This window comes from Aptenodytes patagonicus, chromosome 7, assembly GCF_965638725.1.
Source record: "Aptenodytes patagonicus chromosome 7, bAptPat1.pri.cur, whole genome shotgun sequence".
In the NCBI taxonomy this organism is placed as follows: domain Eukaryota; kingdom Metazoa; phylum Chordata; class Aves; order Sphenisciformes; family Spheniscidae; genus Aptenodytes; species Aptenodytes patagonicus.
In genome coordinates, this window is record NC_134955.1 from 63,707,418 (window position 1) to 63,779,506 (window position 72,089).

Sequence of the window (72,089 nt, forward strand, 5' to 3'; positions counted from 1 at the left end):
CTACCATGGGTTACCTGATGAATCCCCAAAAAGCTGCTCAGCTCTCGCAGAGATGGGTTTAGATTAACCCCTAGGACAGTAAAAACAAACCAAACCCAAGCACATTTGCGCAGACAGGGTTCTTCCTACATTGAACGCACGCGCAGACCAAATTCACACACAGATTATATGTTGGTCTAATAAACACTACAGAAACACTTGCAGTTGTCTGGTGGAGATAAACTACAACTTTGACAAAACACGAGTTGCTTTTTGCGATTATTCAGCTAAAGAAAACCGATGGTTTTATGAAACCCCTCAGGTCAAACAGATTCAACCCTTCTGCCTCCTGACAGGCATTTGCGAAGGGGTAGGAGCACGCAGGGCCTGTGACCCAAAGGATGGGGCGAAGGGCAGAGAGGCACGGAAAGCCATAGCTGACCCCGGCAGGATCCATCGCTGGAGGCGAGGGGACCGTCTCTGCAGGCCACCCCTCTCCTGCAGCGTGCCGCCACCGATTTCTGGGCCACAGCTGTGCTCTGACCTCGCTGCCGGGGGTCACGGAGCACAGAAGGGGAGCGAGTGCTGCCACAACAAGCATTAATGAATCCTTTTTGACACGCTGCAGGGGCTGTGTCGGAGGAGGATGCCTCCCCGAACGGCTGAGGGGTGACACCCCTACCCCCATGGTCCATCTGCTGCACCAAGTACAAGCAGGGGACCGGTGGCAGCATTAAGGGGGAGGAGTGGACCAAATATCCCCCCCCATACCCCTTCCCTTCCCACCATGCGCTGTGGCTTAAGCGGAAGAGTAACTCTAAGATGTTCAGGATTCTTTTGTCTGCTCAAGTCAACCAGGGACAGCCAGGAGTATCGCGCCAGGACCGACCCCTGCCATATGCCAGGGATTATCTCCAAGGAATAGATACAGGATAGACGTACAAAGGTAGCTGGTGTGGAGGGGACATACCTGGAAGGATTATGTCTAATGCAGCATAAAAAGGGGTAATTTAACCAGCAGCACCACCACCAAAATGTTTTAATAACTTGAGCAAAAATGAGGTTTTCTAGACTCAACCCCAGTTGACCAAAACTATACGTTCTCCAAGCAACCCCATAGCACTGGTACAGCAGACAATTCATTCCTCTCTAGAGCTACAGTGAGTTAATGCCATACCGGAGCCACCCTGCCATTCTCGCAGCCCCTTCGCCTTCGTGTCCTCCCCCTTTCCAACTGCCACGAGCCTAGATGGGTAAAGCACATTTGTCCCCGTTTAGCAGACCTCTGGCAGACACCAACACCGGTCACCCCGCTTTCCCTGCTCTTTCTTAAGTTATTAACCTAACGCGGTCAGCTGTTTTGTAACCGATTTTTGTTTAACAGAAAAGGGTGCGCGTGCCTTGTACAGCAGGAGTTTTTAGAAAAGTCAGTTCTGTTTCATACATGCTCTGACAAGATCTATGAAAAAAATTAACAGGGAGTTGTTTGAGTACAGGCCATAAATCCAAAGTTCTGATGCAGAAGATTTGGAGATGTTAATAGAAATTACACAAAATACACTGATTATTTGCAAAGGTTTTTGTCACTTTTTCACTTGCGTCAAGTGTCAACAGTGGGATTCATATAAGAGAACTGGAACCTCGTTCAGCTTAGTGATGTTTATGTCCCGTGCAACTCGCATCTTAAGCTAGAGGAGCCGTGCTTGTCTCACAGGCTTAAGAATTCAGAGGTCTGAGCTCGCATATAAGGTCTTTCTTGACAAAAACTTTCTTTAAAAGGCCCTTACTTTCTCATATGAGGTCATGTTCTAGGAGTCTTTAACGCTCTCCCGTTTTGCCTTAAACTGACCTCGAGGCAAACAGAGGACTTAACAATATGATTTTTTTTATGATCTAAACATGGTCTTTCAGTATGACTATACTCACTGCAGCAGGCCAGGATACCATTCTCATGAGCAGCATTTTTGCTTTTGCAGCAAATTTCACATGAACCAGAAAAAACCCCAACCCCAAAACCAACCAGGGTCTCTATATAACTCATCTGAGAGGATTACTGGAGGTCTGCTACTTCTACTTACCTTCATACTAGGCACCTATTCAAAAACACAGTTCCAGGAACACAGGAACTAATGAAGACTGCTTTCCTATGGATTTATGCCTGTGATTAATTGCCTCTGTGTCTACGGTACAAGCTCTAATTGAAGCTGGTCTCATGCCTGGAAACTTGTAAATGTCTCTCCTTTATCTGGATTACTGGATATCGGTACAGAACGCAGTTTTGTTCTGATCTCTTTCACCTCCACACTTAAAAAAAAAAAAATTCTAAAAATGTAGTGACTGAGAGATCTGCCAGATTTGGTTGAAATTAATCAGGTATTCTGAAGCTGAATGACAGAACAATCATGTATGCCATACTTCCATAGGAAAGTGAGAAAAAGTAGTGCTTACTGCACTAAAGCCTGATTAGTTTTATCACCTCTTTTTGGTGGTAAAGCCTCTGTGAACTACTAACTAATCCTACACTTACTCAAGTTTAAAAAAAAAAACAAAAATCCATGACTCAAGATGGTATTTAAAAAAAAAAACAAAAAAACACATTCTTGAATATTTGTCAGAGTACTAAATAAGCCATTATTCTATTTTGTCAAAAGAATCACCATTTACAAGAAAAAGTGCTTTCTCCCTATACCATTCAAACAAAGCAGAGACACAAAAGCAAACCATGTTACTGGGCTTCAGTTAAAACAAATAACCATTCAACAATTTTATCTTAAACTTCAGTCAGCTTACTGGACAAAAAAAAATCCCAACTCCCAGTACTTTCCATATCTAGCATTTCACTCAATAATGATCTCAAACACAGAAAAGTGAATTTGTTACAAGTACTGTTTTTCTCCTCTGAGTATTAAACTCTTTTGGTGTTTTTTTTTTAGCAATGTACCTGCTCTGCCCTTTAGAAGTCCTGTTTTGGAAGCTTGCACAACCCAAGGTTGAAATTACATTACATTTTCTTGATCTCCAAAACTTGTCTGTAATTGGCACATGAAAAATACGATATACTGCTCCTTTGTTGTAGCATTTTACTATTGCAGTACGTACTCGCCACTTCCCACATGCTCCTAGGGGACTTCCAAATACAGCAGACATGTGGACACAATTTCTTTTTAATTCTGTTTTTGCAAGAAGTCATACAGTCACCTGTACCTTCAATTATTCTTCCCTAAAAAGATGACGGTTAAAATTACTGAATGTTTTCCCTGCAATAGAAAGTTGCCTCTAGCTTTATATTTTCCTGTTGACATGTTGGTCGTGCATCAACATTTACCACAATAATTCTTCAGGTCATAAAACACTCATTCTGGGGGAATCTTGGTTAAGCAAAGGAGTAATTATTTTTTTTAAAAAAGCAACCATACAAACTTGTGAAAATCATGTCAGATAACCAAATTTCAGAATTTTTCATTGGCTTTAAAAAAAAATTCAAGTCACTACAGACATCTGAAGTAAACCTCTTTCCTGACAACTTGAATTATTCAGTGGGATTTCATCTTTGTGGAACTTCCTTGAAAAAATAGGAAAATTTATCTTAACTGTCAACTTTGCAAGAGACACCAAAAGGAGTTTATACAATCCTCGTGAAAGCTTATAGTTGAACGAGCCAAACTGACAAAAATACATATTTTGCTAAGACGTGTATTTCATTTCTTTGGAAGTTGGTGCTTTTGTACTTTTAGTATTAGTCACATAGTGTGAAATCACACTCATTTAAGAGTTGATGAGCAATCAAAATTTGTCATGATCTGTCATGGTTTTTTTGCATAAGGGACTATACATCCTAGGCCTGAGACAAAAACATACTTTCACTTTGAACAGAAGTCACTTTTGAAAGCATTTTTATTTGTCGTATCCTAGATGCCACCAAATAAATGGGTGGTTTTTTCATCCTAGGTTTTGACAGTTTGTTTAGTTATATGGGAATAGGGAGTAAGTTGCAGAACTGTAAAGCAGTCATACACTCACAAATCAATATTCTGAGGCACAAGACATTCATAATGGTCTGATAATTACAATATAAAACTATACTATCAGTCAATTTACAATAATGCTTTCTAAAATGCCTACTAAAGCAGTCCAGACATACCTGAGACTTCAAAAACAGTCTAAGGACAGCTTTGAAAACAGGTAATTCCTGGTGAGTGTGAAGACTCGCATGTGAATCCCTAACCTGCACCAGGCTGAAACCCCTCACTGCTGCGCCTCTGAGCAGTCTGGAAGGGTGCTGTTCATCCAAACAAACGATTCCCTCTTCATTTACCAAATTTGTCCTTCAGGCAAACATGGCTATGTTCATAGAGACAGGCAACATCTTTTGCTAGATAAACTCACAGAGCTGCGGAAGAGAGAGGGGATTAAAAAAACCAAACAGCAAACACCAAACAAACAGGGAAGCGATAAGCAGACAAGCTTTCACGCGCACAAGGCATTGTTAACGCAGCCTGGATCCTCACACGTCTTGCCTTTGCTGAATGCCCGAGCTCCAGAAGCTCCATGCGTTCTGGATTTTCTGGCAAGGGAGGAGGAGAAATAAAACCACAGGCACAGAGGCAGAAGGGGACAGATATTCAAGGTTACCTGAGAAGGAAGCAGATTTGATGTTAGCTATTTGCTCAAAAGTACGTCTTTTTGCGCAAGTCAAAAGCTGGGTTATGTCATTCAGACCAACAGCCTTGTTACAGACACGGCATCAACTGCCGTGCAAGTTTTCATGACTCTTTTCCCTAGGAGCACATAAAAGAAAAAAGGGTGCTAGAAGTGGTAGCAAAATCTTACAGCAGCCTTTCCTAATTTAACAGCGGTTAAATTATTTCCCATTTATATGTAGAAATTAAGAAAATCACCATCAGCAAGTATCATCTCTTGCCATTTGTAGTAACAGTTCACAAAATAAGTAATTTAAAATTCACCGTCTTACAGGCACCCTATCATTTCTGATGTCTCTCAGTATCTTAGAGGAATAGATAGAGGGGAAATATACTGTATTAACCTAAGTGATGCATATTTAACTAAGACCTCTTTGGACTAGCAAAGAAATCACAATGCGAGTTAGAAAATAAAGCTCTTTTTTTTTTTTTTTTTTTTTTTTTTTTTTTTTTTTTAACCAGGAGAAGCGAAGCTACCCAGCACGAGCAGCTGAATTAGACTGAGACACACCAAGGGAGACAAGCTGATTTTACACTGGTCCTTGCAAAGTCAGACCAGTTCTAGGCACGCATCAATTCTGTACAGTGACCGTGCAAGTTTCAGCAATACAAATTCTTATACCTGCTGAAGACTTGAGCCAAGATATCAGGCATGTAAAAGCACGTAAGATTTGGCCTAAGTTTTAAGAACGTAATAAAACAGGATATATATTTCTGTTTAAATGCTTAACTACATAAATGCATACTTACCTAATACCTTTCCTGTTAAGCCAAATAGTCTCTACAAATTGCTCTAAGTAGGCATAGCTTCCTCAGTAAAGGAATGCACCCAGCTAGATGCCTGGTACAGTAAGATATAGATACATATATATATATACACACACACGCATTTGACATATACAGTTGCACAGTTATGAGCAAATTCTACTAATTCCTACCTGTAACATGGAGACTGATGCACACTAAGGAGGCGGGGAAGAGCACGTTTTTAAATATCTTAACATGCAATTGCTCATGTTATGAAAATGGAGGGCAAGGGGGGGCAGAGGGGAACACCCACAGTTGTTCAAACCTGTGGGTTTTGAACCACAGTTCATAGCAGTTTTGGGGAACTTCCCCAGAGGGACAGAAGATAATTTAGTTACTCAATGCTAATGTTCCCTCTATAAAACTTTGAAACTGCCTGGCTTTCTGCTTTACCCTAAGGCATCTGCTGTCCAATTCAGTGGATCTATTTGCACACAGAAAAGCATCAAGAAACATTTCCTGTGGATTTATAATTTTGAAGGAAGAATCTCTGATACTGCAACAAACACTGCCAAGTAAAACACACTGTTATGTCACTGTGAGATACGGTAGTTCACATCAATATTTGTATCCTCCTGAAGCAGGATATACTACTGCAACACCTTTCAGTTATGAGTAATGTCTCTAGTATTGGCTTGTTTCTTTGGTCCCGCTGTATTATGTGGACTGAACTTGCAAGTATCTATATGGTATTTCACAATTTAATATGACGTTACTAATCAAGCTTTAATTGAGGAAGCGATGTTTAACTACTACAGTAACTATGGATTATCTCATGTCCAAGTTTGATACAAAAAACATTTTCAAATTCAAGACTCACACCAACTGCATGGTTTCAGGTGGTCGAGTTCATATGCATTCAACTATCAAATTTGAAAAATTTATCAAAGTGATGTCATTTTTCCCCAAACCAGATGCTTCTAAAGCACGTGTTGAAATCATAAGCTCAGTGGTCTCCTTTTGTGCAGGCGACACTGGAATGTCCTTAACACCCCCCTGCCCCCACCCTCCCCTTTTTAGGGGTCTGAGGATCTGAAAAGGGTAGGGCGTAGTAGGTAAAGTCACTTGTGGGAAGGCAGAGTCTGTCAGACGCAGAAACGTACTCTCTTCGTGTTCAGCAACTTCCTTGGTTCAGGTCTCCAGAAAACAACTGAATTACTGGCGGATCTCTTCCCCTAGCACATTCCAGAAACTAGCCAATCTTTTCCCCCTTCTCTACCTCCCTGCTAGTTCGGAGCTCTTCCCCAGTACCAGCTTGTGAAGGTAAACATTTGTCAGTTTGTAACAAAGTCATACACTGTACTTGATCTCCCCCTTTCGCCTGAAAAAGTCTCATAGGAATAAGATTAATTATATACACTCTAAAACGAATGTGAGTACTTGAAGAAAAGAACACCATCCCATGTTGTATTATCTTCTGTTATTAAAAAAAGCCAAGAGGAAACCCTTGGTAAGAGTGGAGCATATTAATTATGACAAGACATCATGACATACCAGTTGAGATTTAAAGGCCGCTAATAACACTTTTTGTAGTAATTAGTGCAAGACAGTTATCCCACATAAACAAATATTTGATGGTAGACTTCAGTGATAAACAATTCACTTGATGACATTTACATATAAATACACATAAATAAAAACCTACGTAATTTAGGTTTGTAGTTAACAAAAAATATGGTCTGAAATGAATTAAATGTAATTGTATCTACCGGGATCAAAGCTCTTCCTCTAATGACACTCAAGTATATGGGGTATGAAAAGCATAATTGTACAATTCGCAATTTAGTAAAGTACTACTCTATAAAACAGAATCATGAAAACAGCTCTTACATTTTAATGTAAAGTATAAAATCGTATATTTACATTTACATACACTTTACTGAACTACATTGGGTAGCTCACAGTAAAAAAACATCCCTTTTTGAAAATCTTTCAAAAAATACACCAACTGCAGATATGATCAAAAGTTACTAAGTTAGCAGCTGACATAACATCTGTAGTAAAAATATATCTTAGGAAAATACCTGGAAAAATCTAAACACCAATAAACACTTTAAAACTATTTTTGAAGTAAAAATTGTAGCAAAAAACAGAGTAAGCTAGCTAGGATAACAGGAACTATTGCATACTGCTCTTTAAGAGCCATGTAGCGACTTAGAACAGAAGCAGCAGATATGGTAGGAGTTATGTGGTGTAACAAAGTGGAAACCGGAGGAAAATAGGAAACCAGTTATCCAACTTCTCTCTACGTTTATTACCATTTTTACTGGGAGAAGTATAAGAAAAAGATGAGAGGCTCCCTCTCACTGAGCATATCCTCCATCAAAGGCTAAAACAAATTGGTAAAAGGAACCCAATTTCAAGAGCCTTGGACCCCAAACTTAAAAACATTTACCGTATGTACTTACAGTTCAATGGACAACAAATTGGATTATTACACTACAAGTTGCAGGTTAACTTTAAGAGTTAACACTATTTTGCAATATGAAGTGCTTTTTTACCATATGTATCTATATAATATATAGATATTTGTGCAGATTTGATAGAACAAACTGTGGAAATAGCTTTCTCGAGTCTTTTTTTCTCATTAACAGATCTTTATCTCCTACATAAGGAATTTCAGGATTCAACAAGGATTTCCACAATATGATCAAGCTCATTAAGATCAGATTTACAATTAGAGTTAGAAGTTGTAGTTGTTGGAGAAGAAAACGTTTCAAGCCCATCACAGTGTCCCATTTTCGTGTTGCTCATCATGCCTGTTAACATAGTATCAAGATCATAGTAAGAATTGTCAACTTCTGAAAACAGATCTTCAACAGAATTAGGACTTTTATTCTCTAGTGTCTCAAATATTTGATCTAATGATTTTTGAAAGTTTCCTTTATTTTCTTGTGGATTCTCCATTTCCCACACATTGCTCTGCAGGTTTCTCGGAGCTTGCACTGAAGAGACTGTTGACATAGTTTCTGAACTATCTTGCGCCTGGTCACCCTCAAAGTCTTTATTGAAAGTACTATAGCCTGGAACATGCTTTCCCTCAGCTTGTTCCCTAGATGAACGACAGAGGATATCTGTTGAAACAAGACGATCCAGGGATGCCTGCCCTGTACTCTGTGTATTTATCATCTGCCAAGTCCCATCTTGAGTCATTTCCTCTTGGATCTGCCGTACCGTGTTGGCTATAAGTACCGAACGACAAAGGTTAGGTTCAACCAGCATGTGACACAGCTGAAGTTTAACCAAGGACATATCTAAAAGTGACTGCCGCTGAAGATTATATGAAGGAATAGCCTTAATACCAGCCAGAGTTCCTTCAATATCTTCTTCGCCATCAAAACATTTTCTCTTTAATCCTCGCACAAACATTGTGTCCTGTTAAAAAAAAAATAAAATAAAAAATTCTTGTACAACATAAACGGCTCAAGAGGGAGGGAAAAAAAAAAACTAAAAAACAAAACAGAAAACTTTAATCTTAAATTTAAACAGCAAATTCTTTTAAGATAGAAACATCAGAATTGTCATACCAGGTTATAGAATGGCCAGTGTGGTACAACAGGGGTCAGGAACATATGGACTGGGTCCCAAAGACGGCGCTCGGGAACCAGGGGTGAGCAGGTCCACAAGTCATGGCATCGGAGAGAGGCAGGGGCTCCCAGCTCCTGGCTCCCATAAAGCTCCACACTTGATGGAAGTCAGGAGCCACTGCTTCACACAGAAGCAAACATCTCAACGGCTGTATTTCACCTACTGGAGAGGCAGTTTCTCCTCGCTCCTCCCGAGTTTCTACTGGCATGCTTAACCTCTAATTTTGGAAATAAAAATACAACCTGGCACACCATCTTTAAAAGATTTGACCCCTCCAGAACATCAACATGCCTGTAATGGCAAGAGTAACATGAAAAAAATACCACGGGCAGCATACTTGAAAAGGTTAGCTCATTTTGGCTACAGGGAGAGTAAGATCTAGATTTGTTCCATATAACTTGAGACATTCAACTGAGGTGGCTAAAGCAGTCCTTCTGGTTCCCTTACCCAGATGAGTAACTGAACTGTGTAATTCCAACATGAATTGTGCAAGTCCAATAAGGATAGGCACAGTCATCCTCTGTATAGGCTTCTGTACTTCTTTCCCAGTTGACTATAAGAAAGCAAAATTCCCGTATGCCTAGTTTAGGTTCACCAGCTCAAAATAAGTGGGGTGCATCCAGGGTTCTCATTATTTACATCTAAAAATCACTTGCTGAATTTTCCAAGGTATGACTTTCAAGCACTAGCCTCCAGATATCTTCTGAATTGCACTAATTTTGACAACAGTGCCCCATTCAAATATTGCAGCTGATCTCTTGAAATACAAAGTAACTTTTTTTTTTAAAATGCAGTAGATGTCACTTCTTTTATTCTTATAAAAATTAGGCTGCAAATGAAAGCTAGTACCTTATCTTTACATTTATGCACCTTTGTAATGTCCCTTCTAAGTCTTCTGTCCTTAGAATTCCTGTTTGCCCAATATTTGGGGATTTTTTTAATGTAGTGACCCAAACAAAACACAGGTTTTCAACTAAAAGCTGATAAAACCAAAATACTATTGCAGTGTCTTTCTATATCATTTTCCATTTCCCTTGGTAAGCCCTAACCTCTGCCTTGCTTTTCTGGTTGCTACAGTATGTTCCCCATGTTTTCAGAGAGCACTCTCTCAGCTTTTTCAGAGTCACTAAAAATCCACCAAAGTGCAACAACATTGTTCCTTTCAAAATACATTACGTACTTATCTACTCTGCAAACCTGGGGATAGCACAGTAGCTAGCTAAACATTTGGTCTGACTCTGTACAACGCTTCTTACAATGCTGTATATATCCATGAAATAAGCTTTTTTTGGATTTGCTGACTCTTAAAGATTTCTTTCCACTGAAGATACAAAACTCTTTAGAAATCGTAATATAAAGAAATCATAATATGCAGAGACTACAATATAGAATATATGAACTTGGTCTTATGGTCATTTTTCAGACTTCTTAAAAGCTATCCATGGATTACCAATATATTAAATGCTTTGGAAGTTTCTTGTAAAATTTTCTCCTGTAACTTAAAATATTTGCATTATTCCCATTAAATACAACCCAAGTTTTTGCTTGATAGCGCCTTTTCCAGGTTTTTAGATATTCCTGCAACTTCCTATCGGAGGATATCCCATTTAATTTTTCCTACAAAGTTGTATGTACAGTAATTTCTAAACACACACACCCCATGTGAAACTTGACCTCTAGAGACATCTTTTGGGACTACTTATCAACCATGTATGATTACATCATCAAACATTAAACACTGTGCAGAGTTTGAAGCTTCTTTTATTTCAGCTTATATTCTTGTGAAGAATAATTAAAACTTCAATTGAACGTTAACCTGGTTTTCATACATCTACTATCTAGGATACACCAACAGAAGAACAGAAACTATTCTAAGACACACCAACAGAACAGCAGAAAACTTGAAGACCTCAATACATCACACACTTGGGTGTGTAGAAATGGAGGAAAAAATGTTTATGGATTCTTAAAGGTAAACCTTTCACAGCATTCACTGGATTTTTTTTCCTGTAACACTTCCAATTAGTATCTTACATCATAAAACCAGTTCTTTGTCACCCTGTTCCTGAGACTGCACAAAATACTAGATTACAGTTTCATTTAAGAAGCAAAAATTACATACCAGTAATTGTGTTTGATGTAGTCCTTCCTCTTCTCCCATGCTACTGAGCAAGAGTCCATACAGTAAAAGTTAGAGCACCACCTACCAAGTACCAGGAAGCAAGATGTCAGCCAAGTACAGGAGATGCAGAACAAAATAGTTTCCCATTTCAGAAACTTATACACCTCTATATTTTGCCAATTGCTTCAGTATCTCTACAACAATCCTACAAATTCAAATAGTACTATTAAACCCAATTTACAGCTGGAGCACAAAGGTGATTTGCCCAACAATACACACAAAATCTGTGGCAGGAGAAGGAAACTGCCAGTTTAAGTCTAAGTCCTAGGCAATTACCCTGACCTTTGGACCAGCCTCTCCCTTATCCCTATACCTTTGCCATTTAAAGAGCAAAAAAAAATCTTTAGTGATCATCTGAAAAATTTAAACGCGCACAAAAGCATACTGAAAGCAAGTCTTCATTACTTTTATCAGAAAACTATACAGTTTTCACCTTTGTTGTACGAAACCATGTATCTCTGTAGCATCTAGAGAAAAAGAGCAAGCATGCACAAATATAAAACTGAAACATAGCAAAACCAGGGAGAATTTTCCTTTACCAGCACAGAAACTTTATCACTAAGATTTACTTTGCAAGATGACAATAATGAAAGTAATGACAGTAATTAAATTGTTTTAATTATAAAGGCTGAGTTTTTAAACACACATTTAAGGCAAAATAAGATTTGATATACCAGATACAACTACCAAACACATGCAACAATTCCTTTAATTACTGAAACCTAAAAGAATGCTCCATTTCAACAGGCTACAAAAACTTTTATGATAAAATATGAAAACAATTCAGATATTTTTCTAGACATGTCTGTACAGTACAAGACAGTTCACTGTCTGCAACTGAAGTACATACCTAGAAAAGAAACAAGTAAAGAAGATGCATATGGATATCTACTTTTGTTTCCTGTTGTGGCTGGTAATAAAAAAAAATTTTGAAGAGTGCTTGCTCTCAAAATTGGGGGGGAAGGAGATGGTTGACAAAGGACTGGGGGGGAGGGCAGAAAACATGTTTTTCTCAAGAAGCTGCATACTCGTTAAAATACCACAACAAAAAAACCCCACCTTAAACACTCTTAAGCCAGTTTGACTTTGATCGATTTTGACTCTATCCCAAAATATTCAGACTAAAATGCTGTTATATCATGGAAACTCTATTTCAACCAACTCATAGTCTCACTCTCTTTTACAGACTGAGCTCACAGCAACATTCAAGACAGGGTCATGAGGCATATGAACTACAACTCCAGTGAGACACCATAGTATCAAGTCAATAAAGTATTTCTTATTTCTGTCAAACACCTTATGATGCTATAAAAGTTCAGAAGTTTTTGCTCCCCGGGTATACTTTCAAAACACTATAAATGAAAGGCAATCTCTTTGAGAGCCTGTATACAGTACCTATTTGAATCTCCAAATTCCTACTAGATACGCTTTTAGTTTAGGGTAGGTGACAAGGGCATAAACTTTAAAAAAACAAACAAACAAAAACCCACAAAAAAACCCACAACAACGACACATAAAGATGATGCAGTCACACAAACAATGAAAATATTTTTTGGTGCTATTTTGGATATCTGACAATTTTAGAGGAAGAGGCTTTGGCCGTTTGCCTCCCAAAATAGCAGACTGATACAGGAGGGGACCGTTGATGGGAACACACGAGTTCTTGGTAAAAAGAGCCATTATCACGTCCACAAACTAAAAGACGTAGGGGATGTTGGCAGACCAGTCCAGTCTGTAATCTATTAACATACTAAAGAAGGAAACAGTTTTCCCATCCAATATAATAACGCGTAAGACCTGCTGCATGTGATTCCAGGTTCTTCCCTAGAGCAATAAACAAACCATGTGGACCTCTGTTAGCATAAACTTAGAGAATATGCCCGTCACAGCAATTATTTCTTCTGATTCTATTAACTGGCATACGAGCGTGCCTCAGAACCGAAGTTCTTAGTAAAAAAAAAAAAAAAAAAATTAACTTCATAGCCATTATCAGATGCAATTAAAACCTTGCAAATAAACAACCTTCCCCAGACTTCCCTGCACTATCTCCAACAAGCACTCATCTCAAGAGAATACTAAATTTAAAACCTAATTAATTAAAACATAAGTATGTTTCTCTATTGATTTACATATTAACATACTCAAAAAGGTATTGGCCACTGTGTAAAACCTCTTGGTATGTGAGAGCAAGATTGCCGCTGCTTTAGAAGCAAGGTGTTCAAAATTCCCCGATAATTTCAAGCAGCATCTGTCTCTGTCCAAGAGGCAGTATCTAGACCAGCTATATCATCTCCCTTCTTTCACTACTATCCAAGTGTTAAGAGCCCAAACTTAGTGTGTTAAACTTAACCGCTGTTTGAAATAGCTGTACGAAAAAAGCTGTCAAGGAGACAGCAGCTATCTGTAGCATAATACAGTATGAAAAAAGGAGTTTTGGTGGGTTTTTTGTTTGGTTTGGTTTGGTTTTTTAATAGTAGCACAGGGAGCACGGTATTATGCAATTCATTAAAAGTCTTGCTTTTGGGATTGACAAATTCCCAGTCTGCTTTACAAATAAGGTGCTTGAAATTTGATCCAATTCTTACTAGAGCATCAACTTACACATTCCAGATTCACACTCAATTCAGATTCATGTAGTAATACACTGCCAAAAATACACTTAAGTACTTAAGTAGCTTCTTAAGAGTTGGAGTAACAGAGAAGGTAGGAGATTTTAGCAATGTCCATCTTTAGGAGAAAGCAGACAAGAACTACCTAGGCCAGTGCTGGAGGTTCACTTAAGCAGGGTGCTTTTTCTTTTTGCACAGCCGTAAGTATAGTGACGATGGTTAGCATGGGAAGGTAATAAGGTATTGTATCTCCCCTCCACCACTCTAACCCCCCCCCCTTTATAATGTCCGTTATAACAACTGTGGGAAGAAATCGAAGCTATGCGTAATGGTGAAAAGAACACAGAAAGCCAGGTACTCCTCTTTAGGCATGCATATGTGTGCGTATGGTGGTGTTGAGTTTTAAGGTGGGCTGCAGACACAGCAGAGGGCTGGCAGGGCCAGAAACATCCCTATTTGGGATGGGACAAAGGCACCTATAAAGCACTGGGGTTTGGTTCCAGCCCCCGGGCGTAGGGGGCTGGCAGGCACCTCTCCAGGGCACGAGGGCTTCGGGAAGCGGCACTAGCTCCCGAGGAAGGGCAGGTTGGGAAGCCGGGGCAGCCGCACGCCCAGGGCAGGGGCGACGGCCGGCGGTGCGAGGAGCAGAAAGCTCGTGGAAACGCAGACGACGGAAGCTGGGGGCCAGGGCGGCCCGCCAGAGGCGGCGGGGAGAGGCGTGACCCGCGGGCGCGGCCGGGGCGGGGAGCGAGCCCCGGCGCACGCAGGCTGGGGAGGGAGCGCGGCGGGGGCCGAGGCGGGGTTGAGCCGCGATGCGTGCGCTTGGGGAGCCGGGGGAGGTCCTCAGCCACGGCGCGCCGGCGGCGGGAGGGCAGCGGCGCCACGGCGCGTGGCGGCGCCAGATGGGTGCCCGGGGGTGGAGGCGCAGGCGATGAGGGTGCGCGGGCGGGGAAGGAACCGAGCGGAGGAGAGGGGCGCCCAGCGCCGACGGGGAAATGGGCCCCCTTAGCCCGGCCGCCCCGGCCCCCCTCACCGCTCCAGGGGCGCGCGCGCGGCCGCGAACGGCCCCGGGCGGCGGTTACTCATCGTCCCGCGCTCCCGGCAAACGGCCCGCCGCCATTTTGAATCGGCTCCCTCCTCCGCGGGCTCCGCCGGCACCGGCTCCCCGCCCGCGCCGTCCGCACGCGGAGCCCCGGGGGAAGGCGGGCGGGCCCGGGACCCCGCGCCGCGCCCGACCCAGCCCAGCCCAGCCCATCCAGCCCTACTCACCACCTCGCCGCTGCTGTCGCCGCCGCCTCCCAGCTCAGGAGCCCCCGCTCCCGCCTCACCGACCGCTCCGCGCTTGAGGGAGAGGGCGGGGCCAGTCTCTACGGTTGGCCCCGCCCTCTCCCCGCCCGCCATCTTATTGTCAAAGCCCACAAAGGAACTCTCTTCGTCCTCCCCGCCCCCGTCTTCCCGCTGGGGGGCGGGCCTTCGCCGGCAGCCACGCCTACAAGGGAACGGTGGCTGCTATTGGCTGTCGCCAAACCACGCAGACGCCGCTCACCGCTGCGATTGGCGGAGCGGTTGCCATGGCGCCCGGCCTCTCCCGCCCCCAGGCACCGCCCACGGGAGGCTGCGGGGTTGCCATGGCGCCCGAGCCCTTCCCCTCGGCCGTGAGAGGCTGGCGGGAGGCGGAGGCGGGGGGCGAGGCGGAGCCCCCATTTCAAACGGCAGCCAGGGCCCCGCGGCGCGTCTGGGCTCTCGGCCACGGGCTCCGGCGGGAACAGGTTCAGACTTGGCCCCGCTGCAGCCCGCGGGGCGCCCAGGGAACCGCGAGGAAGGGGGGCAGCCACCCTGAGGCCGCGGCGCGCCGCGCCGCCTCCCCCGCTGGGCCCCGCCGCTCTCTGCCGTCGGGCACCGCTTCCCTCAGGGCCGGGGAGCCCCCGGCGCCGACCGCTGCCGGCCCGCCCTCGCAGCCCCCCCGCCCCCGCGGTGCTGCCGCCCCGCGGGGGGTGCCAAGCCTCATGACTCCATTAGCAAGGCTTGTGGCATTTCCTGTTTGGGCCTGGCCTCCCAGCCCAGGTCTCGGAGTCAGAGGACGGGGAAGCCGCTTCCTTGGGGCCGGGGGGGAGGGAAGGGGTGAAGCTTCGCACCCCTCAGGAAGTCGCCGTCCCAAATGCTCCAACCGCTCTGCTGAGCGAAAAAAAAACCCAAAAACCCGAAAGCTCTGAACGCTGCTGCGACTTCCAGCTCGATGGTGCCGCACATCTGCAAGTACTTAGGCCGACCGAGCGTTCCTCGGTCGCTTTCCCGGTCTTGCAGCTACGTGCCGGCTGCCTCCAAAGCAGCCAGAAGGAGGGTGGGGCGGGGGGGGAGCCGGGCTTGTCCCGGCTGCGGCTGCCGGGAGAGAGCCGCAGAGGCACGGCAGCTGCTGCCTCCAGCTTGCGGCTCGGGCAGGGGGAGGATCTGCCTCCCCCGGAGGCGCGGTGGGGCGGGGAGCGAGGAGAAAGAAAATGGAGAAAGGGTGGGCTAGACAGCAGGAGGAGGGGGCATCAACTGGGCTTGGGGCTGAGGTTCGGTAGGAGAGGGTGTAAAACAACAGAGTGCTGTAGCGTGATACGAGAAAGCAGGAGGAAATAACATTTCCATAGAAAAGCAAGATCAGCTTTTGGGACAAGACAGGTTACAAAGTGCAGTATTTCCCCTTGTTTTTTTACAGTTTCTTGCACCGCGCTTATGATACCATGGTGCAAAGACTTTGAAAGAACAATACCGCAAAGGGAGATGTTCTCATGCTCTATTCAGCTTGACATTGGCTTCTAGTTTTGCTGCAAAGAATTAAAATAGGTAATCCCACAATAAATCCTGCAAGAACCTTTGGGCCTCCTTGGACTTCCCTTTTGAGGCAGTGTGGGTGCTGTTCCCTGCAGGATCACTGCTAAAAGAGTTCATTAGTATTGCTCTTCCTAGTGATAGCATCATCTATATAGTAAGGTACATAAGTCCCCTCTCCTTATCTTTTTTTTTTTCCTTTTAGGTAGAATGAGAGGGTCTTGACATTTCTGTTTGTAGGGGTTTTTTTCCCCAATAAATTCTCCAGTGAAACAAGAGGATGTCTGATGGCTTAAAAACATCGTCATCTATGTTTCTGATTAAGCCACTGAAAGAAAAATTGTGAAAGGTTCTCAGCACTCCATCTTTGTTGAAAAGCTGAGAAACTATGTCTCATCGAGGTATGACATGATTTCATTATTCTCAGGAGAAAACAACTCTCACATCTCATATATGTGAGAAACAAAACTTGAAAAGTCAAAATGGAAAAATTTGGACAGACCTATGCAAAACAATACAGCCCGAAGTATTTACTAGAAAGCAAACAATCTGTGATAGGAGTAAAATAGTGTTATAAAGAATTCAATTGAATTGTAACCACAATGCGATAAAAGGAATGATCAAATTTTCGCTACGCGCTAAGGGTTTTCGTCCTCCTGTTGGTTTCAGTAAACAAAATTTTAACAGCAGAGTTAAAAAGAACAGGTGAAAAACTGGTAATTTATTGAACAGATATTCATATATTGAGAAAGTTATCTCAGCCATGAAACTTTCACAGCTAAGATAATCTGCAAGCAAAAGCAGAACTGATGCCGAAGTTAAAAGTTGAAGTTCTAGAGACAAATCATGGAGCAGAACTGGAAAGAAACATCTGCAAAGCAACCTGATAGGGGAAACTGAAATGAAGACAATAACTGCATACAAAAAAAAGAAAAAAAGGGGGAGGGGATTACAGGTCAGAAATGGCAGGTGTCTTTTAAATTGAAAGATGATTCAGAATATGTACTCAAACTTCAAGACAACTGAGAGGCGTTGCACCTGGTGAGACACTGCAGAGCAACCTGCTTGCTGATGAAATCACTAACACAGGTGACAGGGGAGAAAATGATGCAAACTGGCTCAGCGGATCTCTCCTAGGAAGACGGGTCACCGCTGGCACCCAGCAAAATCTTCAAAGCGAGTGGCAGTAGCCCTGGGATTTAAAAGCACTGGCAGCCTTTATAAAAGTGTGATCGCCAAAGAGGAAATCACTGAACAGGATGCCCTTTTTGTTTGAAAACAGGAGGTAGAGGGCTGGTTTAACAGGAGCAGGCGTTGCCTTGACCTCTCCGAGCGGGTCCAAGGTGCAGATCCATCCTTAGCACATGTTGGGGCTTATTTGAGCTGGAGCCCCTGCCCTAGAGCAGGAGGGCTGAGTCAAGTGGAGCTGCTACCCTGAGCCCTTTCCCTTGGCTGGGCAGTGGTTAGTCTGTGCTTGGCATGGATGAAGGACGGGCCCAGCTTCAGTCTGTCAGCGCTGCATGTGTGCACGGGCTCCAGCCGTGCCGCCTCCCCCACGGCCAAGCGGCAGTGGCTGCAGGAGCCGTGCTGGCAGCCAGCTCCGGCAGAGAGCCTGCTCCCCCGGGAGCCCTGGCCTGCCTCTTCCTCCGGCGGTGGCTGGTACCGGGTGGTGTGACCTGCGTGCCACGCTCGTTGGAAAGCAGCCACTACCCCCTCCCTCCCAGTCCCCTTCCTTCCCTTCTGGAGCAAGCCTGTGCTGGGCTGTGCTTGATGCCTCGGGAGCTTTGCTGCTCCTTTCTCAGAGCTGCTCAGCCCCTGCTGAGCTGGCCAGACTTTCGCACGTCGGCGGTGATGGGAAGGTTGGTTTAGAGTTGGACAGTGTTTACAAAACTGCAGAAATTAATAGGAACTCAATGGCCAGGAGCAGGGCTGAAACCGCACTTTTAAAAGACAAAAAAAAAAAGACGATGGAATTTCCAGTTTATTTGTGCAATTTCAAGCTGCAAAAAGGTTCCGAGTCCATGACATTTCCACATTACAAATGATTATAATAATAGTGGATTTTAATAGTTTTAAAGGGCTAATGCAGATAATCTTTATGTAGATGAATAAGAAACAGAAATACATGCAGAATGAAGTTCCTCACTTTCCACTGGGTCACTGCACTGATATTATTTCTAGCCTGTGGAAAGGTCTCTTGGACGGAATGTTTCTTGGGCTGTGACCGGCACTGTCTCTTACTCGGTGTTTGTATGAGGCTTAGCACAGTGTTTCACAACCGGTGGCTTGCAAGCCCTCAGATAAAGAGGGTAGGAAAATCAGTCAGGAGGTTGCTTAAGCTTTGAAACAAATAGTTTCAGCAAGATAGGACGGAGTCCTGCCTCAATACCAATACCGAGCTGACAATGAAGCGTTTTCCACTCTGCACTCCTGTGTGGCCGCAGTGTTTTCTGTCTCTGGTCCCTGGGGTTTATGTAGCTGGGCGAATAGTTCAGAGTACAGCTGTGCAGTCAGAGGCAGGAAAACGTGTGCTTGCACTGCCGGTGCTTGGAGCCAACCAGACATGACTCAGCCTTGAACTGGAAGCCGTGAGCTGCAGCCGTCAGTGTAGTGCTGTGCTCTGGCTAGCGAGTCTTATTGAGAGACTAGGTGTGTTAGCTCAAGCTCTGTGCTGTACCGGCACGACTGCATGAGGTTTGGAAGAGTTTTGGCTGTGTTCCCGCCGGTTCAGAACGGGGACAGAGCTTGCTTGCCTCTGCCTGCTAAAGGCAACGTGGACTTGCTCTGAGTCTGTATTGTTTCTCTCATAATTACTGTTTGATTAAAGTGTTTAAGATATGTTTGTCTTTTTAATTTGGCTCCAGAGTAGGGCAGGAGGCCCGCTCGTAATGTACTGTTTCCTTTAAGCCCAACCTGGCAAATTCTGATTATGTCTGAGATAGGCAGCATTATGAAACAGTCCTGAGTGCTTCTGCAGACGAGCACATTCCTGCAGCAGAGCTAGCCTAAAAAATCCAGGAGCAGATGGAAGAAAGGCTAGGGAGGGTAATTAAATGTGGCTGTTCCCTAAGAAGTAAGCCTGTTGTAGCAGCTCAGCTGGGCCCCGTAAGCCAGGTACAGGATACAACTTCGTTGCGTGCTGTCTGGCAGTCACAGCACACTGAGTTTAAGAGAAAGTGTTTTTGTATCATTACAGCGTGTTAATGTGTGGACCACCAAAGGTGGCTGAAACTTCTGCTCAGCCTTTAGTGAGAGTAAGCTTCTCCTTCACTGGTCTGAGCCTGGAAAGACTGTTGCTCTACCTGTAGAAGGGGGTTGGACAAAGAACAGCGGGCATCTGGTGCCTGTAAAACAAACCAAAGCATTCATAGTGAGTGAGTGAGCATTTGTGGGCTAACTGAAGCTTGATGTTGGATGATAATGATGCTGGCATCAAATGCTAGTGGCTTACAAAATGAGAATAGCACAGTCTGAGCACTCATCACACCAACTAATCCATGCACCAGCTAATACATGTCTGAATATGGCAACAATTGGCTGGCTGTATTGGCTCAGCTGGGTGTTTGTGCTGGCAAAAAACTGAAGAGCAGTAGTAGACAGGTGATGGGAGGGAGGGCGTGTGGTTGTCAGTACAACAGTGGCAAAGCAAATCCATTCCCAGGCAGAAATCTGTCTGCCTCAGGCCACCAGCCTCAGGCCTTAGGTTTTATGGCTGTTGGTATCTGATCTATTTACTAGGAGGCCGGGGGATTAGGGATGACATGAGCTATGAAACAAGTGAAGAATGAGCTAAAAAGAACTTGTTCAGACTAAGAAACCGTTTGCACTAAAACCAGCCCCACTGTGTTTATCCCGGTCAGCTAGTAACTTTATGGAACCAATAATAAATTGGTAAGAAGAGGTATTAATACGTTTTGACTGCAGGAAATACAGTTGAAACAGGACACGTGAAAGCTGTTAGGCTTGTACTAGTCTGCAAACTCTTTTAGCTTGCCTGGCTAAAGTGGTCGTGTTGGAGTTAAGGACCCTTCACAGACAGCTGTAGAAATTACTGACCATCAGTTTCCTCTTACGGTGGAAAGGACCTGAAAGAAAGAGTGCCCTCATATTACAATGTTTGTTTACGCTCCATAGCCACCAGGATGTGACAAAATAAAAATAAAAGAAGTGTTTTCAGCAAGATTTATAGTTGCCAGCCAATTCAGAGGAAGTGTGCTCTGTGGTGGGTGACACGCAAAACTACAACAGCCAAAGGGGCTACAAAGCACGCTTGAGAAATTCCAGCCATGAAACCACAAATAATGCATATGCGCACTGGCAGGCAGGGGCCAACAGCCAGTATGTGGCTTTGTGTTGGTAGTGGACATCTGTGGTAGGAACAAAGCCCAGATGACACGAAGGTAAGACTTTCAAAGCGGTACCTAGTGAGATACTAAAACCACAATAGAAACCTCTGGTGGCAAAGCACTGTGCACTGTACCAAACAGCAAAAATCTCCAGATTATGCAGTAGCAGTCAGCAAAGATGGATTTTAAAGTGCTGACTGTTGTTTGGGGTTTTATTTTAAGGCTTTTAAGCACTCTTCTGGATCATCGTGGTAGTTCTGTTTTATGTTTGTAAGGGACAAGATTGTTTTGTAGTTGCAAAAGTGTTGCGTTATAAAGGTTTTCTAATAACTAGAGGAACACAGCTACTTCCTTCATAACAGGGATTTTCTTTTAAACATACATATTGGACACTTGAATGCCATGTTGTCTGGTGCTGCTTAAAATATGTGTTCCATATCTAAGCATAAATACCACAGGGTATGACAGTTGCTACAGCAACTAAGCATCTACTATTAAATAGCACCCATAAGCTCAAAAAACATGTGCAGCCTGTCACTACAGAAGGTATTCCTTTCTTTGCAGCAAGCTAAGTACCATATTTTCATCTTGGGAGTTAGTCTGTTTCTGATGAATGTGTTTGTGCTGTGCATATGAAGATCTTTTTTCCCCCACCAGCTCTACCTTCCTTTGAAAACTGCAGATACTGTAAGAACAAAATAGCCTGAAGCGGTTGCAAGCTGGAGAAGTTAATGAATAATTCTTGTTTCATATATCCTTGAACATACGTTAGAGTATGGCTTTCAGATCTTTTAGGCCAGATTTGAGGCTTACACCTTTGCTGTTCTGCATCTTTTGACATTACAGTGTTTTGCTCTTGAAACCAGCCTTTTGGAAGGCACTGTGCTGTTTCTGCAAGTTGTGTCCCTGAAAATTACAATACCAGCAGGGAACTAATTTCTGCAGTAGTGGCAAACTGGAGAGTTATAATTCAAAAGCACAGTTAAGGCTAACAAAACGTTTAAGAATATATAGGTCAGTTGTTTATTTTTAAGTTTGCCTTAAAGTTGTTAAGCATTTGGACCATGAAAACCAGGGGAAAAAAGTAGAAAAATAAGGACACTGAGTTTCTTACGCAGTAACTTAATTCTAGTGGTTAAGACTTTAGTAACAAGCCGTTGACAACATTAGTGAAATGTGATTTTCTTTAGATCCATCATTAATAACAAGGAGAATAAAATTAAGCATCTGTAAGAGAAGTATGCTGGTATAGAAATTAACGCTTTATCTGCAAGTTAAATTGACTCTCCTCTGGAAGAGTAGACGAAGGCTGTGATGACTTGTTGGAGCATTTGGATTGTTTCCAAATTTTGTTTTACAGTCTGGTGAATTGATGGGTTAAACTAGAAAACGTACTGTATCTACAAATTATTGCTGATGTTGATTTGATGGCGACTTATCTGAATTACACAGTCTATAAGAAAAAAAAATGTCATAAATTATAGTAGGAACGTAGCAATTATAGTTTAGGGAGGGTATCCAAAAATGAGCATAAGAAGTAGGTAAGCTAGGAGACGAAGAGGCATATTAAAAATTTATTTTTTTACCCTATTTTTTCCTAAGAGAATGATTGCTAATGCCTGTCTGCCTTATCTGGTTAAAGGGTTAACCCAATCAGAAGCATGAGTATGAACACAGACAACAGGCTGTGGGCTAGTCTTGTTCTCTGCTCCGGTCCTGTGCCTTGATGGGAATGACAGCTTTGACTTTTGTAGCAATAAAGGAATGTTAACTCATATCTCCTGGTGCTCTGTCAGTAGCCGGTGGTTTCCCAGCAATCATTTCAACATGTCTAATGTTAACAGAATAATAAATCTTTAATTGGCCTTACTTAATCTGACTAACAAATAGCACCAAATGCCAATAGACTTGGGATAAAGTCAGCGGAGCTGCAGTGAGCAGTGATGCAGGATGATGTGGAGTGGTTTGCCAAGGCAGGGCGGCAGAGTGGGGCTCCTGAAAGAGTTGTTGAGAATTTGCTGGGTGTTTAAATATCGCAGGGGCTGGCCCAGCTGAATGCCTTAGGTGGTATGTTTGCCTCCTGCCACTTATATCTTCTCCAGGGAATCACGGACAGATCCTGGCAAGTTCCATCGTCCTCCGTTTTTTATTGTGTGATGCAAGGGAATTGACTCTCTCTTTTTCTCCCCATGATTTTTCTTGCTTGTTTTCAGTTCTGGTTTTTTTGCTTCTTGTTTTTCTGCCTGTTTGTAGCCACCATTTGAAAAAGGTTGCGTGTTTCTGCTGTAGCTGGATAAATGTTATAACCCAATCTTGTGTCTGCCTCTGCAGCTCTCTGTATGGTAAGCATGAGCACACACACACGCATCTGTATGGACTGTTTTACCTAGCAGCACGAAGTCTTACAAATTTATGACTACAGGCTGCGAACTTAAGAGATGTAAGAGAGACTAATTTTTTTTCTTCCACAGGGAAGTTCACCATGGCCAGCAGGAGAAATAGGCTAGAGTCTGGTGCCCTCTTGTGACTACATTAAACTCCTGGAAAAACATCATCCCGTGTCTTAGAAGGGATCAGGGATTGAATTACACTGGAAAACACAAAGAAATTTATCCAAAACAAAAGCTGGAAGTATAGAAAAGGGGAATTAACCTCTCAGTGTCATTTCTGAAATGCAACTTCTGCTGCGTGGTTCAGAGTAGAGGCTCTGAACTTCAGACTCACGACCCATAGTTGACTGATGTGTTGAATGTTTGGATGACACGTGGCTTTCATAAAAGCTTTTCTTCATGTTAGTCAATTGGACATACGATGCTGAAGCACTGACAAGTCAGGATTATACATTAACATTGTTTTGTATCATGGAAAGATATGTCCAAACTACATTTCTACATAAGAAAATAATATTTTCTCCAAATTCTGGAGGTTTAAAGTCATTATGATCTGAAACTATAGGCCAGCAAAAAAAGTTCAGATTCACATTCAATTTTCCACAGCCTTCAGGGGAGGAGGGCTGGTTTCACAGCTTTGGTTTAACTTCACATTGATTTATTTGTAATGGTTTTCAGTATCTCCAGAGAAAAAAGATTATTTTCTGGGATTTTTCCTTGTACAGTGTTATTTCTCATCTTGGAATTTGACTAAGAAATGGTTCTAGTATCTGAAACTGAATGCTAAGAAAAAAAAAGGACAAATATTTAATATAATTTCCAGCTTCTTCCCTCTCATGAGAGGGGAATGTTTCTGGTCAGAAGAGGGAGTGACTCATCCTTGAATAAAGCAAGCAGGGTCCTCTCAGCCTCTCATTAGGGAAAGCCCCTTGCTGAGTTATAAAACCATACAAGCCTTTGAATTCTGCTTTTGTGGCGTGCTGAAGTTACCTGCTGACCTTTCGTTTCCCATCAAATCTTTTCCATTATTACGTTACTGTCTGTCTGTATCTGCTTCACACCCCTGTATACGAAGGAAGTTCCCCATTCGCCCCCTTTTTCTTGTTTCTGATAAAAACTTCGGATTTGTACTTGGCCTGGCTAGAATCTCCTGCCTTTTGTTGACGGCCCATTCCCACAATAACAGTCAAGAAAGCAAGAAGTCAGTCATACTCCTGAGTTCCCTTGTTATTTAATGTACATTTTTCTTTCCTTTTGCATATTGCTGCATCCAGTCCTGAGTTTAGTTTGAGGCTTGTGCATTTGTTATCTTTGGGACACAGCTATTACTGCAAGCGGTGGTTAAGTGCACCATTCCATTGAGAGCTATGGACTGTCCATTTTCATAAGCCTTATTTTAGGAAAGATTTGAACAAAAGAATTAGAGGTAGACAGGAACCGTACATGCAGCTAAATGGAAAATTACAGGATTTTGTTTTTTAATACCTTATCAAATGTCCTTTATCCAACAAATTGTCAAGTCACCTATAAATGTCAAACATACAATAATAAAAACTACCTGTAGTGGGTAGTGTGAGCCTAGTCTTCTCGACTACATTTAAGAAAGGCAAAAAAACCCCCTAAATTAATCAAATAGGTAAGCAATAGTGCTGTTGCCTCAAGCATGTCAGGCTCACACTGTCAGAGACCCATTCCAGAAATCTGGTGCTAAGAAAGCACTTCCCAACCCACGAAAATAGTGCCAGGAAGGGAAGAGCTTGAGAGGCAGTGTCCACATGGATATATCTCAAAGCACTAAGGATTTTAGAACTTAGTACTGGTGGCCTACTGTGTGCAGAAGTTGCAACAGCAAATACTGATTGTTTTCAGTCCTGTACCTGGAGAAGTACTATGAGCCTTGTGAGTGCTTGGCCCTGAGTGTTTCCAGTCTGGAAGTCAACCCTGCGGATCGGTATTACTCTTACCATTTGGAAGCAACAAAACACCTCCAAACACCAAAACATCCCAGTGAGGAAAAATCCCAGTGAAGTCCCTGAGGGTTTAGTGCCCATGTTACCAGAAGGAGACCCAAAGTTAAAATGAAAGTCTGCATTTTTTTTTTCTGCTGCCCCAGCATAAATAGAAGCAAATAAAGTGCTTTGAATCTGACCCTGAAAGTGCTGACTCATTAGATTTTGTGCTTTAGTACCTTATATTTGCCTCCACGCCTTTCACTGCTCCGTTGCAGTAAGCTCTGAATATGCATACGACACACCTGCTCACTCTTTCTAGTATCTCCTGCAAGGGCTTGTATTTTAAACCAAGAAGACAGACAATGTGCAAGGGAAGAAGTGTCCCATTTTACAGATGGGGAACTGTGATACAGGCTGATGCCTTTCTAAGTAGCTTTCTGAACACTTGGGTATTTGCATATTTGTTCGGAACATCTGCAACTTTAGGTTTACAAAGCTTTTCAGGACTTTGTATATCATCGTTGTGGTTTACCCCGTCAGGCAGCTAGACACCTGTTGTTCTTTGACCCTCAGCAACCCCACAACAGAAGGGTCCTTCAAGAGAGGTGGACAGCTGTTTAATTTCTTCCGTCTCCAAGGCAGCTATACCAAAAGCCCACCGGTACCCTTTTGGGTCCTTGAAATACCCTCTCCTCAGGTAGTCTATGCCAAGGATGCACGGAGCCTCTGGGCCAGTCACAACGGGGTGCTTTTGCCGTTCCTTCCCAGTTAGGCTCACTTCAGCCTCCAACAGAGTTAGCTGTTGGGATCCCCCCATCATTCCAGAAATACAGATGGGTTCTGCCCCTTTATAGCTTGATGGCATTAGGGTGCACTGTGCACCGGTGTCTACTAGAGCCTTATACTCCTGTGGGTCTGATGTGCCAGGCCATCGAACCCACACGGTCCAGTAAACCCGGTTGTTCCTTTCCTCCACCTGGCTGGAGGCAGGGCCCCTCTAATCCTGGTCATAGTATCCGTTACTCGCTTCTTGTAAATGCAAATCAAAAGTCCCTTTATTAAGATTGGAAGTAAAATCAGCCCTTCTACTCTGTCTGGGGAACTGCTCACTGGAAACTGGAGCAGCAATTTTCCTGGAAGAACCCCCTTTTTGTGATTGTTTTTCCTTGCAACTCACGTACCCGTGCCTCTAGGGTCGAGGTAGATTTTCCATCCCACTTCCTCATGTCCTCTCCGTGGTCACATAGGTAAAACCACAGGGTGGCCCATGGTGTGTATCCACTATATCCTCCCTCTTGAGCAGAGGGACGCTTACTCCTAATGGCTGAGATACTGGTCCATACAGGTGGGGAGTAGGACGTATCCTCTTCGAATCGCTGGAATTCCCTGGAGAGTTTCTCAGATAACATGTCCGGCAGTTTCTCCACAGCCGAAATGCAGGCCCGTAGGGAGGAAGAGAGGTTTTCTTCGTATTGCTGGAGTTGGCCAGCCAGTTCATCCACCATTTGTTCCTCTCTGTCTTTCCAGGTCATTACTGCCAATGAGTTGGCGTATGATGATGGTGCGCTCCTTACAAACTTCCACGACACGGGTCGCGTGCACCTGACTTCATCTGGATCTTTGGACAACTGCTTGTTGTTCAGGTCATCATAAATCACCTCCAGCACAGCTAATTCCCTCAGGTACTGGATACCTCTCTCCATGGTGGTCCACTTGCATATAACATCTTTCTTGAAGGGATACCTTTCCTTCACGCCTGACAGGAGTCGCCTCCAGAGGCTGAGGGCTTGTGCCCCTTTTCCAATCGCTTTGTCAGTGCCCCCTTCCCTGGAAAGGGATCCCAGCTGCTTGGCTTCCCTACCTTCTAATTCCAGGCTACTGGCCCCATTATCCCAGCATCGGAGCAGCCAGGTGACAATGTGCTCACCTGGACGATGACTGAAATCTTTTCGCATATCTCACAGCTCACTCAGGGACAGGGATCGGGTGGTTACCATCTCATTTATGGGTTCTGCTTCTTCTTCCTCCTGTTCTCATGACGGCCTTGGTTCATCTTCATCCCTTACTAAATGAGTTAATTTTCTTGTGTATTTCTTCTTGTGTATAGGGGCGACTGATACTGGCACGGGTTGATTCTCTGGTTCAGCCGCAGTGCCTGTTGCCGGGATTTGAGTAGCCACAGTGCCTGTCATGGGGGCTGGAGTAGCCGCAGTGCCCGTCGCGGGGGTTGATCTCTGGATGGTATTCTTAAATAATTGTTTAACCTTAAACAAGGTCTGAACCATATTCAGGAGACATAGCAACAGGACCATGATGGTTTGAACATCCCAAGGATATTCAAAATTCTCAAGAGCTGTTGTAACTAGCCTGAAGGAGAAAGGGAAGGTGAAGGAGTGGGGGAAAGTGTCCCGATTGGTTACCCGAGGAGAAAAGGTAAAAGGTGTAATTATTAACAGTTTCTGAAAAGTGGCTCCTGAAGTACGGAGATGACGGCAATGCTGAGTACAAATACAGAAGTATAAATACAAAAATTAGTCTCACGACCAGTAATTGTATCATATCATAAACCAGTAGTGTTACACAGTGCAGCAAAATGATACCCTTGATCCAGCTCCCAGAGGTGATAGACAGCACAACAGGGAACATATACAGCAAATAGGATGTTACATGACACAACTCTGAGAGCAAGCACAACAACTTGCAGAGTAAATTAATCAACATTGTGACCAGCGACTGTTAAACCAATATGATGAATGCTTATAACAAATTTGCCTTAACACGCTCTGATCAGAGCTGTCGTTATCTCAACCCTTCATGCCCCACACTGGGCGCCAAAAGGACTGTTGTGGTTTAACCCGGCAGGCAGCTAACCACCACACGGCCGTTCTCTCACTCCTCCGCCCTCAGTGGGATGGGGGAGAGAATTGAGAAAAAAACCAAACAGTAGAATTCGTAGGTTGAGATGAAGACAGTTTAATAGGACAGAAAAGGAAGGGAAAATAATAATAATAATAATAATGATGATGATGATGATAAAAGAATATACAAAATAAGTGATGCACAATGCAATTGCTCACCACCCGCTGACCGATGCCCAGCCAGTCCCCGAGCAGTGGTCACCGCCCCCCGGCCAACTCCCCCCAGTTTATGTACTGAGCATGACGTCCCGTGGTATGGAATGTCCCTTTGGCCAGTTGGGGTCAGCTGTCCTGGCTGTGCCCCCTCCCAGCTTCTCGCTGGCAGGGCACGAGAAGCTGAAAAGTCCTCGACTAGTGTAAGCACTGCTTAGCAACAACTAAAACATCGGTGTGTTATCGGCATTATTCTCATCCTAAATCCAAAACACGGCACTGTACCAGCTACTAGGAGGAAAATTAACTCTATCCCAGCTGAAACCGGGGGAACCAACGCCCTTTTCCCATAGTATCTCTCTTCTCTTTGATTCTTCGCCTCCGTCAAGAAAATATTTCAGGACAGACCTTTGATCATACAGGGGATGCTCTGTGATCATGGGCTGAAATGTATGGGCCCTGTCACAGACTGAGGCTGCCAAATAGGATGGATCATTTCATGGTGTACTGAGAAGGCTTATTTTGGGGTTGCTCGTGTAGATGATATTCATGTGATGTTTTGTGAAATTCTTAACCACATCTCTTAACTTATAAGTTAAGTCTTAACTTAACTTATCATCTCTTCTCAGCAGACTTTCCATCTGTCTACCAAGGCTGGTTTTTGCTTCGTTGTCTGTGAGCATTTCTTACAGGATGGAGTAAGGGAGTAAAACCCTAGAAGTTATCCATGATCTGAATTACAGTGATGAGACATAATGAGTTTAGAGTCCTACTCTTTCTTACCAATAGTTCATGATGGCAGCAACTAACATCTATTAGCAGGATATTAGTATTAGTCTAATTTGGGATAACAGATTTCTCTTTTTATGGTTCACATTCCTTTCACTTGAAGATTGCACCATGAGGCCATGCTGCATCCCTGGTGCAAAGAGAGTAAAAGAAGCGCCCTCTCCTGTGCCAAGGTTAATTGTGCAGAGGAAAGAGGGAGTGCAGCGGGATGCAAACTACCCCAGGAGGCACTAGAATAGATGGAGAGGACTGGTAGGTATCACATCCTCGTCTCTAGACACTAGTTGCAGAAGACATGCTGGGAGATCCAGCTTTGGGGATGCTGACACCTGTGCTTCCTTGCACACCAAAGAGGTTAAAAAAATGATTGCATCTCTCTGATGCAATCCCCCCACCCTTATTTGCTACCTTTAGTTTGTGCTGGTTTGAAAATAAGACAGGTATTCCAACCTGTGAGGCAACTTTGGCATCATTTCACTATATATAGGATGTTTTCTAAAAGACCTATCCCACAGCGTGACCTGTAGGATGACAATATGGTCATGAAGAAAAACTATAGATTGTGGATGTTTTTGAAAGCCTGGTTCTGAGTTAGGTTTCATCACTCGCTACCCAACAGAAATTCGACGTTGGCTTGTACATGATAGCAGGGACTAAATCAGACCACCTACAGGGTCACCAACTGCAGATGAAACTTTGTGATGCATAGAGAGTCTGAGTTCATTTGTGTCTGGTTTTGCCTGTTTTGTAGAACTATCCTCTTGAAGCAAAATTTAGCATGAAAGCATTTCTTAGACAGGAATAGAGTTTTATAAGTGAGTTACTCCAAACAATTACTTAAAAAATGCAGTCTTCAGAAATAACTTAAAATTGATGAATAAACAAACAAATCAGATATATTGTCTGCAAAAACTAGTTTGGCCAGCTCTAGTTCATAGCCAGAAATTACTCACTTCATGCTTCACAGTCATTCTTAAAATAATCAGCAATCCACTTATCTCCCAGGTATATTATAAATGTCTGAGACACGTGTAAAAATAAAATCGTGTTTTATTTATTCAGTAGCCCACTCTTCTTTAAATCAAATTATGGAAGTTATACCTGAGTAAATGCAGAATACAAGAGAGAGTGAAATTTTTTAATCTCACCCCCGTTACACTGGTGAGCAACTTACCTGCTCTGAGCCATACATGTGGAGACCCGGCCGTCTAAAGATCAAATTGGGAAGCATGGCCTAGGTTTGGTTCTGTGCTCTCTCTGAGTCATCTTATAGCTTAAGCTGAGTTGAGGAAGTCGGGGGACAGATCCAAGTAGCTGGGTTGAGAACTGCAGATCTGATGTAGTAGGTGAACCTTTCTTCACAGCACGAAGCAGTCCCTGCAGGCTCACTGGTACTGTCCCTGCAGGAGGAAAGGATGGAAAGATCCACAGAGTCAGTCCATCCTTCATATCTGCTCTGACCTGAGTAGTGTCCTTTGCTGTGTCTCTAGCAAATGTCCCACTGCTGAGACCATTCCTTTGCCTGTCTGGCACAGTCAGATACTGTGTGGCAAAACGGATTGCGTGCTTCAATTTATCACATGAGAAACAGTCAGCTTATCTGATGGATAGTTTTAACAACATGTAAATAGCATTTCTTGATGTCCTTACTCAGATGTACAGCTGCTTTTCCATTTATCCAAAGGAGACAGGATTTGTTGTTTTCCCATGTGGATACATTGCTTGGTACCCCTAATCCCTGTCACGGAATATTTTATTTTGGAAAGCACCTCTGGAGATCATCTAGGTCATCTTCAAAGTTGGATGAGGATGTACAGGGCCTTGTCACCCCTACAGCTTTTATTTCAGAGGGCATCTGAACAAAGAAGCTCCAAGGTTTTTCATTAAAAGAAGATTATAATGGTGTAGTAATTTAGAACAGCATGTAAATTAGGCAAGGCAAAAGAATTACAGATGTTGCATCAGACCCTGCTAATCCCTGTCCCTTGCACCTACAGCACTGGGCTCCAATATTGGTTGCTCTAAAGACACGTTTTATCAGAGGAAGAACATCAGAGAGATTTCAAAATTCATTGAGGTGAATATCTAATTTGCATCCATTTCAATCAGTTGAGAAGTCTGTGTCTTTGGCTTCTAAATTCACTGCTATTATTCATCTGAGTTTTACATTTAGACTATGAAAATCCTGAGGTTGGGGCAGTTTGCATATGTGTCTTCAGAGTTTAATCACCAATGCTGTGGCTGACTGGGCTGTTACGAGCAATGCCTTGCTGCTGATTTTTTTAGTAATGGAAGGTTTGATTTTCAGCAAAGTTGCAGATATTCAGCACTTTACAGATCTCTCCTTGATACCTTACAGAGTTTGATCTCTGGGATTCATATGAAAATACAAAACCACAGTTTGTTAATTAGCATCACAACAGAATTTCACATTTTTCCAAGAAACAATCTCCTATTCAATTTAGTATTATGTGAACTACTCTTGAGGACACAAGCCTGTCATAGGTAGATGCCAGAGGAGTCATTACAAAATATAAAAATTAAATATGTCATAAATACACTAACTTTAGAAAATGCCTTTTTGGCACAATGCTTCTTTGCAAAAGTGTATAAGAATAAAGCATAATATACAGAAATACCTATGACAATTTTAAAACATTAACAAGTATTGTATTTACATTAACATTGGCTAATGTTAGTTCAATTCAGAAATGTCAACACTAATGACAATTTAAAAATATTACAGAAATACAAGATTACAGATGAAGCAGAATGACGCTGTGAAACACTTTACAAACTTGTACCCAAATAAACATCCAACTGATTCATGATCTTTGTCTGTTTTACTTTGGTCACATAAAAATATGAAGCAGCTGTTTAGATAAATCTTGCCAGATTTGTCTCATTCTTATGTTTTAATTTCTGGTTTGAAGGCACAGGAAACTACCATCAGTAATTTATTCATAGCGAAAGTGGCAGCAGCGACAACGAAATCTGCCCCAGCAGAGTCTCATGTGTGCACCACCAGCATGTCTGAGGGAGTTCCCATCTATGGGGAGAAGGGACTGTGTTCTCCATGCTGCCATCCCTTCCTTCTCGGTAAGGCACTTAACACTTGTATAGAGTCCTACACAGTAAAAATCGGATCAATACCGAAAGGGAAGTGTTAGCTTAGTCAGAAATGAAGCACAAGTTCAAAAAACATTTGGAGATGGCATAAAAACAGTCCATGATACCACTCGGAAATGTATAAATTTTCTGTATACTTAAGTGCATTCCAGATTTAACTGCAAAATAAGGAAAATCTACTAATTGTAAAATATCAAGCATTAGAATTGTACATTTTAAGAATTTCTGGATAGTGCAGGATCTTGACTAATACAGTAGAAGTACCGTTGGTCTGTGTTAACAGGCCACTGTTTTGCCCTTTAATTCTCCCCAGAATGTGCAAGGTAGATAAAGCTGCGTACTGAAGTATTAGGAACATTTTCAAGGCTCTTGTTGAAAGACTTCCTCATTTTTAATATTTTCCACTGGTTAACCACAAACGTCAGCAACAGAGTACGTGTATGAGAATCTGAACATCTACCTCCTCAAGAACTAAAAATTTCAACCGTAAGAACGGGCCCTACATTGTTCTCCTCAGCAGGGAATTTTTTTTGTCCATCTCAGAAGATAAAACTGGTTCTTAATTCGTATGAGGAAAAGAGCCAGTCCAAAAAATAAGCTTTTAAGATTTCAATTTGAGTCAAAGTAAATTAATTAGTTTATTCCACTTGTCCATAGCAAAGCAATATTTTCATCAATGATACTGGTGAGCAAACTTTATTGTAGGAGACAAACAGAAATAAGAAGTATCACTCCTGCAGCATCCTCAAGGAGTTGCTGGCCCGTGCACTGTGGCAAAACTTCCTATGGACGTCAGCATGTAAATACTTGTGTGCCACAGTCTGCAGCCCACAGCTGGTGTTGGGAACGTCTTATTTGTGTCAGCAGCTAACTGCTAGCTGCCACCTTCTTGGTCTTTGCCACTATTACAGATCTTTTGAATGTCAGATGAATCTGATATTTCTTTGTTTTCTTCTCTTAGCCCTCCTTCCTGTGATTCTTTTGACATTTTCAATTTTATGCTGTCCGTCTTGTGATTAATGGATGAATTCAGCCTGGATGAGTTCAATCTCCATCTTCTCAGACTCCTGTAAAAGTCTTTTCTGACGTTTTCACTGACCAGCACGTAGATGATCGGGTCGGCAACGCTGTTTGCAGTGGCTAAACACAGAAACACTGTAAAAATTGAATATATATCTTTTTCAAATGGACATGAGCAATTCTGATGAAACATGAAGTATATGGATCTTATTATGAGTACCACATGGTAGGGAGCAAAGCAGATCAGGAAAATGACAATAATGGCGATAGCCAGATGCTTCACTTTGGCTTTTTGGTGACAAGTCAAGCTGCTGCTTGTTTTTGTACTTTGGAAAATTTTGTAGTTTGTGAAAATGAGGATTGTGAAAGGTATGGCAAATCCAAACAGGAATCTGGCAAAGCTGAAAGAAGCCAATTTTATGTCAAGGGGCAAAGTCTCAAAGCAGGTCGTCTTATTTGTACATCCTGAATTATCTTCCATGTAAAATACGGGCATGTGGATTACTGCAACCACAGCAAAGAGAAAACACACTATTATGATTGCCTTTTTCTGTCCTCTTCTCCCCCTTGACTCCAGAGCATACACCAGTGCCACATAACGATCCACAGAAATGCAGCACAAAAGCAGAATGCTGATGTATATGTTGCAGAAAAAGATGAATCCTGTTATTCTGCAAGCGTTTACACCCATATGCCACTGGTGCTCACCTTGCACATAGATAATCCAGAGAGGCAAGGTACTTAAATACATCAGCTCACACAATGATAAACTGAAAATGTAGATGGCAATTACTTTATTCCTTTGGATTTGTACAAACGTAAGCAGGGAAGTTAAGCAATTTGCTGGAAGGCCTATGGCAAAAACGATGCTGTAAACAGCAACCAGAAGTGTCTTGCTGTCTTTGTAGGGAATTCCTGTACAAATGGAGCTATTATTTGTGTCTGTACAATTTTCCATTATTCTTTTTCCAGCTGGTGTTTCCTGAGAATCAGAAGACAAGGTGGAAAGTTAGCATTTGCATCACTTAAAAATGTGTCAGTAAAGGTTATGGTCCCATAGGTGCCAACAGGACATGTCAGGGGAACAGGTGGGATGCTTGTCTTGGGGAAGCATCTAAGACAGGCAAGTTTTCCAAGACCTGCTGATCTCCTGTAGTGTCTCCTGGGAGTCAGGTCTGATTTACTTCCAGGAAACAGTGCCTTTCTTCACAAGGAATTTCTTGACTACAGCATGTCTATTCACTAAAAGAGGGTATTGGGGACTGTCCCTAAACCAGGCTGCCTCGTAAATAAGACAGAGCTGCTGATCAATTACTAAAGTCACTTCCCAGATGAAATTAAGGGCATTAGTCCTCAATTCATTTTTTTTCAAACTGAGTAACAAAAAATGCAAACCGTGGAGATTTCAGAGGCAGACTTGCAAAAGAAGCTATCATTTATGGTCGGTCAGATGGGGGAACCGTCTGAAGTGGGTGGTGGTAGTTGTGTCAGAGGCTATCCAGCATACAAGAACCAGAATCTGGCCACTGGTGTGTACCTTCACACTCTATTACAATGTAGTGGTTCAGATCTGGCTAATTCATACTTCTCCCTCCTCTTAATCAATAACTGCAACTGAAGAACATAAACTTGTAGTTCTATATAACACCCACCACGATAAGCCAGTGAAACTACCTACCACATCTGTTTGATGCCTCTGGAAAACAACAGGAAATAAGGGCAGTTAGAGGAAGTAAACAAGATCAAAGAAAAGAATATACACACATTTAAGAAATGGAGGTGAAGACCTCTTTGAACAGGTGTGGTTACAAAAAGCTCCACGTTTCCAAGATAACCATACACAAGAGCAGACCTGGCATTTGGTTAGTGTTAAGTAGTGCTAGGAGAAGCATTTCTTGCAAAATCGCATGATGATTTCCATGCAGAAATCTTCTCCAAGTGAAGAGAGGAATATGGAGGTGGGTGCGCCATAATGGTGTTGTGTGCCCTTAAAAATTGTACTTTGCTGTATTTATGAGTTGAAGGTGTCCACTGTATAAGATCCTTGATAAAAAAAGGTCTTGTCTGGCTTAATCTTTTGGGCATTCTCTTATGGGGTGGACACCAGCTCCAGGGAACAGTCAGCTAACTCCAGAAGGAGGAGATGTGTTGACAGAGATTGAGTCCCTTCAGACAGAGGAGGGGCATGAGCTTTCTTGGTCCACACTGTGTAAAAGCAATTTCTTTAACCCTGAGTTCATGCAGGGGAGAAGGTAGCTTTTAGCATCCTTGGAGCATTTATTTGTTGCTTGTTTGGACCCATCTCAAGCAGACCAAGGGGAAGCAGACTGCTCCCAGTGCAGTGGGATTGTCTCCTGCATCTCTGGAAGGGTGGACAAGCTGGTGGGGACCTTCCTTCCTCTCCATGTGGGCAAGAGCAGTCCCTGGGGTGGTGTAAGCAGCTCTACCCTGAATGCCTAACAGAGCACCTGCCATGCAAGATCCCTAGAGCTTGAAGGGCAATCAGGTCCGCTGACTTAGTTTAGTTACCAGATGATGAGAATGGTGTGAGAAAATGGACATGGGTTGCCTTAGCCTGCGAGACCCTCACAGCAGCGTGGTGCTAGCCACAGCCATAAACACCAAGAGAGGTTCTCCCGGCCCATGCCAAGAGGTGTTCATTTCCAGCAAGTACCTCAATGCAGTCAGACCCCACTCAATGATAGCAGCTTCTGAGTGAAGATGTCCTGGCAAGCGAGCAGATGGGGCAGAGGCAGCAGTGCCATCCCTGTCCCCAGCGGCAGTGTAAGCTGTTCCCCGGGGTGAGGATGTTTGGAAGGGGCCTCCACAGACAGAGGAACTGAGAAAGTGCTCTGTGTGTGTGTGTAAGAAGTACATAGGAGGGTGTGACCATGCTCTGTGACTACCTTCCACTTCCCCTTGTGGCAAACCATGCTCCGCTCGTGTGCTGACATGTTGACGAGGGTTAGCAGGCAGCCCTCACTGCGCTAATTGGGCCAAAGTGTCTTGCCAGGGCACCACATCCCTCCATGTAGGAGAATTGGACCATCTGCAGTCCGGTGGGTATGTTCAGGCCCTCTCAAGGGGGATCTAAGGTTTCCTTTAGTTTCAAATGTCCCATCTTAAGAACGACTGGAGAAGAGGATCCTCACTGCTGTGTGGGGGGAAGACAGCATGGCACTCAGCAGGGCTGCCGCAAGGTTTCTGCGTGAGGGGATGTAAAATTACTTCCCTTCTTCCCTAGCAGTGAAAGTTTACTGATAGCTGGTGTTAGGCTAGGAAAATGATGGTTGCTATAAGGGCTGGTGGTGACGAGTTTTTTGCTGCCTCTGGGCATCTGCCACCCTTGGTGAATGAGGTGGGGCCTTCTCTGGGCCACCTACAGAACCGCTGTACACAGCGGTTTAGTGTACACACTAAAAACAGTGCTTGGTTTCAGGGTCATCAGTGGTTCTTTGCCCAGACCTCACCTGGGATGAGGCATACGAGAGCTCATCCTTGACTCAGACACGTCTGACCGATGTGAGAGCTGCTGTACACCTGCACACCAGAGGGTGGTCTTGGAGACCTCCCCTTCTAAGGTGAAGCACGGCAGGTGAATACAAATCATACGTGAGGGAGATGGCAGCAGCCAACGTGGCACAGTGGCATGCCATCTCGGTTACTCAGCAGCTATCTACCCCTTGCACCTTAGCAAAAAAACCTTCAAGAGTGGTTGAAGGTGTGCTCTCCTCCCCTCCCCCTGGGCTTTGCATACTTCTCTTGACCCTGTGTTTGTCTGAATATTCTCCTTTCTGCGCTGCCTACGCCTGCTGTTTGCCGCTCGTTGTGCGAAGGCATGGTTCCCCCAGAGGTACCTGTCTCACCAACAAGCAGCCGGCAATGGTGCAGGGCAGGAAGGAAGTGGTAGAAGAGTTATTCTGTAGACACATGGTTCCCAATGTTTCTTTTTCTTGCATCCTTCCTTTGCCCCCTCACTTCCTGCTCTGCTCCAAGTCTACTTCTCGCGCTTGGCACCCATGAGTGAGCCTCAGGAAGGAGATGCCTGTGACTTTTTAAGCTGCCTGCACGGCGCATGCTTTTTTCCCTTGGCTTTTGGTGTATGGCCTAAGCCACAGGGCAGAGACTGAGCTGAAGAGACCTTCACCCTTAAATGACTGTCAACTGCCAAGTGCAAAACCTCAACTGGCAAAGTGCAGCCATAGACGTGAATTTACACCTGTAGAGAAAAAGCACGTGCTGAATGCCTCTCCTGAAGGTCTGGCCTGTCAGCTCAGGAGCCTGGATCCTCCCCAGCAGTAATGCTCTATGTCTCAGCCCCGTATCAGGAAGGAGGAGAGGATGACACCCATTTGTACCCCTCCCTCACCTTCTCCTGGCTCTCTGCCCTGTCCAGGGAAGAGTCTTCTGGCCCTGGCCACTGCATCCAGCCCCAGTTCTGAGCTTCACTTGTCTCTGCTCAGCTTTCCAGGCCTGCAGAGGGGCTTCCTCCTTAAACTGAAGATCAGAAAGCAGCACTCAGCAGACAATTTATGAAATTTCTCCCTGTGACATTGACCCTCTGCAATTGAATGCACATTTTCATCCTGTTGTCAGGCCTTTAGAGTTTGCTATTTTGATACTTGGCTCAGCCCAGAAGATTCTCAGATCTGTCTTCTTCTGTAGTGGCTGGGCTGTGATGGGTGTATCCCCACATCTCTTGAATGTAGCATTCATAACTGTACTGCTTTATCTAAAGAGGCAGCTGGTTACCTGTGAGCACTTTGTTGTTGTCCCACACTGGTGCAGGACTGGAGCAGGCTAACCTGCATCTCAGAGATTCATTCAAATAAAAAGAATAATAATTACACAGCTGAAAAAAACATATACCGTTTCAGGGTTCATTTTCTGCTAATATTTGTGATGAGCAATTTTAGTGATAGAAACGTTGGTTGGAACAGCAGAACTTAAGAGATTTATCACATCCAGCAATTTTCAAGCATTTATAAAGGGTCAAATGTAGCTGTGATGCCAAGGATGAGCGATATCCAAGAATGCGTTTCTGAGAGACAAGCTGTTTCAATGCATTAGGTTTCTTAGCTGTCCTGTAGCTTTCAGTTGAGCAAAACCTGTCCAAAGTAGCTGTTCTCACCTTTCCGTGACCTGTCCTGTTCTGCTAGGGCTCACCAACCATTACTAGGTGCTACATCAGGTGCTGGCTGTGTTTTGCATCAACAGCTCAGCATATATTTAGCAGCACTCTGAGGCTCCTTGCTCTGTGAGACTCACTGCACACGACAAACCGCAGTCAGCACGTGCATGTTTCTCACCTTCAAGACGTGCAAAACATCTCATCTACCAGGACAGAGACATCACCTCTGGCTCAGGAGGCGCCTGAGCACAAATCACTGGAAGATGATTTGTGTCCAAATCCACTAAGGAAGATTTGCTGTGTGCCTGCTCTGTATTTACACTCTTCCCTGGACATCTGCTCTTGGCCTAGGTTATAGGCACAATATTGGGGTAGTTAGGCCTAGCATTTCTAATGTTGTTGTGTTATGTTCACACTGTTAGATGAATAGATAATTACATTTCTTACTCCTAAAATGGAGTGCCTACATGCTCTAATGTATTGAGACCTTATGGAGAGAAAACCCTGGAAAAGGGCAGGGCACCTGGAGATGCCCAAGTAAAAAGGGTTGTGGATGGAAGAGGCATGATGGATGTGAAATCCCATTTTCTTGTAGTGTGGTGAGAAAGCAGCAGAAATGTCTTGCTGCAGACCCACCAAGCAGGGCTGTGAAACCAGATTGAGATTGACTGCTCTTTCCTCACCTTCTTTTTGATCCAGTGCACCTTGCATTCTTCATGACAGGTGGCCCGGATTTACCAGGAGGAATGGAAAGGTGCTCTTTCTCAGGCTTTCCTAGAAAGTGGCAGATTTCAAATACCAAACTGGTGTCCGGTCTAGAAATCAGATCTTCCATCTTGTGGACAGGGGCCAAAGCACTGCTTTGTTGTGCAGGAGAACCTGTGTGATGGTCATCTGTCCTCTCTTCAACCCAGCATCAGGGAGCATTGAACTATCCTACAGAGGTGCCCTACACAGCTCATGGGAGATGAAATCATGAACCTGGGATGCTGTGAGGATGTGGTTTCACATCGCAGCCACGTCAGAATAGCAGCCTGGCTGTCACCTTTTTTTCTCTCTGCCTTGTCCCTGTAGGTCACCAGACCCTGCAGTGAACGTGCACAGAGTGGTAAGCTGGCAGAAAACTTGGCGCCTTTTTCTGTCTGGGCCAGTTGTCCACCAGTTGACCCTTCTGAAGTGGCTCACTAGGGTCAAGGCAGCACCAGGGCTGGCACAAGGGAATTAGCAGTAAGTAGCACATGGCCAGGAGTGGAGCAGGCAGAGGCAGGTGGAGGTAGAGGTTGTACTGAGAGCAGCTTGGCGGTAGTGTGAGCTGCACCCTCCTTCAGCCTCCAGAGGCACTGCCGGTCTCTGCTGACTATTCAGGGGTCTTTGCAATCGAGTTACCCATCCAGGCACCTTCTCTGTGGATGCTGCAAGTGCTAAGCAGAGGGTTTTGTGTAAGCAGCGCATTTGGCCATTGGAGTCATGTGGAGGTGGACAGCAGCTCTAACCACATCACCCTCTTCAGTTCTTTTGCCTTGAAAATGCCACTGCTAAGCCCTGAAAAGTGTGTGGACTTTTGTGAGCCTGTCAGTTTAGGGCTTATAATTTCAGAGTGAATGTTAAGATCTTCACTGGAGTCTGGTCCTTGAATGAAGCAGAAAAGGGTGCAGAGACTTGACTGGGGGCTCTTGCTGCTCATTCAGGGCAGTTGCATTAATATTTGGCCTTCCCTCAAGAGACTGTAGTGTTTTTGCTAACACTGAGGTAGGTGTAAAGAGGGAAGTGAAAACAAGGGGGAAAGCAAAAGGCTTTATTTTGCTTTTTTTGGTTTTATTTGTCTATGAGCTACTCATGTAAAACTGTTTCAATTTCCAACAGAGAAGTTGGAGTGATAAAAATAACCCCTATTAAGAAAGATAAACAAGAAAATTGCAGATACAGTAACAGGGAAGAGACGGAGAAGTCAAAAAAAGCACAATAGTTGAACAAATCACTGGTTGAAAGTCTTTGGATTAATTCACCTGAGATACAGAGGGACAGAAGAGAAAAAAGACACAGTGAAATCCATAACGAGTACAATTAGATCAGCAGAGCACATTATTTATATACTTTTCACTTTCTAATAACTTTCTGATCATCCTTCAATGCCAAGGATTATTGTTAGAGCTGAAAATTTTGAGGAATTAATGTGGATATTAAGAATAATTTTTTAAAAATGTCATGCTTATAATGGTTAAGATAAAAACAAACCATCCCTTCACACCTTCCTTCCTGCCCCCAATATTTGGAAAGGTTAATAACCTGCATGTTTTAAAGCATAAATCAACCTTCAGTGAAACAGGACCTGAGTTTCTCCGGAGGGATTTTGTGTGCTTTCCTTAGTAGCATGTAACTATTTGACGCAAGAATACTAACATGATGTCAGTCTGACCACTCAAATCTAGTATCGTAAGGCATCAGTTCCCAGATATGACAGACATGCCACCTACAATCACCAGCATCACCTCATCACCAGCAATATCACTCCTCTGCTGAACCTGGGTTTCTCTTTCTCATGCAGAACCTACATTACCTGTCTGTAAATTTTATGAACTATTAAACTTTCCAGCCACTAGCTTTTGTGTCTGTTAACTGTAATAGAAAGTAAGAAATTGCCGTGGATTGTTTGCTCTGCTGCTCTTGAAAGTAGGAAAAATGTTTGTGGTATCTTTGTGGATAAAAATAGATTATGACCCATTAGCCCAGCAAGACAGTGAACTAGTTTATTTTTTTTTTTCCCCATTAGTCATAAATAAATTAGTAGATGAAGTCATGCCTATAAGCATGTCTCAGCATACAAAGGAAAAGCAGCAATGGCTCCACTTAGTTACCCAGCAGACTGATCATTTTTACTGACACACACAAGATAGTGGGATTTGAAGCTATATAGTTTCGAATTTGAATATAATAATATAATATATGAATATATAATTTTGAAACTATATCATTTCAAAGCTCTGTAGAGAAAAAAGGATGTTTTAAAGCTACAGGACTATACTGGGAATCCAGCCTGAGCACAACTCCATCTTAAAAGATCTGCCTCCATCCTAGCTTGATCAGAAGGAAACCACTGATGGGATTTGAATGCAGAGACAAATAAACACTGTACAAAGCAGCTTTAATGCCTAATCAGGAAAAAAATCTCCACATGATTCCTGAAAGATGAAAGTGGCAAGTTTCCTGTATTCACTAGATTTCTGTTTGAGTTTACCCTCTTTTGAACGCTCCCTGGCTGCTGCAGCCATGGAGAAGACTCTTAAGAAACAAGAAAGACCTCTAAGCAGCCTTCTGCTGAACCGAGGCATGGCATATGATGTGTTTTGGTCACCAAGTGTCATCTGAAGTTCAGGTAGTTTTTTTGCTAGAAGCAACCACTTTTGCGTCAGTGGTTACACTAATCTCCAACTGCAAGACACTGGACAGAGAGCACTGTGGTGAGAGCAGATAATCCCCCTTTTGACTAGTGCTGGTTAAGCCTAAGAGACAGATTCTGTCAAGCCTGACGTGCCCTACAGAAAGCAGCTGTAAAGATGATAGGATTTCTGCCAGTATGGTGGGATCCTTGACTACCTCCTCCTCCACTGCTCAGTTAAAGCCCCAGCATAGGAGGCAGGGCTAAGCGAAAATAGCGTTCCCCCATTTACACTGGCACCCAAAGGGTTCAGTTTAAAGCAGTGATTTTCACACAATGAGGCACACCCCACTCAGGAGGAGGGATGTGAGGAGGTGTCCTATCTGCTAAACCCTGCCAGACCTGTCCTGGCTCCATGCATGAGACATGCACAGCAACCCTGGAGCCAGGAGCAGCAGGGAGATATCCAGATGCTTTTGGACAGGCAGGTGAGTCTGTGCAGGGAGGGAAAAGGAGTCAAAGGAGATAAAAGCAACCTCAGATGGAACTGCACTGAACTGCTCATTGCTAATTACACCCCATGGCACACTGAAAACACAATAGGTTTGCATTGAGTGTCAAGAAAAGGCAAGCAAAACCTGAGCTTGTGCTGAGCTCAGGTCAGATGTATGGGCACCAAGTCATGGAGAGCAGCCACAGAAACCTGTCCTCAGTTACTGCAGCTGCCACTCCAGCCACGTTCCTGTTGGATTGGGATGGCAGCTGCTAATGTGAGCAGTGGCATGACCCCCTTCGTAACTGCAGCGATACTGCTCTCTGCTTCCCCACTCCCAGCTCTTTCTGGTGTGGGAACCACTGACTTACATGCACTTTTATAGCCTCTTGTATACAAAAATACAGGAACCTGGCTGGGAGGGCAAAATCATTCTGCATAAAGCTGTGAAATTTCCATTTCAGCTCTGAAGTGGGACTGAGCTTTGTCAGGGCAGCTGAGATAGTTGAAACGCTACCCTTGGGCACTTCTACTTCAACAGCAATGCTATTTGTGTGATCACAATGAGGCTGTAAGATCAACGTCTCCGCAAGAGGCATGAGAAATGCTGAACCTGAAAGAATTGTCTGCAGTTTCAGGCAGAAATCTGTACAGAGGGGGTGCTCAATTCAAACTGCGAGTGTTTGTTTAAATGTTGTGTCCTGTGAACAGATCTATGGAAAAGTCCTCAGAAGAAAATCAGCCTTGCCCACTGAGTGCTAAAGAGCTGAATAAGTGTGTTTTTTTCCTTCTTCTCCCCCCCAAATGAGGTTACTGGAAGTTAAGGAACCGCTGGTTTAGAGGCAGCAGCTGATCTAAATGGGATTATGGGAAGGGCAGGTTAAAACTAAGCCCAGATGGTCCTTGATCTTTGGCAGAGTAGCGAACTTTATGTTAAAATTTCAAGAGAAGCCAGTAGCTATAATCTGTAGTGCTTTCTATTGCAACATAAACACAAACAAATGGGGGAGGTAACAGGGAGAAGAAAACCAGCCAAGAAGACCTTATGAGAAACTAAATTCAGGAAACAATTCAGTTTGATGAAGTCAACAGGTCTGCCCAGCTCTGGTAGGATGTTTTTTGCTAAATCTTATTTGGCGTAGGAAAGATCCTCTCTGATCTCAGAATCTCTCAAAGCAAAAGTAGGATCCTTTAAAGTCTCAAAGGAAGGAACCTGAACTGATTCATTCTGCCCATCTACCAGTGTGGTGCGATTGCTGTTGCCAGCCTGTGACTTTATCACAAGACTTGTGGTCTCCTTAAAGCTGCAGCTACTACGCAAAGTAACGGCTATGCTAAATGCAAAGGAGTATCAGCTTTCATTTGAAAGCAAGGTCTCTGGTTTGCTGAGGAGAGCATTAAGCATGGTCCCAGTATTTTTGAAGTCTCAGAGAAACAAGTCAACTCCCAAAATATTTGACAAAAAAAAAAATCTTAACTCAGTTTCCACATCTCTGAGTGCCAGAGATCAGCAGTACTGTGTGAATAAAAGATGGAGAAAAAGAAGAAATGTAGTGTATCCAATCAGTCACTACAGACCAGCAGGTAAACATCACAATAACATGCCTGTCTTGCTTTTCCAGCAGAGTAAGGATGAGAGGAAAGGCTGGATGTGAATTCTCCTTATGGTCTACCAAAGGAAGCCCAGCATTCCTGTTTCTAATACAATTCTGTATTCATGCCTCATGCTCTGCAGTGATAGTTAAATCTAACCTCACAGCAACCTGTGTCCTGCCAAAATCCTTCAAACCTAATTATCTTCTATCCCTGATGGGAACTAAAATTGTTTTGTAAGAGAGAAATATGTTTTTTTATAGGAAAGGGAATTCTTAAGGAAGACAGGTAGCAAAGCTTCCATCAGCTGCAATGAACTCTAATTAATACAGACCCAACAACACTGTATGTCTGTTATATCAATCGCAAGGAGATTTAGACTACGGTGAAACATCAACAGAGTCTGCATTTCTGAAGCACAAACGCACAGCATGGAGAAGCAGTAATCAAAGCAGAACAAAGCAAAATACTGCTAAATAGAAGTAATGCCTTGCCTCAAGGACAGAAATCACTTACTTCTTTTTTCTCTGGCTTTTGCAGGGGAGACGATGAAGTGCTCCAGCTTGTGCCGTACTCACAGGCTGCTCTGTAAAAACTGCAGGAAGTTGCTAACGATACTGTGTACAGTCATAAGTGGCATGAGCTAAAAGAAAGTAGATTGCTCATGACCTCATCAGGCTCCCAAAGTGTGTCACTTGTAGTTAGCCGCACACTTACGGGTAGGAGGGTGACTGGAATACCCCAGCCTTGAAAATCTTAGTCCTGTCATCACTTGAGAATGTCATTGTAAAACAACATCTATGGCAAGGAATATCTTTGGGGAAGATCCACTCCTGAAAATATACTGAAAGAGTGAGAAGAGGCAGAAGAAACTATTTACTAGTTACTGTAAGTAGAGGATAATCAGAAAGGCAAAAAACCCAAATGGTCAGGACAGGAAAATGTGGAATTAGCAGGAAGATAGAAAGAATAAAGAGCATTGTGCTGGTGGGTCTGTGTGTAAGTGCAGCCCAGGGACTGAGGTCTATAAAGTTTCTACCGAGCAGAGCATGCAGGACATCAGAGTTTCTGCAACATTGCTGCAAGTCAAAGGTTTCAAACTCTTCTGAAGCAGCCTGTTCTTATTGCTGTCCCCTGTATTGCCTTCAGATACGAAATAGGGCCCACAGTCTTGCACAGTGGACTTGAGATCAGCCACACACGGCTGCTGCCTTTCACAAGTCTGGCGCAGCAACCATGGCTGCATTTTAGGAGGGGGCAGGTGAGAAAGGCTGTGTTTCCTGCCCCCCTGTGCCAAACCAGACAGCACAGACCGGTTTGGGGGAGTTTTGGCTGTTTGTTGGCATTTAAACTATCCTTCTTGCTGTGCCAGCAGGGCTGTGAGACATACATAGGTATGCTTGGGCTCTTTGCTGGGCATGTGTAGCTGTGGCACAACGAAGTGCTATGGCTGGCTGATGGAGGAAGCAGAGACTGACCAGGGCAGTCAGAAGAGCAGCTAAGAGGAAAGAAAGCCTTAGTAAGGGAAGTGATTGCTTTCAAATTCTGTCACTTGTACGGGGAGAGAAGATGTAGGTTCAGCTCTTGTAACTGCCAGACTCCATTTGTGACCAGAAGTTTCATCTCTTGGACTCCTGTTCTGGGTGTGCACCTTAATCATTGTGCTAACATGCCCTGGAGGGACAAGAGACCAATGAACTGCCCCAAACCCTACTGGCTTGGGCTGCCAGGCTCTGTCAGGGACAGGATGCCTGCAGTAGGTGCTTATTCCTCATTTGTACAGTGGAGGTAATACCCACTCTGGGTGCTACACATATATTCACTTGAATATGTATGAAATGGCTAGGTATTTAAATGGATGAGGAACAGTATTAGAGCCCAATAAAAGGGGGTGGTGATATGAGGGAAAGACCATTCTGGTGCCAGTCATGCTAGAAAAGGCTGAGAATGCTAAAGAAGATGAGATGGTGGTTTGAGCAGCTTTGAGAAGAAGAGTTCATTTGCAGGAGTTCCTTAATGGCAAAGAGCATTGATACGAAGGAGTGTATGAGCTTTACCAAGTGGCGTAGCTCAGGCTTTAAGTGAAGGAGGAAGAAGATCCCAATGTTATGTTGCCAGCCTAGACTTTGTTTGTGAGACCTGTTCCATGTGTCGTTGCAGACGCTGTGTGTGACCGTGCAAAAGTCAGTTATGACCAGATTTATTAAGTTTTCAGGCAACTTCCTGATCAAATTCTACCAATTCCACCTGTGGTGAGGTACTTACAGCACCATGTGAGGGTCTGTCAGTGCTTGCAGACTGCTGGGGCCTAAGGTAGGACAGGGAGGAACTGGGTGGCAACCTAAGGCAAGCAGATAACTGAATTTGCTTTTGATAGCTGTATTGAAAGTGAAACATTTCTTCTGGAAAATTAAAGAAATGCTTGGCATGTACTTTCTCTCTGGGGTGAAAAAGTTACTTTGGTTCAGTTCTGCTGGAGAGGGTTTCTGGGGAAGGGTCTTTCTGTGAAGATCAATTAATTCTCAGGGGCCAGAAGGAACTGGGGAAGAAGAGGCTGAAGGCAGCTTGGTAGCCTCCATCTGCGGAGGAGAACAGGTGAAATTTCTGTCTGTACCAGCTCAGCCTGGCTGGACATAGTGCTGGACCCAGTCTGTGCACTGCTCCAAACCCAGGATTTCATCTTTGTCCTCCTCCACATAGGTATCAAACCCAAAGGAAACCACAAAGAAGGATGGGAATAATGTTTCTGAGATGGCTAGACCTGATTTCTCTGTGTAGATGACCATTCTTTATTCAGAGATGTGGGACAGAAAAGAGGAGAGTGCTTTCTGTCCTGAAGAACTGGAGTTTTCATAGAGACCAGTGGGCTCCTCTGTGGTATTTTTGATGTACCAGATCACAGTTTCCATTTGGGTGCAGTCAACTGTGCAGTCAAATACCTGCCTGATTATGCTCTCTGTGGTGCTTACTTGCACACACTGATACAGGGTTTAGGATATTCAGGGACACATACGCCTTTGCCAACTAGATTTTATGGTGAAACATTGAAAATTGCGTGGTCCTCCATAGGGAAATGGAAGACAACACATCTCTGTGCCCTTGAATCTTCCAGACGGACCTGAAAAACATTACTATCTAAAGTCACTGCTGTTTCATGCTTCTCTCAGTAACATGGCCCCAGTCAACATCACCTGCAATCATTGCCCTAGCAAGCTGAGGACTGATGCGAAGATTTCACATTGGAAGATGCTTTCAAAAACTTTTGACAAGATCTTCTGTGACTGGAGATGAAAACAGAGCTAGCGCTGCCATGGGTGGCAAAAACAAACCAAACATTTCAAGTAAGTTTAGTCTATATTCAGTAGAGATAATACAAGCAGTGCAGCAATATAAATTTTGGCCTGAGTTGTATTGTACTGATGTCATAATGAGTTAGAAAAAAGATCAGATAAAGAATCATTTATAGCAGAAGGCAGAAATCCTCTGGCCTCTGTCTAAATTCAATTGAAGTAAATGGAAATGTTTTTTTGAGCTTCAGTGAGTTTAGATTGGGCATTTTGAGCATATTTCTTTCTGCCTTTTAATTGCTGGGTGCTATTTAGATAGTTGCCTTTAAGGCAGCATGTTTAAGCAAGTTAAGCTGCATACAAGATGTCTTCTCTGCACTCTTCATCATTTTCCTACTGGGGTACAGTGACTGTCCAAAGAATAAGGGAGAAAATTTTGAGCCCGGCTTTGTTTTAGCTCACTGCTGCATAACACAGAACTTTTTTGGGGATTTTCACAGCACTGTGACAGAGAAAATGCTTGTGCACCATTGACCAGTAAACAGAAATAACTGTGGAAGACTGATGGGGTCCAATGTCTTTGAAAGACTTTCAGACTGAGTTTTTCACTCCCCTTTTTCATTTAGAAACTGTCAGGGTATTTGGCATTTCTCTGTTCCACTGCACATGAAAATGCTCTGTGTTAGCGTTATCTTCCCCTGATCATGACCGACAAGAACCTATGAATGGAGGAAACCTCAGATAATCTGCCTCTCCTACCTCCACATACAAATGAACACAGAGTCATGCTCACATAACAGCTCTGCAAAAGATTACCCAAGAAGACAATTTTTGTGCGGTTGTGCATCTTTTTTGTAAGCAATTGAGGCTCATTTTTCTTGGAAAATGATGGAATACGGCTTTAAATTTTGCAGTGTGGAAAATGGGGAAATGAAAACAGCTCCTTCAAGTATGGGTCTTGGTAGGAAAAAGCCAAATGTCTGGCTCTTCTCTTGTTGCCAGACAGCACACTGAATGGGGATTGAGCTGCAGACCTGTCTGGGGAACACAGCGTGTACAGGATGGCAAAAAGGACTTTCTTAATGATAAAAGCAAGGCAGAAAAGTGCTCAAGAGTCTCTCTAGGACAGCAGTGGCCAGGGGCTAAGAAGCACTGAGGACTGAAGTCTGCTCAGCTCTGTACTCCCCTGGCCAAGCACTGTGTAAGTCCCCCTGCACTGGTATGGTATACCACTGTGCGTAATAAAGAGTCTCAGTAGCTTGTGGTTCAGACTTGGTTCACCTGTGACAATGGCTGTGATGCTGTTGATATGGGACAGGGACAAAAACCAGCCATGGTGTTTTTTGCAGTTGATATCAGGATCAACCACAGGTTTGATCCCTCAAGCCAGATAGTGTGGGATGAGCTCTGTGCTAAAACCAAAGCTCAGCTTTCTCCCAGCAACCGCCTACCTGCAGAGTCTTCCCCTTACACATGCAGTGCAGCTCCGCTCCACCCTGGCAATCAGGCCAGCTGAGTGGCAAAACCACTGAGCTGAGCCTAGCACAGAACTCACACAGCTTTCTGGCTTCCCATACACATCCAGTTCATAGCATGCAGTCTGCAGGGAATGCAGAAACCTTCCTGTTCTGCTGCTGGAAATGAAAGGCAGAAGTGTCAGCTGCTGAGATTTTTGATGCACTGGCTTTTCTACATGTGATGCATGCTGTGCTATGATAGGGCGGGATGACACAGTCAGATTCCTTCTGGTTTGTCAGGCCGCATAAATGCCTGCATCTCACATCTGTGCTTGAAAGTCCTCCTGCTTTTGATTTGCCTGTTTTTGTGAATGACGTGTAGAAATTTGGTCGTCCTCAGTTTTCACTGATGCAGTGATGTACTGTGTGCCTCAGGGGTGGAAATCGTTAAGTCAAATATGTGACTGATCATGCCCTCATCAGGGAAAGGTCTCTCACCCAGAAGAGAAAAGCCTTATCACGTTTGACAGTCCTACCCCTTCATGCACTGGGATTAATATGTACCCTGGCAAGAGCTCCCTGTTATAGCGCAGCTGGTTGTCACACGGTGCATCTTAGAGACCTTTGACTCTCCTGACATCTCTGGGGGAACGACAGATTTGTCTTCTGTATGGTAAGAGGAAAGAGATGCCAGTCTGTATGTTGGGGCTCTTAGGACAAGGCGGGGTATGCAGCTGCGTTATATCTAACAGCCTTTTTGGGAGAGCCTGCTGCCAGCGATGCACCCGCAGCTGAAGCTGAGACGAGTGAGTGTGCTGCAGCAACAACAGATTTGGCTCCATGCTTCGAACTCAATCCCTGAACGTGCATGTCCCCAGTCATCCCAGCCCACCCATGTTGTTCTTTTGTTCAGCTTGAACTGCCAGAATAAAAGGCAACTGAAAACTATAAATAGACTCAGATAGCAGACTCTGATCACTGCCCAGCATCCCCGACTGCTGCGCTGCACCGCCGGCTGGGCTCTGCCGCTCGCGCTGCGCTTGCAGCCTGGGACACAGCCTGTTGACGGATATGTCTGGCTTTTTTTTTTATAAACCCCCCTCCTTATACTAGGAAACTATAACACCCACAGGGTTAAAAAGGTTACAGTTGTTAGTGCATGGGGGAGGAAAAGGGCGTGATTCAGAGAATATGTGTTTCTGATTTTTTTTACAAACTTGAAGTAGCTGCAGTAGTGGGCCAACACCTGAAGTCAGTTTAACCTTAGCAAACTCGGAGGGAAGAGCCAGTTGCACATCTATAGCATGGTCTACACTCCTGAGCAACCGCATTTATCCTGTGGTGCAAATATACAGAAATTCAAGCTGGTTTTGCACCTTCTACCCACAGTGCTGTAATTTCAAGCCTCACTTTGTTTTTAACTTGGAAGGCTTCTGTGAAGGAGCCAAAAGCTGATGAAATTGCAGTATTTCAGTACGCATTAAGAGGATGATTTACTGAGGAGGTATGACTTTTTAATGTGGCTATCCAGAGCTCTGTGCTACTGCATGGTTCTTTTGTTTTTGGTTATTATATCTGAGGTTAATACAAAAACTGTGTCAACCATGGAAACAAAGTCATAAAATTTGTCCTCTGTTTGAAATCCCCAGTGGGGTGAATGGCTGAAGGACAGGGAATCGGCATACACAGAGTAAGTGCCTTGGACAAACTTGGGTTTCAGATTAACCAAATCCCACTCAAACACCTCTGCCATATATCCAAACGTTTTTTTTACTACTGTTGTTTTCCCCTTAGCCTCCAACCGTTTGCTCTGCAGCTAGGCTCGACCAAGCTGATGCAGCAGAGATTCAAAGGGCTCTGGTGTTTACACAGCATCAGCTCCTCCTAGTATGGTCAGGGAGCCTCACTGCCAGCTCTCCATGGCAAAGACCCTGGCAGTCCACCTTGGAGAGCTGCACCAAGCCCTTGGGGGCTGAGCGGCTTTAGGAAGCTTGTACCCTGCTAGGGGAAACTGCCACTGAACTGGCAGGCACCCGTGGGTTACCCCCGGCATGTCTGCGCTGGGACTTCATTGCTGAGGGGCACCTTAGAGAAATACCGCAGACAGGAAAGCAGGAAACGTTTTGCAGGGCAGAGATAACATTGAAAATAATAGCCTGTAACTGGTTTGATTTACTGATTCGCATGTACAGGAGCTGCCATGTAAGCATCACAGGAAAAGGAAATGGGATGGAGGAGGAGTGGGAGGAAAAAGGCAACAGGACAACAAAACAGGTTGGCAGATTTCACTGGGGACAGGACTTAACGTCCTGGGTTTTCTCCTGAGCACGATGTGTTGTGGAGGTCTGCGATCACACATGAACACTGAGGATGCGAGTCCTTTGATTCAAAAGGAAATGTCTGTATTTATTTAACAAGATGGGCAACTTGCTTCATCTTGGGATTCTCCTACACTGGGAATTCCCTCTTGTATACAACTGGAATCACCCTGGGCGTGCTAGCCCTTATCTAGAGCAAATCAGTCCCTGTGCCACTGATCTGAACTTCAACACCTCTGTGTGATGGAGAAGTGGTTGCAGAGCAGGCATATGATGGTAGAATTGTGTGTCCCCCCCCATGCTCCATTTCTCAGACTTTCTCAAAAGCCCCTTTTGCAAGAAGACCTCAGAGGTCTGTGTGACTTCCCTGTGAGGTGAACCCCCCACATGATGTGAGCCTTAGCAAGCCATGGGAGACACACCTCCTGCCAGCAGCATGTGTCTCCATAACAGCATCAGGGAGAACCTCTCTGCACAACAGATTTTTTTGAGCCTTTGCCAGTCATTTTGTGATCTACCTGACTGCACCTCAATGGGGGAGCTCACAGAGTTGCCCAGGCTCTACTTCACAATTATTTGTTTCTTCATTTTGCTCCACTTTATTTGTGTCACTGGCCTCCATTGGGGAAACTGAGGCTCACACATGGGTGAGGATCTGGGTGATGATACTACTCTGCAGTGGCCAGGCCATGAAACCACCTCCTGCAAAATTAGATGGTTACCTCTGATGCCTCTCTTGCAGCATCTTCTCTGAGTCTTGAGGGATGCTGCTATATGTGAAAGGCCCTTCCAGTCTCTGCTGCTGTATTGTCATGAGCAACTTAATGTTTTGGAGAAGGGAAAGTGCCTGATGAAGACATGGCATTCAGACTTCAATTAAAGTGAGAGATTTAATGGGGCACATATCTCGAGATATTTGCTTCACTTTTTCTCAAATAAATTCCCTGATACAGTCTGAAAAAATAAGTACGGTCTTCCTTGAGATTTCTAGATTCTAGATTTTTACACACCGAGGGGAAAAACCCAAGCTTTTTCCCCTCCTTTCCCACCAGTTTTTCAGATCCTCTTACTCCATCATAAAGATGGAACAGACAACAGAAAAATCTACTGGAAATCACCCTTGAAATTGCTGACTTTTGAGCTCTGGCACAATTTTCTCAGTATAAATAGATCTTCCTATAGACACCTGGGATTTTGGCATGTATTCAGCAGTGTCCATTGACTTAAACAATGAATTTACAGCCTCATTTTCCAAACACTATTTCCATGCCCTGCTTGCTGAAGGGAGTGTATTTTTTGAAAATGTATTTGTGAAGCAACCATATTAATTGGAAAGATTCTTTAACATTAAAAGGCATCCCTGCCATCGTCTTTTCTCCTGACACTATAGCAGCTTGGGTCATTTTGTAAATAGAGCTACCCATGGAAAGATAAATGGTGTAGCTTCACCTGGTGCTGGTGTAGTCAGACATGTTTTAACACATGAAACTGGAGACAGGAAGGCTGTCTGCCCCGCAGTCTGTGGTGAGTGAGGGTGATACCTGAGTTAGCTTTTCTAGAGTGAGTTTGCAGAGTGGAAGCAGGTGGACCTCGACACCACAAAGCTCTGTGTACTCCAGGTTACCCAGATGTGGGGTGTTTTTGCATGAAACTTCAGTGCAGGCAAACCTGCAGGCTTCAACATTTTAAGAAATGCAAATATCTGATAATTCTCCACCAGCTTTGGTAGAGTATGTGGCCAAATAATGGGAAGGAAACAGATGCAACTCAGTTCTGGACTGATCTTGTGGGCTCTTTTCATTAATCTCATCTCTGTCTGAGTCTTCGTTTTCTCTATTTAAAAAGACAGCTGTGATGTCTACTTCCTTTGAAGAAATTTTGAGATGAAGTGGCAAAAAGATACTGTATGAGACCCAGCTATTATTGCAAATTAAAAAGATATATAGATATCTACATGTAATGAACATGCATGAAATTCACATAATTCTACAGAACTAAATGCCAAGACTCCTGCTGACCTGACTGGCCGAAAGTGTCATGGTGTGCTGTGCCAACATCACCGCTCAGATCCCAGGCAAACAGAACCCAGCCTGGCAGGAGAAGGGCAGGTTGCAGTCCAGCTGCATCCTGGAGCTGCAGCTTATGGAATACACACAGCAGATATATGGGTCAAAATAAAGCATGTCTTATTAGGGTCCCAAGTGCCAGATACCCCAGAAAACACTAATACAAATAAACCCATAAAGTCTGACTTCCATTTCGCTACAATGGCCCTTTCTTGTCCCATCATCTTGGGTGACATCCCGGCACTTTTGGGAGCAGGAGGAAAGTGCTGTGAGGACAAAAGAAGAAAGAAGATGGTCCAGAAAGGATGCAATGTCTTTGCTGTGCTTGGTTTCAAGATGCTTGAGATGCCTAGATGTCGGTGAGGGCTCTGGGCTGCGATACACCAGTTCATTTCTTCTGTGGACAGATGAACATCTGTAGGTAGCTGTTGGAGCAGCCACGGATACCCTATGGAAGTTTTTGGGCGCCCTGGAGAAACCTCACTCACATTGTATTACTACAGCCAGGCAGTCCCTTTGCTCAGGACTTCTTTATAGACCAGGGAAGCAGCAGCCACAGCAGAAGTGTTGGTCATCAGCCTCCTTTACCCACCTCAGGCGATTCATGTTTCATACCTTTTGCTTTGTATGAAAACAGCCACTTGTGCTCTCAGCCTGCTCCCCAGCAGACCTCCTGAAACAGCCACCTAGGCCTGCAGTTTCTACTGAGTCTATATTGCAATATTTTTTATTTGTACTGTTGCAGTTGACACCCTGTTGTATGGACCAGACCCCCTTTCTTATAGGCACTGTGCAAAACCAGCATGAAGGAAAACGAGAGTGCTGTAAGCTGCAATTTAACATATCATCTAAATAACTGCTTGAGGGCACGGCTCCAGGAGGCAGGGTAAGTCAACACCACTGTTCGCCTCTATCCAAAGGGGAAGGTCCAGCTCCCTTTGAAAAATAAACAATAACATAGTTTTCTGCCATTTTAGTGAGAAGAATTGGCCCAACCAAGGCTCTGACAAATGCCAGAGATGATACAAAGGCAGTTGGCAGCAAATTGCTATGTTGGCTCAGCTGCCTGCAGAACTGCAGCTTATATCAGTCTGAAGCATGTGCTTAAAATGCTTTATCAGTTGAGGTCTTATTACTGGACCAGAGCTATGGAGTTAGATCTGGGAACGTTTTAGTAAGTGGATCTCTATTAGAACAGCATCAGGCTCCCAGTGGCTGTTCCTATTAGTGCGTGGCAGCACAATTTAAAAAATGCTTTGCTTCTGTCTGCTGGTTGGTGGAATGACAGCCAAGGATGTGTCAGCTAATTTTGTTGCTTTTAAATTTTACTAAAAAAAAAAAATTAATAAAATGGACACAGTGGCTACCAGGCCTATTTCCCTAGAAAGCTTGTTAGCAATCCAAAGACATAGAAACAGGGAAGAATAAAGGCTGGCATATTTATAAAAAGGACATCTTCTGGTGTTCTCTGTGATTGTTCTGGTGTTCTCTGTGATTGTTCTGTGATTGTTCTAGGGGAACACTATAGGTTCCCCTATAGTGGTTTGTTGTAGCAAATGATGAGTGTGTCATGGTGATCTAAAATTTGTGCGCCTATTTCTAGCAACAATGTTTTCTGTTAGGATACCATCTTTTATCTCCCTGTCAGAGGGGGCCTTACTAGAAGCATCAGTGGTAGGACAACAAAACAATAAATAATCATCTTAGGATGACAAAGTGGGTGTGGAAGACAACTTCCTGACACAGCTGGTAAGGGAGCCTGCCAGGGGAGGTGCCTCGCTTGACCTGCTGTTTACAAACAGAGAAGGACTGGTGGGAGAGGTGGTGGTCGGAGGCCGTCTTGGGCTTAGCGACCATGAAATGGTAGAATTCTCCATTCTTGGTGAAGTAAGGAGGGGGGGCAGCAAAACCGCAACCATGGACTTCTGGAGGGCAGACTTTGGCCTGTTCAGGACGCTGGTTGAGAGAGTCCCTTGGGAGACGGTCCTGAAGGGCAAAGGGGTCCAGGAGGGCTGGACGTTCTTCAAGAAGGAAGCCTTAAAGGTGTAGGAGCAGGCTGTCCCCATATGCCGTAAGAAGAACGGGCGGGGAAGACGATCAGCCTGGCTGAACGGGGAGCTCTTGCTGGGACTCAGGAAAAAAAGGAGAGTTTACCGCTTGTGGAAGAAGGGGCAGGCGACTCAAGAAGAGTACAGGGATCTCGTTAGGTCATGCAGCGAGGAAATGAGAAAGGCAAAAGCCCAGCTAGAACGCAGTCTGGCTGCTGTCGTTAGAGACAACAAAAAAAGCTTTTACAAATATATTAATGACAAGAAGAGAGCCAAGGAGAATCTCCATCCTTTATTGGATGCGGGGGGGAACATTGTCACCGAGGATGAGGAAAAGGCTGAGGTACTCAATGCCTTCTTTGCCTCAGTCTTTAATAGGCAGACCAGTTATCCTCAGGGTACTCGGCCCCCTGAGCTGGAAGACAGGGACAGCGAGCAGGATGAACCCCCCATAATCCAAGAGGAAGCAGTCAATGACCTGCTACGCCACCTGGACACTCACAAGTCTATGGGGCCGGATGGGATCCACCCAAGAGTGCTGAGGAAGCTGGCAGAGGAGCTCGCCGAGCCACTCTCCATCATTTATCAGCAGTCCTGGTTAACGGGGGAGGTCCCGGACGACTGGAGCCTTGCCAATGTGATGCCCATCTACAAGAAGGGCCGGAAGGAGGATCCGGGGAACTACAGGCCTGTCAGCCTGACCTCGGTGCCGGGGAAGATTATGGAGCGGTTCATCTTGAGGGCGCTCACAAGGCATGTGCGGGACAACCAGGGGATCAGGCCCAGCCAGCACGGGTTCATGAGGGGCAGGTCCTGCTTGACCAACCTGATCTCCTTCTATGACCAGGTGACCTGCCTAGTGGATGAGGGAAAGGCTGTGGATGTGGTCTACCTGGACTTCAGCAAGGCCTTTGACACCGTCTCCCACAGCATTCTCCTAGAGAAGCTGGCGGCTCACGGCGTAGACAGGTGTACTCTGCGCTGGGTCAAAAACTGGCTGGACGGCCGGGCCCAGAGAGTTGTGGTGAATGGAGTTCAATCCAGTTGGTGGCCAGTCACCAGCGGTGTTCCCCAGGGCTCAGTTTTGGGGCTGGTCTTGTTCAATATCTTTATCGATGATCTGGATGAGGGGATCGAGTGCACCCTCAGTAAGTTTGCAGACGACACCAAGTTGGGCGGGAGTGTTGATCTGCTCGAGGGTAGGAAGGCTCTGCAGAGGGACCTGGACAGGCTGGATCAATGGGCCCAGGCCAACTGTATGAGGTTCAACAAGGCCAAGTGCCGGGTCCTGCACTTTGGCCACAACAACCCCATGGAGCGCTACAGGCTTGGGGAAGAGGGGCTGGAAAGCTGCCTGTCGGAAAAGGACCTGGGGGTGCTGGTTGACAGCCAGCTGAACATGAGCCGGCAGTGTGCCCAGGCGGCCAAGAAGGCCAATGGCATCCTGGCCTGTATCAGAAATAGTGTGGCCAGCAGGAGTAGGGAAGTGATCGTGCCCCTGTACTCGGCACTGGTGAGGCCGCACCTCGAATACTGTGTTCAGTTTTGGGCCCCTCACTACAAGAAGGATGTTGAGGTGCTGGAGCGTGTCCAGAGAAGGGCAACGAAGCTGGTGAAGGGTCTGGAGAACAAGTCTTATGAGGAGCGGCTGAGGGAGCTGGGGTTGTTTAGCCTGGAGAAAAGGAGGCTGAGGGGAGACCTCATCGCGCTCTACAACTACCTGAAAGGAGGTTGTAGCGAGGTGGGTGTCGGTCTCTTCTCCCAAGTAACAAGCGATAGGACGAGAGGAAATGGCCTCAAGTTGCGCCAGGGGAGGTTTAGATTGGATGTGAGGAAAAATTTCTTCACTGAAAGAGTGGTTAAACATTGGAACAGGCTGCCCAGGGAAGTGGTTGAGTCCCCATCCCTGGAGGTATTTAAAAGACGAGTAGATGAGGCACTTAGGGACATGGTTTAGTGGGTGGTGGTGTTGGGTTGATGGTTGGACTCGATGATCTTAGAGGTCTTTTCCAACCTTAATGATTCTATGATTCTATGACAAAATCCTTTTGAAAAATGCTAGCAGCATGGTGGTATTTACTCTTCAAAGTCTAATCCATTATTTGGGAATGAAGAGAAGCAATCTCTTGTAGTTAAAAACCTTATCAAGCTCAATCACAAAATCAAATGAAAAGCTGTATTCAAATGCAACATACTTTATAAGGTGAATTATTACTTCATTGAGTAAGAAATTCAAAATAGTCTAAAATGAAAAATCAGATTCTATCTGCTCTCGGTCTTTTTTTGGTAACCATCAGGTTACAAATAGTCCCTACTTCCATGTCTACTACTGAATTTCAGTTCACTTTATTTTAGCATATTTGAGGGGAGTTTGTTTATGGTATAACTAAGGGGAATTTCCAGATGGAAAGGAGGAGTTAGTACATACAAAGCCGGACTCTGAGCTTTTTCTTCTAAGCTTTGGTTTTTTTCTGAGAAGGAAAAAAGAAAACAACAACAGTTCCCTTTTACTGGTGCTTTTTCATCTGGCTGTGTAGGTGGTATGTTGAAATAATAGTTTGATGGAGATTAAAGGAAGTGTGACTGCTATGTAACTTCTATCAGAAGGGGGAATCCCAGCTGTTTAAAGAGCGTGTGCAACTAGACATGAGTAGTGTTATTACAGGGTTCAAAAGAAAAACCAGCCCAAACAATCTCCTTCTCCCAAAACCTCCCCTAGATTTCCAGTATGCGTAAAAGTGGGCCATGTCCTTGGCTGGGGAGGTTTCTGCCGGCATTGGTGTATGGTCGCTGAGTCTGGCTCTGAGTATCACCCCCGTTCCACCCTTCGCTCTGTGTTGAGTCTGAAGAGGTCCCGCTGGGTTAAAGCATCTCCTGCAGAGATGCGCAGCCTTGCTCTGGAGATGCAAAGAATGGAGACCCCACCAGTGTTTGGTCACTTCCCATGGTATTTTGTCCCAGTTATCAAAGAGCACTGCTGAAAACTGCCTCCTTTCTTCCAGGCTCAGTGTGTCTGGACTCAGCAGAAGCCAGTGCATCATTTATATACAAGGAATACACCTGTTTAATACCTAAGGAACACACCTATTTTGACCTTCGCACCTAAAGTAAAGCAGTTCCTGGTATTTTCTTCCATGTAATTTCAAGGTACAAAAAAAGGCATAACTCCTGGAAGCCATTCTTAGTAGAACAACAGACACTTAATATGACCCCCCCTTTCTGTTTAGCCCACATCTAACCCACAATCTGTTTCCTCTCCTTAGAAATCATGGTTTTTATCATCTGTGGTCCCTAGATACCTGCAGCTGAGTCTTCCCACGTGCCCAGTGCTGAGCAGCAAAGCACCTAATCCTGGTGTGTATTCAAAAACATAGTGAAATCATGGTCCCTCTTCCCAAGAGTCTCAGTAAAGCAGATCTGCACTAGGGACAACCATCTCACATCAACATACCCTTCCAGAAAATGCTGCTGCACGCAGGATTTACTTTTTAAATCCTGTTGTTATCTTTTTCTTTAGTATATGGCAATCCAGCAGCTGTAGTCCTTGACTCCCCAGCTGGTGGCAGGTAACAGTCTGTGCCTGTCGGTTCCTGTGAGGATATTGGTTGCTCTGGAGAAAAGATGTGGTGAAGAGAGGAGGAGTGGAAGAGTGTGAGGTCTGTACCTCTCCCACCGAAAGCAGGCCAAGTATATGGAAAATACATTTATGTTTCAGAAGGAAAGTGATTGGGGAACTGGCCTGGCGACAGGGGAACTTGGCTCTCAGAAGGAAGTCCCAGTCCCTGGTGCCAGGGCTGGTTTTGTCTTTTAACAGACAGCTGTAGTGGATCAAACGGAGAAACAGTCCTGACAGCTGGACCCAAAACACAACTGCTGCCCATGCACCCTGCCAAAGGTCATGCTCAAGGCCAGGCCTGCACTGGCAAGGCTAAAAAGGCTGTGGTGATAGCTAGGAACTCAAGAAACAAGTCTTTTTTGTGCAAATATTTGTGCAATTAACCTGCACATGGTCACAGGAGACTGAGAAGTGATTTAACATGAAGAATAAGGACTAAAGCCAATAAAAGACTGAAGAGCAGAGCAATCCCTGAACCTCACACAGGATGATGTTTGCTCTGGTCTTTGCAGGTTGCTGTTGCAGGTAGTTCATGGTAGTTCATCCTTTTTTCAGATTGCTTTGAAGAATGCACGCATGGGAAGTGTGCAGACAACGTAAGACAGTAAGAGTGGCTTTACTGGGGGACCAAAGGTCTGTCTAGCTCAAGATCTGGTCTCCAGCAGTGGCTAAAAGCAGTCCCTGGGGAAAAGCAGTGTAACAGAGGCAGCACACAGTATCCTCTCCCCAAAGCGTCTCCCTGACTCCATGAGTCTGCAGGTCAGGGACTATTTCAGCATTGATCTTTCTACTGCTATGCATGAACATGCAAAGATAAAATAATTTCCCTACATCTCTGCCTACATGTAACACCATATACACACTCACAGTTGCTTTATTTCCCTATGTTAGAGGACTGTACTGGGAGCCCATGCTGTAGTCATTCATTTGTATTTGCAATCTTTCAGTTCTCCAGCTCTCACATCAGTTATGGGATAACTTTTAGTGTTTTACAGGACACATTTTTTTTTTCCTGGTACAGCATGCAATGCCTTGGAAAACTCTGAATCCATAATGTCTGGGCCACACTCATAAAGGGTAGAACTCAGTTTGGAAAATAAATCTTGTTGTTCTTTGAAAGATGCTTATTAGCATTTGCAACACTCCCACCCTTAGGTCACAGTTGTTTGCATCTGTCACTTCTATTTGACTGTACTTACCCAGTTCATCCTCTTTACCCCTTTCAAGTATTGATACGCTATGAGCACTCCTTCAAATGGAAGCAGAAGAGAGATCGTGTCATCTCTTTCAGGAATGCTAATTAGCCAGAGTGCTCATTTTAAATATTTTTCCCTAGTAAACCTTGTTTATCATCCTCTTGATATTACTGAGCAAAAAAGTCCATCAGCAGCCCCATGTTATACATGTACATGATCTGACTTCTTTCTGAATACAGACAAATATTTATTAAGTACTCTCCTTTTTTACATTACTATTGATTTTACTACCTCTCTCTAGTGATATTCCTGCGCTATTGTTAAGCTAGTTTTGTTCTTAGTAGATGTTAAAATACTTTCTTTGCTCTGTTCTGAGGTGTTTCCAGATGGTTCTAATTTCACTTACTCATTTCTCACAGTTACTTCTATTTTGTATCAATTGGCAGCCATTTCCCCCTTTCACAACTGCGATAGATTGCTTTTCTATTTCACATTGATTCCTTCACTTTGTCACTGAACCAGGATGAGACTTTTAGCGTGATGTTTGCACGCTTGACTTGGAAATCCTGACTTTTTGACCATCTGATAAACTGTTCATCAAAGGACGCAACTTTCATTTAGATTTTTCTACCAATGAATCCGGATAGTAAACTTCCTTGAGTTAGAGAACTTACCTTTTTAATGCTGAGTGTTTAGGGCAGTCAATGCTACAAATAATCAGGTCACAATCATGATGGCTGGTCTTCAGAGAGCAATAAACTTTCTACCCAGCAATTACTTCACCACGGTATGTCATAATGAATGATATCACCTTGAGTGCAGTACCTGATGGGTTAGAGAATTCACCTGTATCACCTAAATGCTATTTTTCTATTGACTGCATACATCTCTAGCATATGTCTCCCACTCTGAAGTCCTCCATGCACACAGAACTTTCCACAAATTGGATGAGAGTTTAATGAATAATGGGTTTAAGGAACAACTCGTCCTGCTTTTTGACTTTCTGACTTTGTTCGATGGTCTGTAGCAGATCATTCTGCAGATACTCTTCCTCTTCTGCTCAGCATCTTGTAAATCTGACTTAGCAACTCACAAGCTGATAGTGATGATATAGAGAACCGCCCCCAGTCTGCCCTTCCTAATCAACAGTTTTGTTACAGTGATCAGGAAAGTCACCTCACCAGGCTTCCATGGCATCAGTTATGTCAGATTCCTTCACAAGTGACATAACTTCCTGTTCCTCTCATTTGTTACTGACCTTTCTAGCACCAACATAAATCACTACAAGTTCTCACTTTTTCTCATTCAGTCTTGCTGAGTTGTTGTCTGTGTGCAGAGTTGCATGACACTCACTTTCTCAGTGCTGTCTTTAGTGTTGCTGGTCTCACCAGCCCTGTATGGCCCCCTGTAAAAATATGTGGAACCTACATGTGATGGTCATTTTTTTTCTGTTTGTGCTGTTACCCCTCTTCCTCAAGAATAGGAGACAAGCAAAAGCAAACCTGGTTGCCTCATACCCGTTGTGCTGGCCACCTACAGCTTATTCCCAAAGTTGTTCTGTTTTGCCTTGATATGGCAGAATATCAGTCAAATACAAATCTTCCTTTTTGTGTTCAGGCTGTTATTTCATATCAGCTCTAGCTGGATGAGAACAACAAAGACTTGAATGCTTATGAGAAAAATTTAGTTTTAGGAGGTTTCAAGATCAGTTTTGCTGATCGGTCGATATTCACATGAACATCAACAAGCGAGACTGACTGTAAACTGCTGTTACGGTAATAAAAAATGAAACATCATCTATAAAATCTGGGTCAAGGGAAGGTGCTTGTGAGACAAACTGTTGCGGTGGGAGTGTCTTTCAAGACGGAGGAAGGGAAAAGAGCGTGAGACAGTAACAGCAAGTGAGTGTGTATTTGAGAAAGTGAGAAATGTTGTGAGCCAGACAGCCTCCTACTTGGGGAGCTGCTGCAGTATGTGGCAGGGCAACACAGTGCCCAGCAGCACAGTCCCAGCTCCTGGCTCCCAGCTCCCACCCCATAGCAGGGTGGCCAAGTCCACCCAGGACTTGCCCAGGTGGAGGGGGTTGGCCTAGCTACTGGTTGCAGAGCCTAGAATGAGTTGAAGGAACATAATGGAAATCTTGAGCCAGAGGAAGGCATCTTCTGCATAAAGGCAGAAGGCTACCGAGGCAGGTAGATGCTACGATCCCATGACCCACAGCATGGATGCTGCATCAAGTAGTGTGAAGAAGGTTGGATGGAGCCTCCTGAGAGCAGTAAGGAATGTAAGGATGGAAGAGAGTCATCATTGTGTCAGGTCTAGAAAGTCAGGACAAGACTTAAAGATATTACAGTCAGAGTAGGCACAAAAAGAAAAGACAGGAAGAGTGGGCTGGTGCAGGGAGGCCAAGGGGGTTTCTACAGCAGTGGCATTTTGGATAGGAAGTCAGGCGAGAGGAGTTTGTGCTACTGAAGGTTGAGGTTGGTGAAGAAGTTGTGGGCAGGAGATTCTACTGTGAGCAAGATGAGAAAAGCCCCAGAGTTTGGTGATGCTGTAAGCAAAGGCAGAAGTTATCAAATCTGACTGCAGGGAGAGAGTAAGAAGACAGGAGAAGAAAAGGAGAGTGAATTTGGCATGGAGGTAGAGGAGGGAGTTAGCAGGAATGGGAATGGGTCTAAAAGAAAGGTTTATTGTAGGAAGAGCAGTCTTTGAGCTGGTGGTGGGACATGTAAGAGTTCACAGTTACAGAGAGGTCAGAATAACAATACAGATGAAAATATCCTTCTCAGAAAAATGGTTACTGGGGTAAGGAATAGGGACAAGTTTGCCAGGGGAGGGACGGGCAAATGGTGATGATGCCTTCACTGGCAAGGCCTGCAGAGATGACTTGTGGGACAGACACCAAGGGATTACAGTCCAGCTCCTGGAGCAGACAGGGCTGAAGGTTCACCAGGGAGGATCTGGATGGAGTCAGCTGTACCCACCACCAAGTTTGTTAGCTTCTCTTTGGAGATGAAAGCAGTAAGGAGGAGCTCAGGAGTAGAGAGCGGGCAGATGAGCAGGCAGTATCAGTTGTCCTGAGAGGTAAAGCACGAAGCCACCAGTTTTCTGAAATGATACCTGGCTACAAGAGAGCTGAGAACAACTGCCCAAAATGGGGAAAGGGACTGGAGAGCTACTCCAGGGATTTAAGGAAGAGAATCCCGGAGCTCCCCCCAGGAGTGAGCGAGGAGGGCATCTAGTGATGGCTGGGAGCATTGCGGGGTTTTCCCTCGGTCCCTCGGGCTGGTGGCACCGCTGTGCCTTCCCACTGACTCAGAAAATTTCCTGAGGCTGTGCTGAAGTCCTCTCTCTGCATGCATCAAAACTGTTTTGTGGGGCTTTTTTGGGGGGGAGTGTCAAAATGCAAATGAAGCTTTCTAGCTCCTCTCTGACTGTCTGTCTATCTGACTGGGGAATAGAGTAAGTCACTGGGAAAGCATGTGACAGAGGAGAACTGGGTTGCTTGTCTGTCTGTCTGCTTGTCAGTCCCCAGGCAGGACCTCCTGGCCGGTTGGACAGCTGGCTAGAGGTGCAGAATCATAACTGCTACAGCCAGGGCTGTCACCACCTGACCACCCCGCCAGAGTCCCAAGTCCAGGTCCAAAAGGCTACATGAGAGATGGTCTGAATGCAGCCCTGTTTTTGATAGGAGAGAGAATTTTTAATTCTTAAAAGTAAAAATTTTACTTTACTTCTTTACTGCTTTGCTACTTTACTTCTTTATTGCTCATGGATAACTGCCACAGCCCCTCTCAGATGTAGGTGCCTTCTTTCCTCATGGACACGTATTTGGTTCCATGTGTCTGAAGGACAAAGCCTGGACCCCCCCCGGGCAGAGGAGCATGACTCTGCCTGGGAAGCCACCGGGGAAGAAGCCTCATGCTGGGCCAGGAGCAATTCGACAGAGCTACCAGCTGCTGAAACCAAGCTGCTTTTAATTTTCTACTTGGCTATTTATTAAAGAGACCCTGCAGTGGCAGCGAGGAGCCTGTGCACGCTGTCGGTGTGTGAGCACTTAGACAGTGCTCATTTACATTTTGCCTGTGTTGTGTTAGGCTGGCTGCCTTGATAAATATCCTCAAATGCCTGTTGCCCATGCAGAGATCTTCTTGTTATTGCATGACTGAAAGGAGCTCGCACACTTTCACGCAGAGGACTCAGAGGTGGCACAGAAAAGCTGTCACGATTTAGTGATCTGAAGGGAACCTTTCAAAGCTTATGCAGTCAGGGATAGCTTCTTTTTTTTTCCTGGGCCACTCATTGTAAAACTATTTGAGTTACTCAGGGATAGAGAAAATTATCAAAGAGTTTAAAAGAGGCAAATTCAGACATGCCTCGGCTGTGCAGGCTGCACATCCAACCTCTTTGCTCGTAGAAGGTATGTAGCTGTTTCCATGTTGAAAAAATAACATGACTAAGATATACTGCGTTTGAATAATAAAGCAACCCAGTCTGGGCCCCATGAAGTGTTAAAAGCAAGACTCAGCTTGTAACATGGCTTCAAAGCATCTTGTACCTCTAACTGATAGATGATTTTTGTCTGAACCTCTCAAACCAGAGGAATTCAGGAATGTCCCAGGCTGACTCTACAAAACACTGGTCCTGCAGAGGGGATGTCATCCTCAGGGCATGGGGCACGACTCTCTGTTCTCACTGAGGCGTCAGTCTGTCCCCCTGCTCTGCTCCTCACAGCTATAGCTCCTCTTGGCTATGCCTGGCTGGATGACCCTGGTCTTGGAAACTGCTCAGTCTTGGCAGGGAAAATGTCTGAGACACGGTGGGTGCAACGGACAAAGCCGGGGAGGCCCTTGTGAGCATTAGATCACAAAAGTGGGATACAGAGAAAGGTTTCACATGTCTCTGAGGCTGTCACTTGAGCCAATAATGAGAAAAAAGTTGGGAAGAGCAGTGCCAGCATTTAGACTTTGAGGCTTTTTGTTGTTCTGCCCAGGTGCTTTGAAAATGATGGGTAACACTCGGATTCACTGCTTGGGCCATTCACTTTTTTCATTAGTGTTTTGGAGAATATCAAAACATAATGGACACAAACTTAAAAAAACCCCACAAAGCTGTGAAAGATTGTAGGAGGCCAATTTCAGCTGCCATTAAGAGGTTTTTTGGACAGATGTTCAGCATCCCTGGAGAACAGTAGCTTCGTCTGAGTGATTGACACTGGTCGTATTAAAAATGTGGACTGGTGGGGATTCCATCTCCAAGACTGGAGACTGTTCCCCTGGCCCAGGGACGAGCCTAAAATCACAACCATGCATCATCTTCCCATGGTTTGTCTTAGGTTTTTCTATACAGAGCTGGTATGTGGTCTCGTCCCACCCAAGATTTTATAGAGACTTTGTTTTTGCCAACTCAACTGATACATTTTCCCTAAACCACCAGCACTACCACCACCATAAATAAATAAATAAATAAATAAATAAATATTTGTGCATCCCAAAAGCAAATCAATTATTCAGGGTACTTCTTTGGTATAAAATCTCTGGAGCAGTGACATTTAGGAGGCTGTGGATCAGCTACTTTGCAGTGTCATGAAAATTTCATGCTCACTTGGCAAGGAAGTTGGTGAGTCAGGCAAATGAGCTCTTGTGCCGTCTCCCTGACCTGGATACAAACCTACACAGTTTCAGGTTACCGCTGTGGGTGCACAGCTCAGAGAGGGAGTGACCCAAGTGCCTTCAACATCCAAGGAGACCACGTTTCAGATGTGCAACACTCTTTGGGATTTTTTTTAAATTCAGCCCTGGTGCCCCTAAAATATACTGACTTTACAGATGGATTCTTGGTTTCTAAATGCAAAGGTTCAAGTCATGCACAGAGCATCCACCTGAGCCTAACTTTATTGCTCTGCTGGGACTCACTCCTGCTGCTGCTGGCCATTCCTGCTACAGCCGGCAGCACTGTCCCACGACTGCGTGTTTCACCTGGTCTGCAAGCTGGCTGGGGGTGGCAGACAAGTGGAAAGAGAAAATGTGTCAACTAGTTGCTAAAGTTTTAAAGTATAAAAAAAGCCAAGAGTGGGAAAAGTGAGGGAAAAGAAAGAAGTAAAAAGCCAGTTGACCCAGTGGGCAAGTTTAGCCACAGCAGAACCAATTAATATAAAGTGAGAATCTGGACTTTTGAGTTGCTTACGGTTTTGTTACACCAAGTTTGCTACACTACGCTGCTTTATTTGCTGCAGTCCTGCCTATGCTCTCGACTGTCACACTCCCACGCTCTCCTGAAAGGCATCAGGACCAGTTCGTTCACCCTGCAAATCTTTTCTGCTTCTCTGATCGTCTCCTGCCAGCGCAGGGATGCTCCAGCCTTGGGCTGAAGGACTCATACCGGCTTTCACCAGACGATGTCACGCTAATCCCGCAGATGCTCTGCAGCCAGGCGCTTATCTCCCAGCCACAAACACTGCAGTGGAGGACGCCTTTCGTCCTGCTGCGTTAATGCTTTGTCAAGCTCTCCTTTTTGTACCAATCACGCAGTACAGAAGGTACTGTTAAGGCTTTAAAATTTAATGAGCTCTAATAAAATATCTCCCTGTGATACACAACCTAAGCAAAGGCTATGCTGCAGGAAGGTCACACTTCTGGTAGCATTTGTGTATGCCTTTACATCTTTCCCTCCTCTCTGTTTTAACTATATATTCCCAATCACTTAAATAGCATTTCTGCAGCTTTATGTTGTGGAGTTATTGCAGATTAACGCCATAAAGGTAGGTAGGTATCCAATTGCCACTTTGAACCTAACTCTAACACAGGGGCATCTGCCCCACCTAGCTGTAGTGCTTGCATTTCTGACATGCTGGTTAATGCAAACCTGCCTAAACCTTGGCTTGGCTGAAGTGATCATGCCTAAATCCTGCTTGATGACTTCCTGGCCCATGGAAACAAATGGGAATTCCATCCTCTCTCCTGATTTGACTAGGATTTCATCCTGTAAATTTATGAGGCACGTGAAGCTCTATAAATGGCTACATCCCATATGCTTTCTCAGTGCACCAGTAATCTGCACTGAAAACAGATGCCACCGGTTTAAACCCTCTCCCGGGCTGTTGGAAACCCAGGCTGAACCTCTATTTCCTATGGTTTATGCAGAGCCTCCCATGTCCTGAAAAAGTGCTGTGAGCATCCAACTGATAGATCCTCTGGGGTTTGGTCTCAAAGTCTCCTGCTGAAGCTGTTCCCTGCTGTATAAATAATTAAACATTCACTGGACCAGAGAGAAGAGGTGGAAGATGGACTCTCCAGCCCCATAGTTAGGACACTCATGTGTGTGATGTGGGAAAGTCAGGTTATAGGTTCCTGCTCCAGTGAACAGCTAACTAGCAGCGTGAACTGGACCAGCTCCAACAGGAGAGGCTGAGACCCCCCTTCACAAGACCATCCAGGCCTGCTCATTTGGGCATTTCCCTGAAACAGGAGAAAGGAAATCAAGAGCCACCTGCAAAATCTGCTAGCATCTTAACTGCTGATATAAGAGCTGAGATGCCTCTGTGGGAAGAACCTGAGCTACCTCACATAAAACCTGAAACATGAGCTGGGTCAGAAGGGTCCATCCAGCTCGGTGGCTGTCTCCAGCCTTGGCTGAAGGCAGGTGCTGATGAAAGAGCAAAACCACAGGGTATATCCTTAATGATACCTCCCCAGGACACACACCAGGCCACCAGAAGTGATGACTTTCCCAAGCAGATATAAACACCTAGTCACCTCTCATGGATTCCCCATGGGTTATTCTTGTGCCTTACCCAGTTAGCTCATTTCTTACAACCTTAAGCCCCTCATTTTTCTTATACCCTATGGAGGAGGGCTGGACACTCGACTCTGAGCTGGGAGAGCCCCAGCCCTGGCTGTGTGCCTCAGAGGTGGGCACAGCAACTTGCCTGCAGGTTTACTGTTGTGCAGCACTGAGCATTGTGCACGTCTGAAGCCCGCAGGCACCACCGTAGCACAGACCTGAGTGCTGGTTCTGTGTTTTACCACCATAAGTGACACCAGCCTCTATTGTTTTTCACCCAATGCTTTTATTTAATGACCTGGCTGTGCAAGAGCATCTGGGATGATTTTATTTAGTCTCAGATTGGGTTTGCTTATTTCGCGAAAGGAAAGGGGAAAAAAAATAGTACTTCTTTTTGAAAAAAGCCTCTGAATATATAATAGTTAACTTCCATGCACCGTCAAAGCATCTCTCAATTCCTTAGTCTGTTGCACCAATTTTAACGTGGAGGCAAGGTGTGGAAAGAGAGTCAGTATCTTTTATAAGTCCTCCTGGTATATTTGGACAGAAAGGCAAGTGTCCAGGCTTTGACTGGTCTGAAACAGAAAATTCCAGGCTGAGTGTAGGAACTTTTATTTCAGACCTGAAAACCAGTGGGAGTATCTGAATTTGTCCAGATCAGTAGTTGAGCTAATGAAAAATATTCCTCTGCAGACCTTTCCCAAAGGATGTCCTTAGATCACCTCAGCTGGTAGTGAGACTTAGCTAAAGTGAGTGCAGCTGCACGGATGTTAAAACTCAGTAGTACAGAGAAGACCAAGGCTCACTTGTAGGCTCCTCATTAGGAAGGTTTTTAAGGACCTTTAAACGTGTTTGCATTCCCCTGACTTCAAGTCAAGCTCCGTGCTTAACACATTAAAAGGTGGAATGACTTAGCTTTGGAAGCCCTGGAGACTTCAGGGAGAAATCGTTTGACTTCCTTGTGTCTCAATCCATCCAGAACATGAGAGTGAAAAATAAACAGCACCTCATTAAAAAAGAAATAGATAGTGTGACTGACCTGAGCTTGCCTTGGTAAATAAATTACAAAGCCATAAAACTGCTTGAGGAGCTGCTTTGTCCCTTTGAAACAAAACCCACTTTAGACACTCTCTAAACACATCATGCTGGAGGTGACACTGAGTAACTACCAAGGAGCTGTTATCATTATCTACCTGTCAAGCCCCGATACATTCTCCCTGGGCTGGTGTCTGAGCTAAGGAGAAAGTGCAAACCAGTGATGAGAGGTCCCAATAAACACCAAAGAGAATGATTTACCCATGAACTTTCCCAGCTGTCCTTGTCCCACAAAAGCATCCCAAGCCCAAATTTTTACCTCTGTCCTTCTCCATACCCAAAGGGCTCACCTTGATAGTTCAGCTACCCTGGGCATTTAGATGCTGCTGCTCTCAACACTGCTTGCTGGGATGCCCCATATTTATTTCCTTGGTAAATAGGGATGTTTGTGAGGCCTGGCATGAGTAAAGAGCAAAACAGTCAAGGACTGCTGGGAGAAGTGTTGGAGGGGTGATCTGGGACCTTGAACATTAAAATAAACAGCTAACCAAACAAAGTTTGGTGCTGATATGAGTTGATTTAAGCACTGAGATGACAGTTGGTCTGAAGTAAAGTCAGTGCCTTTATTTCTGCACCAAATCTGAATGCAGAGTGGAAAAGTCCCATGACTGCAAAAGCAAAACGTGTTTCTAAAAATGCATTTGCAGGGAGTTCCAGGGAAAGTTGAAAGTATCTCTAGTACATACAAATAACATCCTGGCTCTTGAAAAAAATGGGAAAACTCTTCCATGGACTCCTGCAAAGCCAAAAATTCACCGGAGGCATTTTCAGTAGATTTGCTACACCACCTCAGTTATTTTGTCCGTACATGCATTCCACAGCATGTTACCATAAGGGACCTGCCTAACACTGGCATCATTTTATAGAAGCTATCAGATGGTGATTGATACCAAATATCAGGATTCAAAGTGGGGAAAGACTCCATTAGATCATGCGGCCAGATGAAGCACGATCCCCTACCACCACACTGCTTCAGAAGCAAACCAAATGCACAGCATCCCATCAAACATAGCGAACCTTCAGCCCCTTGCCTAGTGCTGCATGGATTACCTGCCCATGACCTGAAACTCTCATCCCGCCCATTCCTTCACCCCTCAATCCCCTTCATCCCTCTCTGTCTTTGGGAATGCAACCTGCCATGGGTCACATGAAAAGCTTACTATGGCCTAGACATTGTAAGCTGTGTCAACAACTGTCCCCATGCTGTGTCCCATGAACAGGTAGGATGGCAATAGCACGTTTCCTCCTGTGTGTAAAGAGAAACCTTCCCGGCAGATCATGGTCTTGTCAAAGAGAAGATGCAAACTTGCTTTTCAGTAGTTGCAGAATCAGTGCTTAACTAACATGGAACTGGCGAGGAAAGATACAGTTTCTTTGCATGGCCTTTCTACACTACCTTTAAATTCCTGTGTAATTAAAAAGAAGCAAGGAAAAAAACCCAAACCACAACAAGCACCACTTTTTATTGCTTCCCCCATGCTTAATGAAGTCCCGAAGACTAGAGAACTGTACAGACAAGACTCCTGAGCATGGCAGACCAGAGCTTATGGGCTGTACCCAGTCTGCTGCTGGCACTGCACACAGCCAACTGCTATAGCGTATGACTGCAAGAGATCTCTAAGTGGTTCAGGTCACTTATTATCCAGGACTGCAAGGCTTTGGTACAGTGAGTGGAGAAAAACAACTGTGGCACTTACATTAGGTACCCAAATGCCCTTTGTCTCGAGCAGGAGGTTTGATTTTGTGTGTCTTGTCAGCTCCTCTCCCTTCTGCTTAGCTGTGTGAAAAGCTCCATCGCCACCAGATGTTGTAAGATGAGGATGGAGTTTTGTCTTCAATTTTAAATAGCTAAGCAGCTGTATTGTGCCTCTGAATGAGATGAGTTTGAGAGGCATTTGAAAAGCAGCTAAGTGGTAATCTCTGCTAGACAGGATCATTTGAGGGGAATCATGTTTATTATTAAATTGTACTATTTAGCATTGCATGATGTTGTTCATCTTGAGGCGGATATTTATTGAGAGAAGTGCAGCAAAAGCGCAGCACGCCAGACAGAGAGGGTCAGTTATATTTACATGCTATAAATATTCTATTACATACAGTGCAGCGAAAGGAGGTGTTTGCTCAGGATGAACTAAAGCTGGCCTCCTGTCATGGCAATTCATCCTGGGCCAGACCCTGTGGGCTCTTGCTCAGCAGGGTTTCTTGATGCTATCAGTAGGAGCAACATACCTGCAAAGGTCTTAGAGATACAAACCTCCTTGGCTAAGCCACCCCAGGAGCCCTTGGAGTTACCCTAACACACACTGTTCTCCAGCTAGGGCTTTTTGAGCAATCTGGATGACTTTACGGGCAGATTTCCTCAGGCTTATACATGCTGAGCTGTATTTAACTAATGGGACATCTTGGAGAGTAAAAGGCTATTCAGTATAAGTAGGGACTCAGGACTGGCCGTGACTTGGAAATGTTGCATACAGTTAAGATCTGCACACTCCAGTGAGATAGTTAATACAGTTAAAGTGGTTAAAATCAATGGGCTGTGCTAATTTACCTCAGCTGAAGCCCTCAGTGTCTGCATTTCACATGGCTTTTCAGTGCTTCCTTTAAACTCTATTAATTCTAATGTTTAATTGCAAACAAACTGGCTGATGGAACAGTTAAAGAAAAATCAACTGTAAAGGGTCAAGGATTTAACCTGTCCTATCTCTATTACTCCCACGCAGATCTTTCAGACCAGTTATTTGCATATGTTAAAATCTAATTTGAGTTGTTCATCACATAGAACTAGGTAAGTTTTTTTTTTTTTTTAATGAGAGATGTAACTTCAGGGCACTATTAAATTCTAATTAAAAATCAGTCAGAAGCACCCTTCTCTTAGTGTTTGTGCCTGCAGCAACACTTCCACTCTGGTATCAAAAGCTCAGTTCATTACTTCTTAATTAATTTTGCCTTGAGAAGCTCTAAGTTCTCAGAAGGCCTGTTGGATTTTCAGAGCGTTGTCTACATAGCGTTGGCTTGTACGCAGCAGCCGCAGCCAAATGACATTCAGATCAGGAATTCTTGCCCATGTAATCCAATTTGATACAATAGCTGCAGCCAGCCAGCTTTTGGGAATCTGAAAGACCCTTGAAGCTCACAACACAGAGGATATCCTGCCTGGAGCTACTGATCTTGTAGGGATTTTCCCATCTCCCTATTCCCACTGTGCATATTTTGCAGTTGAAAAGGTTAGTATATAGGTTGTTTGGGGTTTTTTTG

General features: G+C 44.4%; 2 protein-coding genes across 2 annotated transcripts; both read right to left on the bottom strand.

Moving 5' to 3' along the window:
- Positions 1 to 6,937: 6,937 nt before the first annotated feature.
- Positions 6,938 to 15,201, bottom strand: CDCA4 (cell division cycle associated 4). Its single transcript, XM_076345592.1, is given in 5 exon segments — positions 6,938 to 8,861; positions 9,014 to 9,129; positions 9,132 to 9,291; positions 11,197 to 11,277; positions 15,135 to 15,201. Coding segments are annotated over 4 exon segments (1,071 nt in total). The 5' UTR covers positions 11,236 to 11,277; positions 15,135 to 15,201; the 3' UTR covers positions 6,938 to 8,105.
- An 18,029-nt stretch (positions 15,202 to 33,230) lies between these two features.
- Positions 33,231 to 37,802, bottom strand: GPR132 (G protein-coupled receptor 132). The gene is made up of 2 exons (XM_076343443.1): positions 37,746 to 37,802; positions 33,231 to 34,358 (listed from the first exon to the last, which is right to left on the bottom strand). The coding sequence occupies exons 1-2, from the start codon at positions 37,800 to 37,802 to the stop codon at positions 33,231 to 33,233; spliced, it is 1,185 nt and encodes a 394-aa protein (XP_076199558.1).
- Between the last annotated feature and the right edge of the window lie 34,287 nt (positions 37,803 to 72,089).

Excerpts from the sequence above, each read along its gene's own strand:
- GPR132 (XM_076343443.1), bottom strand. The coding sequence starts at position 37,802 with ATGCAGTGGCCAGGGCCAGAAGACTCTTCCCTGGACAGGGCAGAGAGC. Across the intron at positions 34,359-37,745 it reads GGGCAGAGAGCCAGGAGAAG|GAAACACCAGCTGGAAAAAG; the intron begins GTGAGGGAGGGG and ends TCTGATTCTCAG.